The sequence below is a fragment of the Lathamus discolor genome, chromosome 13 (assembly GCF_037157495.1).
Source record: "Lathamus discolor isolate bLatDis1 chromosome 13, bLatDis1.hap1, whole genome shotgun sequence".
Classification (NCBI taxonomy): Eukaryota; Metazoa; Chordata; class Aves; order Psittaciformes; family Psittacidae; genus Lathamus; species Lathamus discolor.
Window position 1 is genome coordinate 10,695,632 of NC_088896.1, and position 65,287 is coordinate 10,760,918.

The 65,287-nt window shown below is 44.5% G+C and overlaps 1 protein-coding gene across 6 annotated transcripts; it reads left to right on the forward strand.

The window, feature by feature from the left end:
- Nucleotides 1–14,500: 14,500 nt before the first annotated feature.
- KCNJ16 (potassium inwardly rectifying channel subfamily J member 16) lies at nt 14,501–53,097 on the forward strand. 6 transcript variants are annotated; one of them, XM_065693685.1, is made up of 5 exons: nt 18,157–18,261; nt 18,641–18,710; nt 30,863–30,968; nt 33,185–33,297; nt 48,433–53,097. In XM_065693685.1, exon 5 carries the CDS (start codon nt 48,510–48,512, stop codon nt 49,797–49,799), a length of 1,290 nt encoding a protein of 429 aa, XP_065549757.1. In that variant the 5' UTR covers nt 18,157–18,261; nt 18,641–18,710; nt 30,863–30,968; nt 33,185–33,297; nt 48,433–48,509; the 3' UTR covers nt 49,800–53,097. The 6 variants fall into 6 exon arrangements, with proteins under 6 accessions (XP_065549755.1, XP_065549757.1, XP_065549756.1 ...); XM_065693684.1 differs by lacking the exon at nt 33,185–33,297; XM_065693683.1 differs by lacking the exons at nt 18,157–18,261; nt 30,863–30,968; nt 33,185–33,297 and adding an exon at nt 14,501–14,599.
- Nucleotides 53,098–65,287: the final 12,190 nt, after the last annotated feature.

Below are 65,287 nucleotides of genomic sequence, written 5' to 3' on the forward strand. Positions count from 1 at the left end.
GACAATTTTCTAATCACTGTTCTAATGTTTCCCAACCAGTCCATAAAGCGGCTTTCAGGACATGACGCAAACCAGCAGTTTAAAGCCACAGATCTTTCTAGTTAGATAATCTAAAAGATTAAGCACCTCACAGCCACTGGAGAGTGCTCCTTGGAACTACAGTATTATGGCCCTGGATAAATCTGGTTTCATAATCCTGCTTAGTCTACACTGATCTGGATAAATGGAGACCTAGCATTTGAGAATGAAGCTCAGAAAAAACATGGTTTAGGCAAAGGGAGGAAAATAGAAGCACGTATTTTCAACAGGGACAGGAAGGTGGCATAGGATGTTAAATCGTGTTAGGGACAAAACGTAATCCCCAGTTGCCCTTTACAATGACACTTCACACGAGTCACCTTACTACTATTATAGTCTCTGCAGAGAGAAGCAGCCCATTAGCCCAGGGAGGAAGGCTGTGTAGGATGAGGATGATGAGTAAGGGAAGCTTGGATGGCTGTGCAGGAAGTGCTGGCAGCTGCAGACGCCCTGGGTACCACCATCACTCTGGGATGCCACGGGCAGGTCTTAAGTGGAGACGCAGGTCTTGAACTTGCATGAATGCTGCTGAGCTCAAGGAGTGTGTAAGGCAGCCAAGGCAGGCACTTCTGATGGGAAAAATAAATGATACTTATCCACCCTCCTCACCTTTGGGAAAGAGCCATGAACAGAAGCTAACATGTACACAAAACATGGGTACGTTTATTTCTAGCAGATATCTGCTGTGGGAACTCAGCTACTGACCCGATCTACCACCTCCATGGCACTGATAACAGCCTCTAGCAACCACCAGCAGTGATTTTTCTCCTCTGGTAGCAGTATTTGTCCCCTTTGCCTTTCAACTTGTCTTTCACTGCAAGCCGTACAGAGGAACACAGAGGAACCACATCTTGCAGGCACAACCATGACATGATGTTGGGGAGGCGAAACTACCCAGTGGGTAGAGAGCTGAGCACAAAGGCAAAGAGACCTAGGTTCCCTTTGGCCCATGGGTCATGGATGAGGCTGAGGCAGTTTTCCACCTTTTCATCATGATTTCTGAGACATGAAGTGACTGACAATCTTTCTAATAAGCTTTCTGACAGAGGGCTGAAGAGTTGTCCGTATTCTGCACTAAGAAACCCTCTATTATCATAAATCAGAGTAATTTGGGTTGGAAGGGACGTTAAAGCTCATCCAGTTCCAACCCCCTGCCACGGGCAGGGACACCTTCCACTAGAGCAGTTTCTACTACTCTACGAATCCTTCACTTGAGTGAAGTTTTTAGCTTCAGCTGCAGCAACTCAAGTTTAAAGCGCATGAGATCATTCATTGCATCACCAGCTTATCTATGGGTTACTAAAGCATTGCTCAGATGGCTGAAGAACTGGAAACATTTGTCGCAACCCAGGATCTTAGGAAATGCATTTTTAGCACTTGTACAGGGAACACTTGCCTGTATAAATATGTATTTGTGAATAGTGTGATATAAATAGATCTTTAAATCCAATATTTCTTGTCTTTCAGAAGGAAAACAAATCTTGTATTTCTGTATTTCTGAAGATGTGCAGCTAAAACATAAGTTACTAACCTCATACACCAATTACTGGGCAAAATTCCCTTGTCTGCATTTTGCAGATCACTGGAGCAGCGGGTCACAATGGCTTCATATTCTGAAAAAGCTGCGAACAAACGAGTTGGGCACTGGATCTGAATTTGCAAACAGGCATTCTGCAGCTATCCCACAAAGAAAACCAACTTGGAACTGCAGACCTTTCTCATATATAGCCTTTGCCTACTTTGAATTGATGTGAAGCTTTTGGCAGTGAAGACAGACTGGAAATGTTGAACATACAAAAGTTCGTTCCTACTCACCAAAAGTGATAATATTAAAAGAAGTCTCCCACAAACTTCACTGCAGAAGAATTCAGAAGCAAGAAAAGGAAGCTTTTAGAAAACAAAGCAACTCATGAAACTCATTACTACCAGACATAAATTACTACTGCTATTGTTACTGACTGCCTATAAGCTGCTATGATGAATAAGGACTCTTTGTATGCCTTGACAAATTAAAGGGTAAGACATCATTGTCATCACAAATTTAGTGGATTAAAAAATAGTATGTGCATAATGAGTCTCTTTAAAGAGAATATGGCACAATTCTTTAAGCTAGTTACAAATCAGTGTATCATACATGGTTTGATTAATTTATGCTTGAAACAAAACCTCACTCACATCACTTAAATCCCTTTTATGTGACTTTTTAAAGATGCTGATAGGGTTTGCCTCGGGAAATGGGAATTTCTTTATAGGAGCAGAACTCCCTGTTGAGCCTGGTGCTACAGTAGGAACTACAGAAGGTGAAGGAAGGGCAAAGACTTGTAGACCTGTGTGTTGGTGCTTTTGGCTGATGCATTGGGATTACCTGGCTTTCTAGCTCACAAAAACTGGGACCATTATAAGGAAGGAAAGATTCAATTCTGAGCATGGTTATGATTAACCAGAAACTTCGCTGTCACAGGGAACCTGGAGCCAACTTGCGCACTGATAACACAGCGACAGTTGCAGGAAACTTTGGGATGTGGTTTTCCTTTTATTCCCCTGATTGAAAAGTCCGTATCAACTACAGAACAAAAAATGTCAAATCAGCACTGAAGATCCCTCTTCTTTCTGCTCTAACACTCTTCTCTTTCCATTGACTTAGAGGAAAACTATGTCACCATTGGTGCTAAAGGAGTGTGATCCAGCTGCAGCAAAGGTTACACAAGCTAGTACAATTACTAGAGTCTCCATATTTTCCCAATAACGAATCTTGCTCTAATTCAGAAGATATGCCCTGCCTGGGAAACAATGCGAGGTTGAATGAGGACAGAGCAAAGAATGACATGTCATAAAAGCCTGATGTTCCTGAGTGCCAGCAGAACCATTCCCCTCTGATGGGTGCTTTTGGGTAGCTAATTTGAGGCATTTGGAGCATTTGGTAGACAGCTGTTCTGCTCAGACTGCAATGGCAAGCATTTTCAAGCTAAAACCACAAGAATGAACCGATGATGCCATTTGGAAGCCATGTTCAGAGAACCTACCTCCTCTGACTACGTTGCTGGTTTTTAGGAACAGAATCTGCAGCTTTTTACCCTCTCTCTTCCCTGCTGCTTTCCCTTTTGTACTTCCCTGAGCCACCAAATCTTGCCAGAGCTGCCGATACCAGAGGCGATGCGGGCTGGCTCTGAAGGAAGATGGGAAGCAGAGCAGCTTCATCCATCTTGGGAGGTGCCAGTGGTGGGACAGATGAAGGAAAAAGAGGTCTCATTTTGCAAGCACCTCCTTCTGTGCTACAGGATCTGCACCTAAGAGCAGTCAAAAAGGATCTCTTATTTCTTCCCTAAGGCACATGCAGCACACAGCGTACTCTGTCGGCATGTTACACTGCCAGGCACTGGCTTCAGTGAGAATTGTCCAATGGAAGGGGATAAAAGTCAGCCAAGGGCTTCCCAAGGTTGATTGCTCTTGTTAACTGTTAACCCGCTCACTGATCTCCTGATAGCGGATGCAGATCTACCTGAACTGCCACCTACAAAGATACTCATCAAACTACAGAAGATCAAGCGATGGAAGGAGAGGCTGTTAGGTTCAAAGTGTAACCCATGAGATAGGAATGCACCTAGAAGGCTCCTTGGGAACAGTCCTTGAACTAATCAGATTTTACATTTTAACCAATGATCTTGGGTGTGATAAAGTCGGGGTTGAAACGTAGACGCTGGAGGAGGGAAGTACAGAGTGGGAAGAACCAAACGGTCCCAAGGGACTGAGTAAGGACAGAGAGATGGAAATTTAGGAACACTCAGTGCCAAAGCAGAAATGGCAACAGCAAGAATTTCTGCTACATATTGTGCAGATGACACACAGGCAAAAAAGGAAAAGAGGAATATGTGGTTATGAAAGGAGGAAAAAGATGAATCCAGCCCTAGAATGTATTAGAGGAGATATGAGCAGACAGGAAAGTATTACTGCTGCATTACTGTAGGTTACTCTTTGTAACTTAAAGACCTTTTTTGGTTGGGTTTTTATTTTGGGGGGGGGGGGGAGGGGGTTTGTATTTTGGTTTTTAGCTGCAATAATTTCTTTGATATTCTGCATATTTCTATTTGGTGGAATGGAGCATCAGACATAAAATTAGCATTAAAAAGGGGATGCACCGTTAGTTCTTTAACTAACTATGTAAGCATGCAAAACCAACTTCCAAAGAAGAAACCATGTTATTTCCTTTTCTTTGCTTTGGTATTTCTAGAATAACTTCTGATGAAGTTTTATACCATTAGTTTGCTGAAACTCCTTTTGCATCTTAACTTCCTTGGGTTTTGTCTCTAATACTTGTGCTGCTTTTCTATGGGCATTATTAATAAATAGGAACTTAACAAGTCATTCCAAAACTTGGTTTTTTAAGACAAAAATGGGGGAACAATTCACTAGAACGATCTGATTCTGCTCCACACTTACCAAGCTAGTCTGCTCACTGTTGCATAAACTGTACCTTCTGTACTCCTCGATCGCTGATACTGCTGCAGCTCTTTAGATCTCATTCTACACGTTTTTCACTCCCTTATTAAAAGAGTAAACGTTATATATCTTTCACCAGTCTTTGAATATTGTGCTTCATGTTCTAAGTCCCTGTGGATGGAAACACTCACAGACACACCAGCATGGCCACACACCCCGCATGCAACAGGACCACCATCCTTCTTCCTCCATCCCTCCCCAGCTATGCCCACATTCGGTGCCTGTTATTCCATTTAACTGTCTCTAAAAGCCCACATACCCAACTCCATTATGATTATTATTTTTCTTTATGCTGTCGATATTTCCATCCATTCCTGCACTTGAGACTAAATCCCAATTAAAGCGGGTTCAGTATGTGCATGCTGTGCATAGCACACTTGCCTGCCTCTTTTCCACTTCCTTTTCACATCATTCTTAATGGGCCTTAAAGGACATATCTGTATTCCCGCAGCGTTATTTATGGTTCTGACATCATCCCTCAAGGTGAACAGTACTTTGCTGTAGAGTATTTACTCTTTTATAGTAAATCTGCCTGCTGCTTTCTATAAAAACAGGAAAACAGCTGCAGCTTTTATAGGTGAGAATGAAGGTTTCTCCCTCTTCTTAACATGCATTTTGTTATGGGGAAGTTAAAAGTGATCTTGGGAGGAGAAACACAAAGCGTGAGTGTGGTCTTTCATGGCTGAGTTTTATCTGTATTCCTTCAGCTGACGTTAAACAAAATGCATAAAGCCACACCAGATGTTTTTATTATCATTCATTACTTACATGAAGGCAGCATGGGCAAGCACAGCGCAGAATAAAGAAGTGGCCTTGGCTCATGGGACCAGATTTTCCTTACAAACATCTTGTTAAATAGTTAGGTGTATGCACAATGTCTTTGGATTAATCAGTGTTGAGTGAAACAAGATCTATAAAGAAATACACTCAAATGAAGAAATAGGCAAGTGGCTGCTATTATCTGAAGCCCAGAAGACCTGCTCTCGTTTACATTAATACTGAATTGCCTCACAAGCTTTAAATCATATTCGACTCAGACAAAACATAGGGATCAATATTTCAAGTGCAAACCAGGTACCCAACAGGTTCTCACTTTGTAAGGACACATTCAGCTTCCTTTCAGGTATCTTGAATACATATGTTGATAGAAGGATGAGAGACCTCCTCTTCTGCTCTAACACTTTGGGGAATTTGGGAAATACTATTAATGGCACATTTAGGTCGATGCTTGCAGATAATGTGGCAGATTTGAGAGGTCTAACATGCACAAGAGACTGGAGCATTTTGTACCAAGTACCATTATGCTGAAGCAACACACAGCAACTTCACGTTCTCTACAGGCAGTTGCTGAGAGGTTAAAACAGAAATGGTACACCAGGAAAGAAATCCAAACTCGGGGAACTGGAGAGATGAAGTGCAAGAGCAATGAGCAAAAAACCTCATTAAAAGATATCAGCAAATCACAGGCATTGAGAGTACATTTACTATAGAGGCACAGGAGGGTCAGGAGGTTTAATAGCTTTCTGCTTGCCACTCCAGGAGCCCATTTGGTAGAGCGAGCTTGCAAGTACCACGTGAAGAGTAGCTCTGGAGTGGTTTCTAGCACCTGCATCTGATTAGAAACAAAATAAAGTGCATTTATTCCTTTTTCTCTCTTTTATAACTGTAATTTTGAAAGAAGTTGCTTGTATCAGTTGCATCGGATATGAAAAAAGTGATACCATGTCCTACATTGCATATCCTTCCCTCCAGCCCTTTATGCACTTAACACAGCAGAGCTTTCAGAACAGTGGAAAGAGGTTCCCAACTGCTGGTGGGTCAGATGGAAAACCCTGAGTGTTATCACCTATGGGACAGGTCTTTGTAACAGCATTTTAGGCAAGAGGTACTTACAAATTAAACCCCTTTGGGATGATTCCATGTGCACACCCATTCAGGTAAGTTTGTATACCAAATGTTTACACACTTAGAGCAATAAGGAGTAAATCCAGGGCTAAACCAAGAATCAACAACAGTTTGATGCAAAATATCTGCTTGTTTAAAGCCTAAGTGTTCCTATATGAAGCCATGAAACCGACTTATCTTTACCTATAGACTGTAACCTGTGCAGGTGCTTCTGCCTCCCTGAAATCAATGCCAACCTCACAGTTCTCGCCCCAAATCCATTTAAATAAAGACAACGTGTGGAAAACTTTCCTGAGGACAACGCAGCCTTTCTTGATCAGTGAATCCTCTGATGTGTGCAGACTGGATATTGCCACCACGGCTTCCTAAGAACTTTAGCATTTGCTCTTTTCTTTTTTCCACTGTCAACTGGCCAAATATTTCAGACATTTTCCTTTAACAAATGTGTCCTTGGTGGGGGAAAAGTCCATTAGTAACAGAGTAGTTGCATCTTGTCAGGACCAGACTTTAATGGCTGTTTGAATTTTAACTATTATTTGCTAACTATTCCTGTTCAAGCCAACTAAGACCATAATAAAAGCCATTAAATACCAAGTAACTGGTCCCAGTGTAGCTGCAGGGTATAACACTGAGTACGATGTGAATTTATCCATTGCAAGGCAAAGACTTGGACCTTCACAGACTTTTTGGAGATAGAAACTTTCCTCTTTCTCAAAAAGCACTCTTCTTTGTCCCGGGGAAGGCCAAGCACAGGCTGAAGGTAACATGACACACTGCAATCCATTTTCCTATTTATGGGATGAATGATGACACTGTAAGATACCTGGCACTGACTTGCTAAAATATATGGACAATGCAAGTGAGTGTTTGAATGAGCGGAAAAGTACACTGTGTAGTAGGACAGAAACACACAGCATTGTACCGCTGAAAGTCAGGGAACTGCCAGTGCTCCTGAAGGAAGAAGGCAGATGGGTTGCACTGAACACTGCATTCCTCCACCCTTTTCTTCTGATCACTACTGCTGGAGTACCAGACAGTGCATGGCACATAAAGCATCATTATAGTAATCGGTGCCCAGTGAAACAGTAGGGAATGGGCAGAGGAACAGACAGAAGAGACAGGGATGGAAGTGGTTACATGTGGCCAGAAGAAGCCTTGGCTCTGTAGCTTCAAAGAACACACCAGCAAAAAGCCTCCAGAGCATTTTCATGGGTCAGAGGAGATGGCTGCTGTTCACTGATCTCCTCAGTAAGGAGAGCACAGACTGTCCTCAGCCACAGCCTTGTCCTGCTGTAACCTGGGACGGGAGGCTGGGACGAAAGGGGAACCGCTTGACAAATCAAGGGGAAATACAGCATAGCCCCTCAAGAGCGCTACCCTCTACATTCTGAATGGTTTTCTGCAGAGACCTGGGGATCCTGGCAGCATTTTCACTTACACAACAAATCTGATTCTAAGCCATTTAAGGTGGTTAGAACTAATAAATCAAAATCTGTAAGTTAAAGTGAGAAAAACTAAAGGCACGAATCTTAATCTGAAGAATTTGTATCCCTAAATATAGATGTGAGGTAACAGATGCAAGCAAAATAGTCCATGCAAGAAAGGAGAATTGTTAGGACAAAGGTTAAAATAATTAACATTTCCTGTGCATTTACTTGTGGCCCAATCAAAGTCTACTGAAGAAAACAGAAAGCCTCAGTGGGCTTTGGAATAGGCTGTTAAGACATTTGCACATCCTAAATGATCACTGGATGTAACCAGTGCACCGAGACTGGAGTACAGAATGGAGAATTAAAAATAAGCAACACATTAGCTCAAATGGGAGCATAACAGAGGTCTCACAAAGCAATTTTCCATGCAAAGCCCTTAACTCACAAAAACAACAACAAAAAAGGAGCAGTCCAAAACAAAATCCAGCCCTCACAAATGATGTTCAAAACAATGCTTGGCGAGAAGGATGAGCTTCACACCATGCTCCAAATGTGAGCAAACCCCACAGCTGGAGCCACTAATCTGCAAATGTTCCCTGCATGAACTGGTCACGGTGGGGATCAGGAAGAAATGCATTACCCTGAAGAACAATAAGGTATTGGCAAGGTGTAGCCCAGAAACACTTCACCTTTCTCAACGAAGGAGTGTTGCTGGTGGCTGGACAGCACACTTGACGGACCACGAGGTATCATCTGCTGAGGCAGCATCAATGTGATAATGAAGATGTCCCAGGAAAACTGCTATTTAGCTGTAAAGGCTTTGTACGTCATCCTGTAGAAACAGCTTACTTGGGCTTCACTAATGAGTAACCCAAAGGTGAGATTCTTACTCACACTTTGCTCGCTGTCCTAAGTAAATCACAGCACACACTTTGCGTTTGAGGTGCTCAATTAAAAGCCAGCAGAGCATGGGGGAGCAAGGATTAGGCTGCTTGTACAGCATTGGCTGTCCCTGTTGCTAAAAAGCATAATGCTGTATAATTTCACAACCCTCCAACATAGGTTAAGACTTAAACTGCTTGCAGGGTGCTTGGATCATCTCTGTGTTTGAGGGAAATGTGCTAGTCGTCATTCAGGCCCAGGAAAGCATTTAGAAAGCAGCTAATCACAGCTGTCCAGCAGTGGTTTTCACAGAATGATACTACAGTGCCTGAGTTACAAGACTAATTTGTTTCTAAATATGTTCTTTTTTTATTAGAATCAGCTCAAGGGTTTGCATGGTTTCAGCGATGTTTCATGGGGATTAGTTTGAAATGAAAATGTGGTTTCCATTTGTCTGAGAAAGACACAACAGGGAGCAGAGCCATGGAGATTATTGAGAGCTTTGGGTGGTTCTGGGAGGCCAAAGGCCGAGTGACTTCAAATTTCAGTGGAGTGTAATAATCCCCTAGAAATGCAACAGCCTGGTGTGTCTTATTGTGCAATTATGGGATGGAAATTGTAGTACATTTATGGCCTGTGGATTATTCACTGTGTATCATTAACGCAGGTATGACATGATCATTGAGCAGTCAGGAGGAACCAGCTGAATCTGGAGCAACCTACAGAACAATCTCTGCTCCTACCTTCCCTGCGCCATTAGGATGTAGTACCTCCTACTCGGTGTAACAAGACTTCAACTACAGAATAGCAAATAATGGAGCTGGTAAAGCTTACTCCCTGATTCATGGATAACAAGTTAGCTGTTTTGCCCAGCTCAGGATATTTATACGGTTCATTAGTAGCACAAAGAATTGCTATTTCAGGGCTCAGAGAGGCTACACTGTGCATTGTTTTCCTATTCAGTGGTGTCTGTGACCTAAATCTTTGTACTTATAAATGACTTGCCAACATAGGAACATAGCGAGTGGTTTCACATTACTTATTTTATTTATTCACTTGGTTGATAAACCAACTGTTTTCCTTCACTGCAGAGCACTGCTGTCTGGAGGTACTCGGAGGATGATTTGCATCACTGTGTTTCTGCCTGCATCTATCCCAAGTACCAGCCCAAGGCATCACACCATGAGGGACTTGGCAAACATTTGTAATGTCACAGAGACATTACTGTGAGACAGCGTAACACCTCACTGCCCTGAGAGAAAGGGTTTGTATCTAATGGGGATGCAGCATCTCTGTGATCCTTAAGCATCCCTTGTACTTCTGGAGATACAGATTACCCATGTTGCAAAGGTACACAATAGTATTGTTTCTATTGTTTCTTTCCTTTATCCCAACTATTTGCTAGCTGCATATCTCGGGACAGGATTGAATGCTGTTAGTGACCTTGGTAAAACACCGTCTTCATTATTAAACCCAGGTCATAAATACCCTGGGGCACAATGAAATGCTTCACCTGCAATTCTTCAAATAGTTTCCACTGCTATTAATTCTTTTAGGTGTACAAGGTCTCGCACGTGTCTATTCACTAAATAGGTATCATCTGGAGGTAGCTGAATAGAACATTTTGGCATCAAACAGAACACCTAGAGGTATTATTTGTGCACTTATCAATGTACCAAATTCTTGATTTCCTGGGGTAGCTCAATCTGGAGAGAGGCAATCAGCTTCAACCAGGAAACTGAACTTTCCCAAAGTTCATTGGTGTTGGAGGTCAAGCTTTAGTTCAGCTCATTACAGAGACAGATGTTAAATTCAGATTAGGAGTTACATTTTGGGAAAGTTTAAGAGGTTTTGGGAACTGTGGTTTTGGCCTAACCCGCTCTTTAATCAAAAACGACATCCCTGGGCAACAGTCTTCAGCTCTCTCATACCTCTCAAATACGCATTTGAGACGTACAGAAACTATTTCAATCTCACTGAGGAAACTCAGGTCATGCTTACTCTGGTAATAGAGATGAATAATCTCTTCCAGTTCGCAAGAAAGCTGTTTTCCCCACCTATGTTTCATTTTTTGCCTCTGACTTTTACAACCTTGTGGGTGTGCTCTGTTTTGATATGAAAAACAGTTTGATTATGACAAGACAGACACGTTCGGTTCCAAAGAAAAATTTAAATGAGGACTTTTCCAGTGTGTCAGCCGTGACTTCTACTGAAGCGGCGGTTACTAAAAATGATACGTTATAAATATGCTCTTTTAGACAATATTTTGGTTTGGGTTGGTTTTAATTATTTTTATTAGAAACACAATGACTGAAGTGATGTTAAATTTAGAAAAGAGCTTCTTCAAGTCTCCGCAAGAAACTCTTGCACAGTGACATGGGGTTTGTATCATCATAGAATCAGAATCATGGAGTGGTTTAGGTTGGAAGGGACATTAAAGCTCATGCAGTTCTGACCCCTGCCACAGGCAGGGACATCTTCCACTAGAGCAGGCTGCTCCAAGCCCCTGTGTCCAACCTGGCCTTGAGCACTGCCAGGGATGGGGCAGCCACAGCTTCTCTGGGCACCCTGTGCCAGCTCCTCCTCCACCTGAAGGTCTGAAAAAGTCCTAATACCCCCTTTATATGAAACAATTGGGTACCAGGCTTGGTCTGTATTAGTTTTTTGTCTGGTATTCCTGACAAATGTGGCTCTGCTCTCGCAATTTCCTGACCTGGGAAAGGTGCTTGAACCCCTTGCACAGAGAGACAAGGATTCACTACAGAGAAAGGCACCAAGAGGGTCTGCTGCAGAAAGCCGGCTTGGGAAGAGGTGATCACGCTGCCGCAGTGCTGTGCTGTCCTGCAGCCACCTGCCAGGCAGAGGAAAGTTACTGGGCTGTGTGCTATACTTGTTTAAAAAGAAAATAAAACCTTTAGATAGCAGCCAGTTTACACGATCGTATTACAGTCACAGCGAGAAACCTGCTTATCGGGTTGTGTTATGTAAACAGCATTATGAATACTTATAAAATGAATGTAGCTACTAAATGTTACCTTTGCAGAGCAGGTAAATACAATTTGCATTTTTATATGTAGTAGAACAGCACAGTTGGCTGCAGTCATGTGAAACCTGGAACTGACCCCAGGCTTCAGGCCTGCTTTTTCAGTCTAACATTACTCTGTCCAGAGAAGGAATTTACTAATATATGGCATTTTCCATTCACTGTATCTGCCAAAGAATTGGAAAAACAAGTTAAAAGAATGCAGGTGTAAGTAAAAGGAAATATCTCAACAACTATTTGTGAAGAGATGAGAGCATTTAGTTCTTGGCAATATTATACAAATATAATATCAGACGGGACACATTCAGAAGTGATCAGCAATAATGGTTCTGAGCTGGAGACACTGATTCGTGGAAGTAAAATACTATTACTAGTTTGCATGCCTCATTTTACCAAACGTAACAGCAGCATTGGAAAGGGACAGCTTAGTGGGATATAGCAGACACAGCTTGAACTAATGGGATGAAGTCAAGGACACTGATGCCCCAGATAGCAGGGAATGCTTTCTGAAGCTGCTGCCTCTCAGGCTGCAGCAGTCTGTAAAGAGAAATGATCAAGGCCACATCTCTCCGAACATTTGAAACCAACTTAACCAAAGCACCAGGAGCTACAGCCCAGAGAAAGGCCTGTGTGGCAGGGGAGCCAGCATTAGCAAGGAGGTCTTTCCTGGGGTTGCTGCAGGGGCTCAGGGCTATTTCTGTCTTTTGCAACAACCGTCTGATGAACGACCATTATCTCCCACTCGTCAATGAATAAGAAGAAAAAGTTTCCTGCAGAGTAAAATCTTTCCTCTAAGGTGAAGAATCAATCGGAGGCAAATACCAATGTCACATTCCAGCGCTTCACTCCTTATTGTGCTTGGCTTGGCACTTCCTCCGTCCTCCACTGCAATTGGTCCCCACCAGGACAGAACCAGCCTGTTCTGTCTAGTAAAATTTTATTGTGTTGCTTTCCAAAATAACAATTCCTGTACTGGCACTTGCGAAGCCAGGAAGGCACACAGGCAAGGAAAAACATGCCTACAACTCATTAAGGCTACTAGAATAGTTGCATGAACAGATCTGACAGTGCAGCACAGTTTGGCCTTCCAGTTTTATTCCACTAATTGTTCTTTTAAAATGAAGAACCACCACCCCAACAGAGACTGTTTCCGTAAGAGAGCATAAAGATGAAACTGGAAATAAAAATCACTGTTATTATCCGTACAGTCGCCCCAATTTCTCTTTGCTTTTCCCCCTAATGACCTTCTCAAATCTTTTTTATTGTCAGTTGTGCTCCCTTAAATCCTGCCGGAAAGGAGGGTGAAGATTGAAGAAAAGCAGTCAAACCATCCCATCCTCTGGTGTTACAATGACAAGCTGATTGTATTGAGTTGTTGGTAATTCCTACGCTGGTTCAGTCCCTGCAGAAAACACTTTGTCACTGAAATGACAAACGGAAATGGTGCTGTTTGCCTTGCACCTCTTCACTCCTTGAACTGTGAAAGAAATAAAGAATTTCTATTCAGAATCTGGGCAGGAATTTGCTGTAGGATGATGGAGCTTCCTACAATAGCTTCTGTGCCTGGTTACGGAAGTCAAGTGGTTACTGAAGAGACTCGTCAGCCTCTTACTGGTGCCTGAATCATAGAATCAACCAGGTTGGAAAAGCTAATGTTAAGGCCTTTTCCAACTATTCTGTGTTTCTATGATCCTAAGTCCAACCTTCACAGCAGCACTGCCAGGGCCACCACTAAACCACGTCACTAAGGGCCTCGTTGGGAGACCTGAGCTGTCAGTGCAGAGAACAGCAACCCCTGCCCGGGCACCCGACAGCACGGGTCCGTCACCTTTGCGTCTCCCTCTAACAAGCAGGCCCTGCCATGGGAGCAGACAGAACTCGGAGTCTCAAAGCCTCCCTCTTTCACCCCTGCCTCAACCAGCCCGCACAGCGGCTGCGGGCGGCCCTGCGGCCCTCTCACTGGCACAGGCACCCAGACGGCTCCCAGCTGCTGCCTCAGGCCTTGCTCTGAAGCCGCATCGGGCTGCCCCGAGGTTCCGTGCCCGTGGCCTCGGCACAGCGGCTTCTCCTTCCCCTCTCTGACCCCGCGCCGCCGGCCCCGCCATTTATAGCCGCCTGTCACGTGAGCGCGGCGCCGCGGGGTGTTACCATGGTTACACGCGGGACTTGCGGAGCGGAGCGATGGCGGTGGGGTCCTCACGGGCCCGGGGAGGCCCAGCGGGGATTTCAGCGGTGAGGAGGGGATAAGGAGCCTGTGTGATGAGGGGGGAAGTGAGAGGGACACGTTGGGAGGCGTATGGTCAAGGCAGAGACCAAAAGGGTCTAAACCACTAAATAACCGACCCCATCCGGTGGGCCCAGAGGGGGATCGGTGGCTCCGGGCCTGTCCTGAGAGGCATCCACGTGGAAAACCATTCACTGGTAAAGCTGTGCCCACAGCAAAGCTCTTCAAGGGCTTAACTGAGCCTTCAGGGGGCTGGGTTACCCCTTCAGAAAGCACTCGCTGAGGACAATCACCTTGAGCCTTCTGGTGGTTTATTTATTGGACTTTATTGTGTCTGGTAGGGCTCCCATCGCCGCAGGCGCCAGTGCTGCCCCTTCAGGAACACCCAGATGTCCTGTTCAGATACCTAACAGTTGAGGGGAGACGAATACCGGCCCAGAACCACAAGTAAGCCCCTGTGAAACACTGTGACCTGCAGGACACTGTGCATCATCGGAAGGGTCTGCCATTTTAGCTGAGAAATGCTGCAAAGAGAAGGAAGTAAGTGATTATATTTTCCAGGCTTATTAATTCCCTTATGAATAGTAAAGAATTGCTGCATCTTCTTTCTGATCTCCCTTTCTCTCACAGCCTTGAAAGCTCAAGGAGAGGTCTGTGTTTGAGAATGGGAGAAAACGTTTCTGAGGTGGTTGCAAATTAACTCTTTCATATGAATGAAAAAAGGAGGGCAGGCATCTCCCATTTCATTTCCTCTGTTTGCGTCGAGATAAGTCCATCCTTCTCTTGTTACATCCTGCAACAATGGAAGTCCCAGTCTATAATTTCTTCTGTCATTCTGCTGGATAAGGAGGATGGAACCTGACGTGTCCTTGGCTCTTTGAGCAGGTTGATGAGGCAGAGTCACCCATGTAAAGTTAAGAGCAGCTCCAGCCTGTGTAAGTCCTTTTAGCAACCACCACCCAGAAGGACCTGAAAAAAGGGTGGGTCAGGGACAGCCCGTTGCACACACTTAAAGGTTAGTGCATAGTCAGTGCACACTGATGCTGGAGGCACAAGCTCCTGTTTAGGCTGTGCATCTCCACAGCATCTGGACTTGCAGGCGGTGACAAACAAGCACCATTGGGCTGGTGGCATTGACAGCCTTTGTGCTGTCTTCATTCTCTGCACACGTTGTTTGCCTGACTTACTCTGCTAATGCTGAAAAGAGTTCTGTTTTAAAAGGGGGAAGATGGGAATGAAAAGCATAGTGACATTGAGCCCTAACAGTGCCATTGAGTCCCTAACTCATTCCCCAGCTGTTTGCTCCAAGGCACTGGGGAGTTTCAAATAGCTGGAAGCAAGAGTGCAGAACAGTGGTATATACATTTTGTAAATGAGCTCTGAGCAATGTTCTTGTTTCAGGAACAGTGAAGTCAATAACGGCTTAGAATCTACCTCCATGTGCAGGTTGTTGTAATGGAATAGTAGTAAAAAAGTTCCTTGATTTTCACAAGTTCAAGTGGTAAAGAAGAGGGCACATATCTACTTTGCCTTCCTGTCACTTTTTGTAGCTGTTACTGTAACTTTTCTCAGAGAAGAGAAAGAAGGAGCAATGTTGGCCATCTCTGGGTAATGAAGAAAAACAAAAAGGGAGGAGAAGAGAGACGTGAAAGACTCTAACTTCGGTTCTCTTGGTATTTTTCAGGCTTAACAGTGCTGCAGTCAGTAGTAATAAACACATAAGTAAGTTGGTACCTGTTTCAGTGGCTTCCAGTTACAGACAGCTTTGCAAATCAAGGAATTGGTGAAGTCATTTGTTGTCTCTGCACCCCAGTTTCCTAGCCATGAAATGGGACTAAGTATTCTTACTACAGGTTGGGATTCGTGGAGTTGTAGGATTGTAAGGTATTTTGTTATCAAAAGCTCAGTCCCTCCCAGGGAACAGATATATTTTGAGCCTACCTAAAAGCAGATGGCAGGTAACATCTTCCATCAGATGCATGATGCTTTGTCATTGCTGTAGCTAACCCCATCACTGCCACCACTGAGTGTGTTTGACCAGGAGCAGCTGCAAGAGTCATGGAAATACTTGATCAGCCAGAGTAATTTCTACAGCAGCTATTGACTTCACCCCTATTGCCTTGTAAGGAACTTTTGACTGCTGACTTGAAGGTGCAGATGATGCCAGAGAGAATTGGAAGGAAGAAGATAGATAGTAAGTAGGAAAAGAAGAACCATCTGAGGAGATCAAGGCTAAAGAGAAATGCAGCTTGCTGCAATCATCAGGCAGAGCAAACGGTGATTGGTTCAAAGCAAGAAGAGCCGAGGCAAAAAAGACGGTACATATGCAGCTGCTTCAGTTCCAAGTGGTGTGCTCTGCACATGCTGCTGGAGCTCCAGCTTGTGTGACAGGACCATTCATCTGCAGGCAAAAGGGCTGTTATGTTATCTCCTCCAAGATGATCTTGTTTTCATTTTTGTCTTGCGTGTGTTGTCATCTCCTGCTTTGTAGTGCTACAGACTTGTCTTTGCTACAAGCATGAGGCTGCACTCTGCAGTGTGTGGTAATTAAGTCCTTTGAGGGTCATGCATATTTTAATTCTTACTTGTTTTATTGTCAAAAGCTTGCCCACATGAGATGCAGCCTTGCATTCCATGTGGGACTGAAATAAGGGTCAACACATTCCTTCAGACCCCAGAATATTAAACAGACATAAATTTGTTTTGAGCTTTGCACATTTGAGACGAGCATAAATCAAGATGTATAATGGTGAAAAAATGTCCTCCATATGTTGAGAAGTTGAACAGAGACACTAACTCTGAGTGACAAAAAGTGGTGGCTGCACCAGAAAATGATTAAATGATTTGTTTAGCATTTATGTAATGTATGAATGCACCTTGCCTGTGTTAAAGCACAGCAATGATTGGGTTTCCACCAGCAAGGGCTGTGAATTTTAGCTCTATTCCCTTTTGGGATTCTGAAGTTCTCAGGTTCCGCCTTACACAACAGCAAAGTCTAAATGCAGACCAGTTTTTCATCCATGAAATGGAAGTTAAATAAGGCTTGACCGAAGTAGACAAAACAAGAAGATACGTAGACTAACTGGAAACATCAAGATTTGAAAATTACCTGATAGGAAAAGGGAGGGAAGGGGGATCAAAGACATCCTAGGGAATGAAACATTCCTTCACAGCGCTTCCTGTTCTCTCTGTTATGCTAACCAAGGTAGGATTAGGTTTCAGCTGCCAAAAGAAATAACATTTGTAGATTTTTTTGGTCTGGGTAAGTGGGATAGAAAGATTTAAGACAGCTTTTTCCAAACTATTTGCTTTTTGTCAAGCAGTCAAGTCTAGTTATTGTTATTAATTTGTATTACAGAGCTACCAAACTGAGGCTGGATTTCCATTGTATTAGGTGCTGTGCAAATATCCAGTCAGAGACTGGTCTTACCTCAAAGGGCCCATAGTCTAAATAGACCAGACAGACAAAGGGCATTTTGCCCTAAGTTTATAGCTGCTTAGCAGCTGAGCTGGGAATTATCTCTCCTGAGTCATAGCCTGGTACCTCAGCCACTGGAGTTCACTTCTGGAGAACAGAGCTGTCATTAAAAGAAATGAGGCTGCCACCTTGTCTCCAAACACAAGATAATGATTGATGCAGCAACCCCAAGATTGATGTGAGTTTGCATAACTGACTCCTGTTGATGGCTGGGTGTGTGAGCTGGAGAAGCCTCACGCCTCCTCTCACCAACTCATTCCTCTGTGTAGTCCCTATGGTTTGCTTTCGGTTTGGTTTTCTGTCACGGGTTCATTTCATAGATGAGGTTCAGAAATGTGTTGGGTCTCTGTGCAGGGATGACCTTCCGCGGTACAACAGCATATTCAGATGGCCCAACTTCATCTTTAAGTGCTTGATTAATCTTCAAGTGCCTAAATGAGCAGCCTGAGCGTACTGTTGAGAAAAGTGACAGGCAGTAGCTAGTACACTTTCTGGAAGGTCCTGAGCTTCTGAGCAGGGACAGAGGCTGCACTCCACCCTCACCTTTTTCCAGGTATCTGCCCAGCAGGAACTGACACGTAATGCTGCCTGCTCTGTGGCTCAATAGAAAAGGAGGCTGCACTTCTGTGTAGGCTTGAAGTCTTTACCTTAACCTCATGCTAATGCAGAAACAAAAGACCTTCTGTAGGGGGAAAAAAAACCCTCTGAGTAAATAAAATAGAATGTAAGTATAAACTTGAACCTGTTTATTCTAAAACTGTGGGTAATTCCGATTCTAATCCTATGTGTAAATATTTGAAGTGCCATTGTGAAGGGCTTTTCTTACATGGGAGATTTCCTGCTGCTTGTTTTTTAAATCCCAGCCTACATGTGCACAGGTGAGTTCAGCTTTCTGCTGCGGGTGTCTGAGCTGCAGACAGGGAAGTGCCTGTGCGAGCAGCGCATTGGCTGTCACCCGTTTCTCAAGATGCCAGCAGTGAGCAAAGCAGACCCTCTGAGTTTGCTCACAAGAACAAACTGGAGTAAATGTTTAACTTGAGTCTTTGGAGTCTACAGCTTGTACCTTTCTTTATTATTAACCCAACTCCTGTTTTTCTTTACAGTTGCACAGTTGCTGGCACACAAGAAACAAAGGACCCTTGAAATAACTTCCTCATGGAGGCATGAGCAAAGGTAAAGTACCTTTTGTATTGTTTTCATACCTATACATGGGAAAGCAGTTGCACATTTCTGTGCTCTGCATTTCTGTTAGGGCAGAACAACCTGCAAAGCAAGCATTGTTTAATTGTGTCTTCTTAAAACTAAATCACTAGATACATCCAGCTGATTTCATTCTAGTTTGACACAAACTGAAAAAGTATCTCTGTACTTAGTGTAAGAGTGTGCACGGTGAATTTCTTCATTCACATACCGATAAACACACACAAACACACACAAACGCACACACATACACTGGTTTCCACTGCTTTTCCCCTAACACCAATAGCCTTAACTTTGTAACTATTGTTTTCCTCCTGATTGTTTTCTGTCCTGCTCAAGTCTGAAAAGGTCTGCCTCTTCTTCTCCCTGTGGAGAGGCGTGACTGCACTATGAAGATCTGAATTTACATCAGTCCTTTCACGAAGCTCACACAAACCAGCTGTGCCATTTGTTTTGCATTCAGCCTTCACCCTTGGTTGTTTTCTCTGCTCTTGGGTAAGCTGCGAGTTCTAGAAGCAAGCTTCGTGGTGGGGCAGGCACCCATCAACACAGTACAAATTAACAAGGACACTTGTCTGACGACTGTTTCAGTTACTATGCCAATACAGTGTGAATACTTGTTTTAACATAATGTTAAATATCTGTGTGTGCTTTGTGATGGTTCAAAATTGACTTGCAGGGAGAAGGATTCACTTACTCAAGTCTTTTTTGTATTTGCTGTGACATAAATTTACATGGAAAACAATATAATTAAACTTTAGCTAAAGCAATGTATCAAAGGCAATTCGGGTGAAGATCTAGAGTGGAAGATAAAACAAGTACTTACAGACTTTCAAAAAGTAGCTGTTCATTGTGGTGCATATTATATAAATATTATATATTATATATATATTACATAGGTTTAGAAACAATAATATTTTAATAGAAATGAGATTTACAAGCAAAGTAAAAGAAGAACCAAATTTTCCCTGTTTCCAGCTGCTCAGAATACCATTTTACTCCGTGAGTAGATCCTATAAGTCTGATGTGATGTCTATCTAAGCAGACAATGACTCAGCTCCAGTATGTTCTTTGGGCAGACCTCAGTGCCATCTCCTCTATGTACTTCTGTGGCTGTGCTGCCCTCTGAGGATGAGCGTGTCCAATATTGAGTGCCATTGGCAAGAAGATTTCTACAGGCACTGCAGCTACATTGTTTGTGTTTTGATTTATATTACAGCAGCATTTGCGATATGGTATGTGCTGCCTTCAGAGTAGAACAGTTCCTTTACGTTGTCCTAGAGCTCTATTGGCAATCAGAGTATTTGTCCTGCACATACTTAGGAATCTGTGAGCAAAGGCTTGCAGGTGCATTATGAAATATGAAAGTGGCATGATCACTAAGCGCTGTGAAAACACACCATCTTCATAGTTCCTGAAAAGGAACTATAAATAGCTGTTTTGGAGCAGTTCACACATCTCTGATTCTTGTAAGCCGATTAGATTAGGAAAAACGACTCTGCGATTCTGTGTTTTGATCCTATCCAGCTGTTTATTTAGCTCTAAAGATCATTGGCACCCCGAGCGAGGGATGATGATGATGTGGCTACTGGGTATTTCCAACCCATCTATCACTAACAGCTAGATTTGCCATTTCACTCCCACTGGAGAATACTGAAATGAATGGGAGTATTGGTGGTATGTATTGGAAGGATGTCAGAACACAGGCCCAAGTGACTATGGGAATCTGAATCATAAGATGGAAGAGGTAAATGAGGAGTGGCATGAATTTCAGGAGACTGACACCTTGGCTATGAAGTAAGTGGGAAGTTGGTTGTGAGCCTGTTTCTATAATGGCCAAATTCAGATTTTAGCAATTTGCTCAAAGATGAAGAGATAACCGAGCAAAGAAAACACAAACCTGTTCTCTAGGAGAATGGGAGAATTGGCAAGTTGATAAAGAACACTGTGTCTGCTCATAGGTGACCTAGGTCAGCAGAGGATGAATTTGCCTTCTCTTTTGTCAGTTTAATGTTTGTTAAAGGTCCCTGGATTTCTGTTTCCTGAGCATTTTTTTCCCAATCTGGCAATTCTACAAAGCATATGTTGGACTTTAAACGTATTTGCCTGGCTTGTTCTGGGTGCTACGAAATGCAAATACAGATGCTGGCATCAAAAGGGGATGGAGTGCTTTGAAGATGAAGGGCTTGACAAAGAGCCAAGGAGCCAATGGACCAGTGGGAACTGGAATTCTCGTAGGACACTATGGCTGTTGGTGAAAGCAAACACATCAGAAAGGAAACAGGGGAGCTCTTTATCGCTTTCTCTTGGCTAATTGCTTAGTCCCATAGAGCTGCTCAGCTGAAGTGGTTAATGAAAAAGTGGATAAGGAACTTACCTGAAGCTTTTCCAGATGAGAAGGTGGGAAATGAGAAGTGGCTAAATTCCATATTGCCTCTGTTAAAAGCAGGCAAGCTTCTTGTGCCTGAGTTCACTTTTGATTCTGCTGCTGTGACAGAGCCAGCAGCAAGAATCTCAGCCCAAGAGGACTTGAGCCTTGTAGGGGTTTAGGTCATTGGTTGGTTGGGTGTTAGTTTGGGGGTTTTGCTTGGTTGTTTTGTTAGGGTTTTTTTTAATGCAACACTAGAAGCCACTTCCAAAACATTCTAGTGATACTGAAGGGTAGGATAAGATAGGAGAGGATAGGAGATGGTAGGATAGGTTAGGATAAGATGATAGGATAAGATGATAGGCTAGGGTAGGTGGGGTACCACCTTATAGTGCTTCAGAGCCATACAAACAGAAAGCAGAAAACCACCATTTTCCAGCATCACTGCCCCATCCAGGCTCAGTGGCATTGTTCTAACAAAAAATTGATTAGACTTTCTGGGGGTAAAAAAGTACAAACCACTGACTGCTTTTTGTGCCTCACTCCAGCTCTGAATGTGCTTCTCTTCTCCTGTGTAACTCCACAGCAAAAAGCCTCACTGGCTGCAGCAGTGTGCAGTGTCAAGTGTTAAAATGCAGCGGTAAGCATAGAAATAACAGTAACACTATCCCATGATATAATCAGGGTTTCTTTTTCAGAATCTAATGATGTTAAAATAAATGGAATTATGTTGCTTTTCATTTTTTTTAAGCCAGTAAATTCCAAAAGAGGATTTGCCCCATTTCTACAATGTGCTTAAGGACTTAGAGCGCACGATCGACTGCGGGTTTATTAGGGGCATGAGGGGTTGGCATACGGCATTCTCTGCTTAAAGCTGCTTAGAGCCTTTTCATTCTGGTCAAGGAGGATGGCTTTTTCATCTTAATCATTATTTCTAAGGCCATATGGGGCCTAGCATTTCCCAGAGCTTTTTCTTATTGCATAGATACAGCGATGAACACTCTTTAAAGAGCAAGGAAGACTGGTGTTCCAGATAGGACCTAGAAAACGTGAACTGGAGAAAATACCACACAAACATCTTCAGTGGGAGGTTTTTCCTTCTTTTTATTGACATGGTCAGTGAGAATCCTTCCAGTGAGTTCAGTAGATGTTAGATCAAATCACAGTGTCTCTCTAACTCTCCCCCTCTGCTGGCAATTCAGTTCCTGCTGTGCTGCTGTAGCTGCACAGCAGCTCTGAGCTCTGCAAGAGTCTTTTAAGAAGTCGTATAGCAGCATTCCTCATTTGAGTCAAAGGTTGGAGAACAGGAGAAAACTCTGGGGTGGTGGAAGGCAGGACAAGTATTAGATGCTAGGGAAGGACAGGTAGATTCTGCAGTCTGGACAATGCTTTGTGCAGGAAGATCAGGTGGTTATATCTGAAATATTTATCCTTTATGTGTGCATGACATGAGAGTGGTTTGTGTGACAGCAATATTTTCCTACTCAGGTTTCTCAGCCCTTCTTCATTCTTAATCTGCTCTGCACGATTCTTTGCTTTGTTCTGCACAAAGGCATGCAAGTTGCCAAATGTCAATGTTGGACTCTATAGGAGGAAGAGAAATCCAGTCCTTCAGGTAAACTTTTCCTTCAGTGTTAGAAGTTCCCTCTCTCAGTAGCAGCAGCAGCATTTCTTTTCAGTGTTTCTTCTGGCCTGCTGTGAGTATATTTTAAATAGGTATCACAGAAAACTGGGGTCCTGGGGGGGGGATCCTGCTTTTGAACAGAAACCGAAAATTCTCTTGTCTTTAGTGGAAAAACTCTGGCCTGAAAATAAGTGGAACAAGTATTTGTGGTGTCATGGGAGGCTGTTAGATCCCCCTCAGTTCCAAAGACAGCTGCTTCCTCCTGAACCAACCTGAAGTGATGAACCAGTGCGCTGGGAGCTGGGTTTATTTAGGTGTTGGGCAGATCATTTTGTAATAGTGGAGTATGAAACAGTCTCAGACAAAAATGGAATGGCTAATGTTGATGGAGATGTATGTCTGAGACAAACAGAGCTCTAACCTTCATTAACCCAAAGGAGAGTTCTAGATAAATTGCCAGTGGGATCCACAGCATGCATGGGTGCTCAGTTTTCTTCTGGTGTAATTCTATGTGCAGAAATATTCTTTTGAGGAGAGTGCACAATGAATATTTTACTGAAAAATAGGTCTTAGATAATATTTTCTGTTAACTCAGAGAAAAAAAGACCCTTTTCTCTATATTCTTTTAGTGCTGATGAATGGTTCTCATGAGACATTCAGGAAAGGGTTTGCCGGTTTGGGGTTCAGGTACGTTTTCAATACTCAGGCACTTTTCCTTTGCCTTTTGTTCTTGGCTCAGATTCAGAAAACCCTCTCGGGTTAATTTGTTTTCCAGTACGAAACCGTATGGAACCTAAAGTGAGAGACAGGGATTTGCCTCTTCTCTTTCCGCTGCAGGATGAGGCAGTCGTGCCCGGTCGGAGCAGGCAGGGCACGGCAGACCCCGGCCTGCGAGTTGCTCTCCGGTGGGAGGGTTGAGTCTCAGCGGGATCAGCCGAGGGCTGCGGCAGGGCCCTCTCGTTACCCTCAGGGCGGGTGAGCGGAGCCCCGGATCTCGCCCTGGATTCGCTCTGTGCCGCCGCGCCGCGCCCGGGCGCAGGGACCCGCCCGCCGCCGGCCGTGGTGCTGAACGGATAGCGCCGCCCCGCCAGGCCCCGCCCCGGCCCCGCCCCGGCCCCGCCCCGGCGGGCGCGCCCCCTGCCCCGCGGGGCCGCTCCCGATGTGTCGGAGTCGTTTGTCCCGGAGGGAAGCGGTGTCCCAGGGCTACTGCAGCACTGCCTGGAAGCAAAGGTGCTCGGAACAGTGTGCCCGCCCCAGAGCTTGCTGCTGTGGGATCGCTGAATCATTCAGGTCGGAAAAGGCTCTGCCAAGCCCACCGCGGAACCACATCTCTGCATCCCGCATCTACACGTCTCTTAGACACCTCCAGGGATGGTGATTCCACCACTCCCGCAGGCAGCTTGTGCCACTGCTTGACAACCCTTTCAGTGAAGACATTTTTCCTAATATCCAACCTAAACGTGCCCTGGTGTAACTTCAGGCCGTTTCCTCTCATCCTGTCACTCGCTATTTGGGAAGACACTGACCCCCACCTCACTCCATCCTCCTTTCGGGTAGCTGTAGAGAGCAATAAAGTGCTCTGACAGCTGTAGAGGCTTCTTTTCTCCAGGCTAAACAACTCCAGTTCCCTCTGCTGCTTCTCACAGGATTTGTGCTCCAGACCCTTCATTAGCTTGATTGCTCTTCTCTGGATATGCTCTAGCACCTCAATGTCTATGGACAATGTCTGCTATGCTCCATGGAACTTAATTTCTCCTCCCCAGTAACAACTACTGAGATTTTAAGTATTACAGTAGTACTTAACACCCCCAGTAATGGTCAGTTGTGCTGTTTCACCAACACGGAGCAAAGAATTGGTCTCCAGCCTGAATTGCCAAAGCTTAATTAGGTATGACACACATTACTCCTTGTGCTAAAGTGCTGCAGGGGGATGTTGTGTGTTGTTAAACAGCTGCTGGATTCTGCCCGAGAGGGAAATCTATTTATGAGTTGTATTTTGGGTTGTAAAGTTTGCAACTGTGCTTTAGGAAACAGCAAAGCTATAGAACCGTGCTGAATTATTAAGACTGTTCAGTCACACAGAACAATAACCATAAAACAAGGGGTCAGACACAGGCTGGCCCCATGTGGGTGGTGCACAGGGACAGCAAGCACAGGTCATCTTGAGTGCAAGGGCTACTGCTGAGCAGCAATACCTAAGCAGGCAGAGACCATTAACAGTTACCCTCTGGCCTGTGGAACTGGCTGGATCCAGGCAGCTCAAAAATACTATAACCCCACTGGAGAGACTGTACTTATGCAATGGGAAGTTCTGGGTGAGATTTCCTGGCTCACTAAGTGGAAGTGCAAATGTTAGTGAAAATTGAGATTTCTTCTTCAAGTACTTTGGGAAAACAATGACCTCCTGACTCTCAGTAGCATCTTAAGAGCAAGGGGTTAGCTCAGCAGTTGGCAAGGCCTGGGCTATTTCTATTTATCAAGTATCCCATTTGAATTCCCCTGCCAAGAGCTGAATATTTAGGATTTCCATGGCAACATATTTCTGAACCCACATTACAGTCAGACTGACGCGTGTCACCTGATCCAGGGATGCAGGAGGTAGTGGCTGAATTTATTCAAGCAATCACATTCTCTTTTCCAAGGCTAATGCACATGAATACTGAGTTAGCAAACTGAATTGACAGGGATTCCATCTTAATGAACATGTATAATGTTCCAGCCCAGGAGAGTAGCATTTAATTGATGAGTGGGATTATATTTACATAGCAATTATAACAAAGTCAAGGTTGGCCTTACATGAAAGACTGTTTGTTGTAATATCTTGGTGTTTGGTTGTCCAGGAAAGCTGTTCCTTTATGGGCAAGAAAAACACATCAGACCAGATGTGCGCAGCTTTTACATGGGCTTCTTCTCATACTCTGCAAATACTCACTTCATGAAGCCAGCTCAGTAGTCACGTTGTGGTTGCCTTAGCTACACACATGAATTTACTCCATTATAACTTAGATGCTGCTTGTTTAAGTGCACAAGTATTAATAGTTATTCACTGCTATCCTCAAATGGCTGTTTGATGGCTAATGTAAAATGAATAAGAGCTCATTCTAAATCCCATATAAGTCAATGGGCACCTTTCTCCTCATTTCATTCAGAGCTGGAATTAGCTATCCCTGCTGCATTGCCCCCAGATATTAATTTTTTGTCCTCAAAACACCTTTGCAAGGTAAGGTAATGCTACTGACTCACAGTACTATGACCTTCACAGATGGAAAGCTGGGGCCAGAAAGGTCCCAGGATCATCCAATGTATACACAGGGGTCCTGACCCTCATCATCTCTTCAGCCTGGATTTCTTTCCATGGAAAGGTTAATGCCTGAGTTGTGCTCTAATACGGAGTTGGGTTGGGGGGTGGGGAAGCAGCTGGACCTTGAAGGTAGGAGGCAATTCCACTTCTTGTAGTTCTGTGTAGTCACAGACCAAAAGCTGTATTCACATGTCTTCTTATGGGGCCTAGCATGGGGTTAAGTTCTGCTGCTGGCTCTGGAAACAAGACAGTGGTGATGAACTCAAACTATCTATTACCTATGGCATAGCAAGGGGAAATATTCATGACAGCTGTGCTGAGTGATCAAAATACCAATAGGCACTGGGAGGAGGAAGAGCTGTACTCAGAAGTCCAGCGCAGGTGCCATACTCATCTTTCTTCATTGACTCATATGAGGAGCTGGATCCTGACATCCTTGAATTGCCAAATGGTCAGAAGTGATCGTCCTTCTCCGACAACAGGCAGAGTGGTTTAGGTCCATCTTTGTTACTACACTGGGAGGATATCCCCAGGTGGCTTGCCTAAGGACATAACCGTGCTAGAGACAGGGAAACAAACTGAGGTCTCTTGAGTCTTCTAGCACAAAAAGTTTTCTTTTCTTACTCTAAGCTTTCACTGCTCTCACTCTTATTGCCATGGAAATTGTCTCCTTAGCTCCTATTGGAATTGTCTGTTGACATCATTAGTTAAGCACATAATAGATAGCTGAACTGCTCTGATATTTATCTTCAGGTCAACAGCTATTAAGACTCCAGAAACGAATTGGAAAAAAAGCATAGACCTTTTATTAGTAGAACTTAATTTAACTGTATTTAAACTTCATTAAGGAGTAAAAAAAAATTACCTTTCTTAATGCACTCTTTCTTTATAAAGTATGAAATAAGGATATTAGATTAGTTTGATCCTGGTTCTTATTATGCACACACAGTAGATGAGAATGAAAAAATTCCCTCGTTCACTTAGATACTCTTGGATGTCAAATCAAAGACCAGGTGCTCCACAAGCCCATTTCCTTTCTTCAGTGTTTTATGTTTCCTAGCCCTGTAATTCCCCCCAGGAAACCAGGAGAAATCTTAATTTCTTACCTTCCCCCCCCCCCCCCCCCCCCCATTAAAGTAACAGCTCTGGTCATTTAAACAATCAAGCACATGTTCTTACACTGTCTGCACCTCATGCTATCCATAAATGGTGATGTGGTAAGAAAAACCATGGAGGAAAGGAAAGGAAATGACATTAACCTTTTCCATCTGATAAATAAGGGCTCTATTCAGCTGCAATAATCCACATCCTTCCCTAGAGATCCAGTTAATGTAATACCTAAGGGCTCAGTTAATTTAAAATTATTTCCACACTGGCCAGCTGATTTCTTGGTGAATTATTCAATCCCCAGCTTGGAATATTCTCCCTGTGCAGCCCTTGTAAAAGGGCTGGAGCCCTTCTGTAGCTCCCAATGACCTCTCAGATGTGCCAGAGGGTCTGTGACACTCACATGTGTGCCCTCTGATAACAGGAACTTCTGTGCTGGTTTTCAGGGGACCACGAGTCTGTAGGCGCTGGAGATAGCACACTCTATCCCATTTGCTGCTCTCCTCTGCAGGAGGCTTCTCACCTCCCTATCAAACTTTAAGCACCTGCAGTTTATAGGTAGTAAAAAGAGAGTTTGGGCCTTGAATGGCTGGAAATTTAGAGCAAGGAGCTCAGCTAGTTCAAAAAAGGCAGCCTGGATTATGTTGTTGCTGGGTTTGAGGTGATGGATGTGAATCAGTGACCACTACAGGGTTGCTTGAATGACCCACAGTCCCAAAGGCTAAAAGCTGAGAATTAAATCTGTGGGGTTTTTACTCCCTTTGCAATACAGAGGTGGCTGCAGGGCGATTGGTATCTGTTCAGTTTATACCTGCCCAAGAAGCTTGCAAAGACAAAGGGTTGTCTGTGTGCATCCATCCAGGCAGATGTTCTAAAAGCAGGAATGGGGAGCAAGGCTTAAAGAATCCAATTGCAAATCAATGGGAAACACAAGTCTACAACCAGTAGCAATATATGAAAATCCCAGATTTATATTAGTCACATTGATCTTTAGTTGATGGAAAGCCATGGGAATCTTCTCATTGGCATCAAGACATTTTAGATTGAGTGTTACATTAGGAAATATGTTCTTTCCTTCTTTTTTGCAAAGGGAGTGTAAGTAGTTGAGGGTAATAAACCCAAGTTGTCTGCAATTTTGCAACCTTTCTGATGCTGTAATAAGCTGTACTCTGAGGGTTCATTATTAGACTGTCTTGAAACTCGCTAGTGAAACAGGAAAAACAAGAAACCTGACCTCACTGTAGTGCTTAATTGAAGTGCATTTATTGACTGATTTTAAGCTCTTATAGCAACTCTGTTTGCTAAGAACTATGGGCTTGTGTGGACCTTACCTGCTGGGATAGACACAGCCACACAAAGACATGTCATACTCCAGGCCGGCGTCACGGGGTTGGCCTGGGGCTGAGCAGGAGGCCATAGCTGGAGGTTGGTACCTTCCCCCTTGCTGCAATGCTGCTGCTCAGCTTCCCTCCCCCTCCAAGAGCCCATGGGATCACCAGCCCCATTGGGGTCAATATGCCAGAGGTGAAGTAAGAGTGTTGTGCTGGGCATGTTTCTGTTCCTGTCTCTTTGGGGCTGGGGCTGGAAACAGGGGTCAGGAGAGATAATAAACCTCTTCAGACCTATCCTGCCTCTGTAAGGATTCTGCAAGTTGCAATTCTTCAGAAGGATCTGGATCTTCAGCCTCACAGTGCTTGGGGGGGGGGGGGGCACACTGAGAAGTCTGTTATACATCAGTGCCAAAGCAAGCTACAGCGGGATATCTCTGCTAGTAAATCTACCTTTGATACTGGAATGCCGGGACTGGCACGTACTTAATGCTAATACAGTCTTATCCCCATCCCATCTGTATTAGAAATCAGGGCAGAAACATAAAGACCATTACCATGCTGTAACCTTAAGAACAGTTTCTCACTTCATAGAGGCACTCAGCAGGCACTGGTGCATTCAGCCATGATTCATTAGCACTGAACCTCGGTGCTGGGCTTGGCCAGTTTTGTCTGGATTCAGTTAACTTGTTCCACTGGCAGGAAAGATTTCTGAGCATTTGTGTTATCTCTCTGGAAATCTTAAGTAGGAGCTGAACACGATTGAGAACAGTTGCCTGATAAAAGAGACAGAAAGAAAATACATTCTGTGGGAGACTGGGGAGGAAAGAAAGTCGGCCCTGGAATAGACAGACATGGCCCTCCCCTGGTGTGAGAGAAGAAGCTGAGATTGCAAGAAGTGAACTGGACATGATTGTATATGATATGAAACTGACTTTATGTTATACCCATTGAATTCACCTCTAATCTAGTTCACCGTAATGTTAAATTAAACTGGCTGGTTTATTCCAAAAGTTTGGGAACACTTACAGCCTTGTGGAGCTGGTGCTGATCAGCATCCTGAGCACTGCAATGCAGCCGTAGGGACACAGGTAAAGGAGTCTTTGTGACTTTATTGTTACAAACCAGCTGCGAATCTGTCCCAGAGGAGATATGGATTCTGCTTAAGGAGTCTGTGATGCAAATTTATGCAGATGACTGTCATTAGTCTGTATATATGTTTGAAACAGCGGGGTAAGGGAGAGAGTTACAGGCCATAGAAACTGCAGATTTGTGCCCACATACCATCTTAGGAAAAAGTATTAGAGCACAAAAGAGACTTGCTTCTCAATTCTTTTGGTAGATTGCAGGCAAGTGGGAGTATAGAAGCTATTCTGTCACCAGCCACCAACCTCTCAACTCCTCTTTCTTGGCATCTATTGGCAAGTATTTCTGCCCCTCAGTCCCCAGAAGCAAAGTGTCATGGCCAGATGCGCATGGGCACAAGCAGCAGTGGTGTGCACGAGTAGGAGCAGGCAGAGTTCATGGGACACAGCCCTCATCTGAAGTTCTTATTGCTAGGCTCAGGGTAAGATGTCTGCACCTTGTGTGTGATACTCCCTAATGGACTGAGTTAAAAACCTTGCAGTAGCAGGAGTTTCCAGGAATGTGTTTTGTCTCTGTGAGGCAGAAAAACCTGGGAAGGCTGGTGGAGGCACACAATTGATGGGATTGCTCTGTACTGCATACACCTCCTTTTACACTAACCTCATTTTTGTGGCCAGCGTGGCCAGGTAAAGATCCCTCCCAGCTCTCTGGGATTATTATCACATTTCAGTGGCAGAGACAGTAGGCGAGCTGGTCTCTATGCAACCAAGTCAGAGGATGGAGTAGAACAGGAGTTTAAAACACACTGCTCTCTGCTGTGAATGCAGGCAAGTTAGCAGCAGCAGAGGGTTCTGGGGAGAAAATGAGGACTTCGAACACCTGCTGGTGACTTTTATTATACATAGAGGTGGTGGGATGCAAGGGTAAAACCCAAGGCCCAAAGCTATTTATGCTGTGTGCAAAAAGCCCTTTCTACTTTTACAAAAGCCTCTTGTCAAGGCTGCCTTAAAGGCACTTTAACTACCTGTTAGATCAGTTATCAGAGACATGGGAAAGGCTGGGGGTCCAGTTAGTTCCTGGTGTGAATCCTCCCCTTGCTTCATACTTACTGCAAAGTAGACCTTGAGCCCTTTTGAGCCAGCGCCGGTAAAACTGCTTGGCTCCCAAACGCAGCGTATTTCTCATCAGTTCTAATGCGCTGAAAGGATGGGATTTTCTGTGAACTTTTCTCAAACAGTCTTACATTTTTTTCTCTCTTTGAGAGGGGGAGGAGTTGTGCCTAAAAAAACAAACCCAACCTGTCGTTCTCAGCTCTGCCAACCTGTCAGTCCAGCCATGCAGGAGAGAGGCAGAGAGACAGAGAAAAGGAAAGGAGGGAGTGAAGCAGAGATTCTTTCAGATCTCAGCAGACATTAAGGTAAAGCCCATTTCTCATTTCCTTATCTGTGCTTGCCTCTCTGAGTGTGTACATGTAAACAGAGGTTCTGCTACCTAAGAGAGTTTTACACTAACTGAACAACCTGTATGGGAATAAACTCTATCTTGTTCAACTTGAAGCGTGTTTTGCATGTAAACTGGCAGCTTGTTACTTGTTTGGAAACACAGATTTTCTCTCTGAAATTCAGAAGGAGACTTGGTGCTCATTTGAATATTAAAAAGAGGCAGAGCTGCTATGAATACATGTTTGGGGAGGATATTAAGCTGTGTAATTTCAGGGCTGAAGCCAGCCTCTAATTACTGAAGATCAGGATAAGAACTTGTTAGAGGAGGGGAATTCTTGCAGAGCTGCCTATTGCAAAGCTCTGACACCTTCTCCTGGAGCATTTGGTATTAGCCACTGGTGGAGGCAGGATAAGAGACGGACAGACTGCAGATCTGATCCAGTTTGGCAGTTCCTCCTTTCCTCCCTTCCCGTCTGTCCATTTTTGGTGGGGTTTATCCAACTCGTCATTACCAGAGGAGGAACAAAGCTAAGGTGCAGCAAAACTGCCCGCATGAATTCTTGAGTCAGGAGGGCAGATCAGCAGAGGCACTTTCAGCTCATGCCAGAGGAAATTGAAGGTTACAGACTGTGAGAAACATTGGCTGAAATGAGTGTGAGTCAGAAGAACCACTCTGCCCCAGAGCTTGCCTTATGAGTCTGTTCTGGGCAACCACTTTGTTGGAACAATTGTGGTAGAGTGGGCCTAGTAACAAAGGCCTGAAATACAAGAATGGACTTAATTTTGTTAGAGCTGAGTGTCTGTGCATGGGGACCTGTGCGAATGTGTACTTGTGCACATTTTTGTGTAAGGAGTCTGTGGGTAGATTCTGACCCCTAGTATGCCACGAAATCCACCAGCAAAGGTAAGAAAGGAAGAATTAAGTTCATACACCTTAGAGTTGCCCCTCTTTCTGTATTTCTAAATCCTGAACAAGCATTTTAAACTGTACTTACAACTCTGTAATATCTTTGTAGGTAAGTTGAAGCTCTGGGAAGGTCATATAGAAGGCAGAGTGGTGGATAACATTTCCTTTCCCTGCTGTATATTGAGGGTTTTCACTTCTGCCAGGGTGTGCCTGCTGAAGACAACCTTCTAGTAATACTAACCCAACAGACAGAACAGGTTGGAAGACGCCAATACAATTGTCATGTTGTGGGTTGCAATGCCCTTGCCAGGGGTTTGGTTACACAGTAATGCATCTTCCTTGTTGGTCAACTTAGAATCACAGACTGGTTTGGGTTGGAAGGGATCTTAAACATTATCTGGTTTCAACCCCCTGCCAAAGGCAAGGACAGACTTCCTCAAATACTTCTGCGTGTGCCATAGTTTCAGATTGAAGCTCTCCTCCCCTGGCAGTAGCCACAACAGTGCTGTGAAGAAGACAGAGGTGATCCAGATGAGAGAGGGGTGGTCTGTGAAGTGGTCTGTCCGTATGACCCTTCCTATAAAAGCATTTGTAGTGTCCTTGCATTACATCACTTACCTTTCTCCCGGTAGTGTGGTCTCCTGGGAACTTGGAGCGGGGTTTCTTATTACCCCTGACTCATTCCCCGTGGGGATGGTGATACAGAGTGAGACTACAGCTTTTAGTATACAAAAGAAGTTCTTTTATAGACAGTGCATTTTGTAGTAATATTATAAGCTTTCCTGTTGAGCCAGAATGGTGAGGGAAGAGCTTTCACAAGTGACCCTAGGAGATGGAGAAGAGGAAGTTAATACTTCAGTTTAAGTGGGAATAAACATTCTTACTGCTAGTTACAGTAAGAGAAATTAGTCACTGAATGAAGGAAAAGAGGAAAACTCTTTAGCTTTCATGATCTGCAAAGACTTCGCCAACTGGCCTAACAGCTCTCCGTCTTCTCTTCTCTTCTCTTCTCTTCTCTTCTCTTCTCTTCTCTTCTCTTCTCTTCTCTTCTCTTCTCTTCTCTTCTCTTCTCTTCTCTTCTCTTCTCTTCTCTTCTCTTCTTTTTCTCTCTCCTCTCCTCTCCTCTCCTCTCCTCTCCTCTCCTCTCCTCTCCTCTCCTCTCCTCTCCTCTCCTCTCCTCTCCTCTCCTCTCCTCTCCTCTCCTCTCCTCTCCTCTCCTCTCCTCTCCTCTCCTCTCCTCTCCTCTCCTCTTCTTCTGTTTCATTTTGTTTATATGATTTAAAGCAATGCAAAGAAGGCTTAGGACATCTACGTGACACATTCTACAATGCTGATGGGCAGTTTTGAGATGAGGACAAGCATTCTGATGCAGTTGCTTCATTACTGCTTTTGAAAAGGTATGAACGTACAGATGTAACATGATTGGTACCTCTAAGTCAGTGAAGCTCCCTGGAGATCAGACAATTGATGTATGTACTGCCAAACACAAGATTATAGTACGTGTTGATAAATGGTTTAGCACTGCTTAGCAAATGTCAGTGGATCGATCAGAGTTAACCAGCTGCAAACTCACTAAATTCAGGCAAAGTTCAGGCAATCCATATTTTAGATGGGCTTCATTAGTGTAGCTGTAACAGCCCAACACTGCAACAGAAGGGAAGAAATAGCAGAAATACAAGTCCAGTTCTTACCAAGGTTTCTGTATCTGTATTCTGGAGGCAAAAAGGACAGGGACTGATGTTCAGGAAACTGTTTCTAAAGAAACAAACTCTGGCAAAGGAAGTGTTACCAGACAGAAAAGTTGAAAAGTGAGAAACCCTTCTGCTGGAAGAGGTTCTGAGTAGATCTGGCAAAGGTTGGTTGGAGAACACTTCATAATAAGCAGGTTTCTGGCTTTCAACAGGATGCTGCTAATTCACCTTGCTCAGTGTACTCAAAGTGACTAGGATTCTCTAGATTAGCTGCTGCCTTGCCCTGCTTTCTTATATTAGTTCCCTTCTTGCCCAATAATCTCACCATCAGCTTTTGGTTTTACTGGAAACCAGAATTGGTTTCCAGTCACCCATTGTGCAATGACAATGCCATACGCTGAATACAAGCAAGTCAAACAAGCACCACCTCAGAGTTCTGGTTTCTTTCTAAATTAGGAGAAGAACTTGATTTGATTCTTCATCTATTATTGTATTAGCAGACTAGCTGTCCCTCCTGGCTGGCAGGAAGCAGTGCTGTGTTCCAAGAAGCCGCTGTGCTTCTTTTCACAAGGAACTAAGCATTTCTGGTAGTTTTCAGTCACGATAGTAGCACTGGTTGCTCTTCTTAAAGCAGTTTAATTTGTGTTTTGAGAGTGTGGATAGGAGAGACTATGCTTCAACTACTCAAATATTATTTGTGGTGACAAGCTGGGTTGGAGAATTGGAAGAGTGGAGAGTGTTTCAGCCCTTAATTTCCTGTGGAAAGTTTCAGCTGAGGAAGCATTGAATTTTTGGTTTCTCTTTGCTGTCAACATGGTAGAGGTCAATAATAGCCTGAACAGATCTAAGAATTGACCAACAGTCTGGGAAACAAATTGAATAGAGGCAATTTCAGTGCACAGCCATTTTTCAGGCAAGTTTTCCTGCACTCCAAAGGAAAAGCAAGACAGGGCTTCACCTGGCAATGTGAAACGAAGACTCATCTGAATAAAAGACTAAAACTAGCTGGAAGTTTTCCATGTCTGAGAATGAAGGGCGCATCCGTTCCTGAGGCAACTTTGAAGACAAAGGCTCTCCAGGTCTTTTGAAAATGTTCTCTCTCTCAAACTGGTTTTAAATTGGCACCTGATTTTGTGTACATCAGCATTAGGGCATCTCCTTCGTGTTTCTTGGCAGTGACCTGCCCTGAGCTGACTACTGACCAGATCCCTGATGTGGCCTTCATGGCCCATTGTGCTCTCCAAGAAATGCTGGTCCATAGCAGCTATGGGAGAACATGCACATTCCTAACTGGCATTCTGCCACTCAAAGATAGCTCAAATTCAGACAAATCTGAACAAATGTGATGATATTCACTTAATACATATAAAAGTAGTTGCCATAAAACGCAGCCTACTTTCCACCAGAAATCTCAATGGGAAAATCCAACTATTTCTATTTCCACTCATAAGCCTTAACCAGCTGTTTGACTGTTAATGAAAATCCTTGTAGTTTTCCACAACTGAGTGAGAACTCTTTCCAGGAGTGGCCTGTGGTGAGATTTCTAGTGCACTCTTGCTTTGGATGGACTAAGAATATTAATCTTCTCATGGCATTTTGTTACCACAGGTTGCTATTCCCCAAAGAAAGGAAGCAATTGGTGCCTCCTGCAAGAAAAAAGTAACCCTCAATCAACTTCTGTGCGTTTCAGGTCACAGAAAGATTTGATTTAGACTTTGTCAATGGGAATAAGTAATTAGTGCTTTACTTTATCTACATGAGTCTGTTCGAATCAAGTCAACTGATTGGTGCAGCAGAGTTTTGGATCGAGGTGCAGTTGCCCTGGTAACAATCGCGAGTGAAATCAGAACCTTTTGAACAGCCAGTGGAATGTGGTTCTACTTGGATGACAATAGGTCAAAGCATTTTAATGGGTAAAAATGTAATCCAGTACAATAGGATTTATTGCCACTATGTCGTCAGATTGACACTATTCCTGCAAATTCTTTAGCTTGTGACAGACTTCAACTGAAATCTGTTTAGTGGAAAAACTTGTAAAATGCCATTAATCATTTTGTTTTCCAAATCAACCAAAGAGTCTGTGTGTCTCAGGGGGTTAGAAAGAGTATCTTCCAAGTGAGTGAAATTCAACCTCTCTGCACAAAGCCCTAATGAATGGCTGTTCTGGACACAATAAATGGTTCTAAGAACTAAAGGCTCATTTCTGCAGGGTGCTGAGTACTCTGCTCCAAGTCTATTGGAGAACTTCTGCACTTGCTTAATTTTACACTAACAAAATAGTTTCCAGTGATAGCTAGGATGGTTATTCATGCTCTTAAACCTGATTGTATTTGCTGACAGACAAGACCTTGCAGGATTAAGTCCTAAACCAACAGTGAAAGAAAAGATTCCCTGTTCAGTATGGCAAGGGCATGGGGCAATATTTCATCCTTTCTGCTGACATTTTTCCAGCTTCTGCAATAGCAATCCTTTTATTCTGAAGGATACCAGAGTGCTGTCCCAGCTCCTGAAATGCAGCCACAGCGAGGAGCAGCAATGCAGAACATCAGGACAGGAGAATATGTTGCCTGCAGCTTTAAGGGAATGTCAGATTAAGGTGCCAAGGTCTGCCCCTCTATCCAGGATCTAAAAGCATAGAAGGCTTGGCCTCCCTTGGGATGTCAGTAGGGGACCTCTGTCATACAAAGACCTCTAGAACCACCTGCTTTGATGATGAAATGGCCCTTAGCATTCATTGTAGGCCCACTGAACCTTCCACTAATTTACCTTTCTAATAGATGGATGTCATTCATTTCCCTTTAATATGAAAAGCAGGTTCTCCTCAATCCTGTGCTTCGTACCATGCATATCCTTTCATTGTTGTGAGGCTTTTACAACAGTAAAGCTTCAAGCTAGTAAGTATTCCTCTCTTTGAAATTATTATGTAGCTATGAAGAACAGTTGAGCCAGACAATGACACAAACCTGTTTCTTGTCTTCCTCAATGGGAAATGGGCTTTGAGTTTTGTGAGGACGTTCATAAACAGCCAAGGGTGTGTAAGGCAAAGAATGACCTCAAAGCTGAGTTTGACACAGGAGAACAAAGAGATCTCAAATCCTGATTTGAAAAACACCCCGACACCAAATCAATGGCATAATATCATAATTATCAACACGCGTCATGATGTTGTTGGAACCCACTGGCTGCTTCTGCCTTGAAACACAAGTAAACACAAGCTCCTCTCCTAATTGCTGTGCAGCTGTCAAGCTCCGTAAATGATGTTTGTGCTGGCAGGAGCTGGGAGATAACTTCATCTATCTAGCATTCATATGGACTGGAGTTGCATCCTTGCTTCTTTCCATGGGATGCTTTGTCACATTATTGTTTTCAGATTGCTTTCCCTTTGTTACAGTACTTCTGGCTTCCTTCCAGAACCTTCTAGGTTACTTTTTAGTCTCCTTAATCTGTACTTTCTCTCCTGAGCCTAATCAGCCTTGCAGTTGCTCCCACACTAAGACACCCAAGCGGTGTGGCTTGCTTTTTCTGTGGGAAACACCACTTTGTGTTTTTCACAGACTTCATTCCCTGAAGATCTTTTCATTATGAGGTGAATACAGCTTAGCACTGTGCAGAATGTTCCTGAGGAAGAATGCCACCAGCCCAAGCTCATGTGATTCGGAGCTTGTCAGGCCGTGGCAGTGATTTGAGGTTTAATTAATCGCCTACGGATTTGTGTGACTTTTGAATCCCTCTGGCTTCGTGGCAGGAGAAAGTGATGCTTTTGCTCAGTTTTGCACAGTGAAAAACAAGAGTCAAAACAAGCCAGGGAAAATACAGGATAAACATTTTCCACTTAGGCTGTGTGTAGCACTTTTGAACCTAATTTTATTGACTAATCCTTTATCTAACTCCCTATTATTCAGTCTGGATCAGGGGACACTGAAAGTAAATATCAAACCAGAGAGTGAAATTCTAAGTAGGCATATTTCTGTCTCTGGTGACAGCACCCTGTGGTGTTAATATATAACAAACAAGAGAGCCATTTGTTCCACAGGTCCGTAGCACCTATGAGAGAAAACAGAAAGTTGCTTCTCGGACCAATCTTGGGGAATTGTTTTGGCAATAAAGGCAACTCTGCTGTAGTTTAGATATCTTTTTTCATGAGTGTTGACATTTGTAATATAACAGATTTTTATTTGATGTATTTTTGTTAACATCGCCGTGATAAGATCTGCTCCCTTGTTCACAGTGTTTGCCTTTGAGAAGTAAAACAGGAAAAACACGGCTGACTGAGCAGGTTCATGACAAACATCTTGAAATGAGCTGAACCCTCCCATAAGTAGCTCCTTCAGTCAGTCGTGCTGCTGAGTGAAAAGCTTCCATGCAAAGGGCAGCCACAGGAGCAAAGATCACGGGCAGGGAGGGAGGCAGAGGCAGCCCCTATGCACTGGAAGACAAAAATCCTACGTAAAACCCCCTAAATTCACTCTCTTTATTAAAGGCAACATACATATATGTATTTTTTAAATAAGCACTGTCATTTTTTAAACTAGTTTGATATTTTGCACAAAAAATAGTGTATTGACTTGCCCTGAGACAGCTGACGAGGTTTCTGATTTCATTAATTCGTTATGATGGGACTGAGAAACCAGTTTGTAGCATTCTTCCAGTGGTTCATTGTAAAGCCTTCAGCAAGTATTGAAACTCTCTGGCTCCAGTCTCAGGAAGATTTGAAGCAGGCTTAGATTCATTCTTGTTGTATGCTTATACTATAAACAGTCTTAAGAATTAAGCACTGAATCTATCTCCTACATATGGTTTTGGATAGAGTGGAGAGGAAAAACTTCGTGTATGGAGTCATAAATGATGAGTAAAGTTTACCCCATTGGATATTGGATGTGGACTACCATCAAAGAACAGGCACAGGCATAACAGAAACTCAACTCTGATTCAGGAGGAATGTTCCCATCTTTAGAGGAATGAGTATCTTATCTAATGGTGATTTAAACCTGGGGGAGGAGGAACGACGTTTAAGAAGACATTCTGCCTATATTCATGTGTCTTAAAATATCAGTTGCTGTGTCCAAAACCTCACTCAGGTGATCAGGAATAAGCTGTGGTACAGCTTCAAGAGACCAGAAATGGAGTTGTGCAACCCATACACTGAGGTAACCATAACATTCTTCAATATATGGCCCAAGCACACACATGATTTTCCACTTCCACATTATTTTAGTTATCTGACTTCCAAAACACCACATACTGTAAGTTAGACCATTGAACTTGGGAGGAGAGTGACAGCTGAAAACCAGAGTGGCCAACACCATGCTGAGTGTGGGTTCTGCATAAACAACTCCTGAGTTTCAGGGTAACGTGTGTTTCCAGATCACATGCAGCCATGCTGAGACAGGGGCTCCTGAGGATGTATACACAGAGCCCCAGCCATCTCCTCTGCAAGGTGTTGAAAGTCATCTCTGAAAGAAGCATCCCCTTCCCAGATTTCCTATGGACCTCAGTGCAGTTAAGTAACAATATGGAAAGTCAACATTCTGCCAAAGTCTGTGAACCAAAGCAAATGAAGGTTTAAAAAAGCTCTAGTTCCTTAGAAAGTATTGCTGTAATTCCAGCAAGCCCAGCCAACTCTGAACAGCAGCGGTGGATACTGCCTGCGGTGATACTGAGAAACCCAGCAGCTAGATCTGATCCAAAACAAGAAATCAAAGACATCCCCTTTGCTGAGTTCAGGAGGGTTTGGATCAGGCCTCTGATCTCTGAAACCATTTAATATATTTCACAGGCTTCTTAAAAGTGGTAACATACATAGCTCCACAAATGTGGAAGCGTGTTCTGGTTTGGATGGAGAACCTGAAACTCAGGATGCCATGTAGGACTACGGGCCTTGCCTGAGCAGATCCAGCCATAGGAGCTATGTGGTGTCCTCTATCGGACTAGAGAGTAAATCATATTTACACATATTAGGGGTAGGCTTCTGCTGTGTCTATATTCACAAATGAGTTCTAGAAAGCTGCTCAGAAAAGGAAATAGTGATTCTTGACCCTGATAATGATTGATAAATGAACTTGTTGAAGCCAGCATTTGATTGCCTGGATTGCACATGGCAATGTCAGTCACTGAATTTTCTGGTGCTTCTCCTATCAAGAAAATAGCACTGGTATGTTGTTTGACTTGATCCTTAGCTAATACTTATCTCAACCTCTTTGATTTGGGAATCAAAAGCTGAGACAGCAAGTTTTTCTGTGGCATTTCCTAAAACATTAGGTCATAGTGGTTGTGATTCACTTTATTTACATGTTTGGATTTTTTTCGCTGTTTCCCATTTCCTCAAAGAACTTGTGCAAAATGCTATTTTCACTGCATTAGTTTGGAAAATGCAAAGGCTTTGGTGATTTAATTGCCATTTGGGATATTTTATTAGGTGGGATGAGGCAGCTTCTGAGTATTAGAGTGGAATTCCTGCTGAGGTCAGGAGCTGAAAGCTGAGATCAGTAGAAACTTGCAAGTGCTGCTGTCTGCCCTGCATAGCCCTTAGAAGTGAGTAACTGGTGTCAGACTACATCTTAGGGAACCTTCTACTAGGACTGGAGAAAAAAATCTAATGAAAAAATCAGAGATCCTCAGGCTTCCTACTCACATCTATCTCCTCTCATCTGTTGAACAGAGCTTACTCATGCTATTAACTTGGGATTCTGTTTTATTCTGTTCCTCACATGAAATACAATAGCAAGGCATCTGATCCAAACTCCACTGACACCAGCACAAGGCTTTCCATTGTGAAAGCAGCCTGTTGAATTGGCAGGATTAAAACTCGCACAGGCAATACAAGGCGTTCTCAGCTCTTCACATAACCCTTTGCTTAAAACCGCATAACCTTTTCTTCTCTTAGTTGTTTTGCTACTCACAAAGAGCTGCAGGACCAGGGAACACTGAAGTACATAGGACTGCAGGAGGTAACTGTAGTGCCACGAGCCCTGGACCTGTATCTCTCTTATTCTATAGATGTACCTGAATAAAGAGCACAACTGGGGAGAAAGTGGCTCTGTGTGCTCATGTCTCAGTGCCCTTCCCTGGATTCTTGGTTTACAATGTTCTCCAGAAAACAGGAAAAAAAGGAGTACGCTCTCTGCCTCAGGAAGCGGTGTAGCACAAGGTGACGTCAAGGAAACGGGCCCTGAGGCTGGAAGAACCCTTTTAGTATATCAGCTCCTGCCTGCCTGCCCCCAAAATCCTATGTTATTAATAACCTGTTGTGTTTTGAGAAGAGATATAACAGCACTGAGTCGTGGCAAATTACAGAGCTGAGGGTGTTGGCTCTGTTACATGAAAGTGGTCAACATTATCTAATCTGATTCCATCATTGTTCATGACCTGCCACATACCTATTGTTGAATACATTATGATATTACATCATGTCTATTAAGAGCTGCAACAAACTGTTCTACAGCTCCTTGCCAACAAGATCTGGTGGAAAAGTTCCTCGAAGAATTTCTCTGTGCCTCTGTAGGCTGAATGTAATCCATAAGGTTCAGTGTGTGGAGAAATCATACTGCACACATCTGCGGAGCCATTGGCATTAACCTTCACTGTGCATCAGCGCAGACATCAGCGTGTGAGGAGAGGAGGGAGCAGGAAATGAGAATTAGTGCTAACTCTTGCATTCAACTGCTTCACACCTAACTTGCATTAAAGTCCAGGGGGTTCTGTCTGCTGAAGTAAGGAATGGGTTTGCTACTGATTTCCAAAGGAAGAAGACTGGCTATGAATTAGATCTTTTCTGCTGTTCCATGTCTGCATGTCAGGTAGATTTTCAGCTCCAGGATGTGTACTGGCTATACCACTGAGGCTATGGGGGCTTGAGCAGGAGCAGAGACTCTTTCAGCTCAATACCAGAATGCAAATGGCTCAGAGCTGTTGGGAAGAGAATCAGAAGGGGGATTTTGAGGCTGGAAGAGGTGACAGTGGATCCAGCTACCCCACTGCAGGTGTGGGCTGTGCTGAGTCACCTTTGAGCCCCAGGGATCCCGGTTCTGCTCTAAGGCAGGCTGAGGTGGGCATCATGCTGCCGACTACATGCTGTGTCCGGTCACCTCGGTACAGGAGCTGCTGAGAGCTGAGGGTTAAAAAGAGGAAAAGAGTCCTGAGAGTCGACAGTTTTAGGTTTCACCCCTGCCAAATTGTCTGAGACAAAGAATGGCAGTGAGGCCCGAAATCAGGAGTTTCAAGTTGCCAGCACTTTCCATTTCTTATGGTATTTCAGTGTTTCCACTGCTTGTTCCTGGCTAAAGCCAGGCAGTGCATACAGTGTGAATAAATTACAATAGACATTTTCAGCTTTCTACAGATTTGGGGAGTTGCTCGGAGTGGTAAAGCAGGGGGCTGGTTCACTCTTAACCTGTCCTGTGGCTCTGAAACAGGCAACAGCCTTCGTCGGGGAGCACCTTCCAGAGTATGTCTTCTCAAACTTAAAGGGTCAAACTTCTTTCCTTTCTTTACTTGTTTTAAGGAGATCTGGTTTCACTTAGATGAATTAAATGTCAATATATCTGTTCCTGTGAGTTGTTCCAGTGTAGACTACAGCACTATTGCATGACTTGAAAATCAGTGCAGAGGTCTGCTGCTCTGTGCTATTTATGTCTATCTTTTAAAATGTGTAATGATCAAACGCTTCTATATTGATACTTTAGGTCTTGTCTCTGTACAGAGGAATTGAATAAGAAGTCTATGAAATATCCTTTTCCTCCAGCTTTGAGCTTAGTCTATTCAAAGTTGTTTTTTAACTCTGTATTTGCAATCTGCTGCTGTGTTAAGACCTAGATACACAAAAGGACGGAGAAGAAGGGTGCTACTTGTTAAGTGATGCTTGCAGAACTGTGTGTCATGGGAGCCCCTCTCCTCTACCCTTGCCTTCTAGAGATCTGGCTCTGGGTTCAGTTTGCATTCCCCTTTCCCTTGTAGAGATGCCCTTTAGTCATTTAGGGGGATCTGAGCTGAGATGGGGAACATTAAATACAAAAACCCCCCACTTGTAACATAAAGCTGTGCTTATCAGGCTCTCAGACATGACCTGTTAGAGATGAAGAATATCAGACCCCTGAAGCTGTGAACTTCATTGTGCTCTTTGTTTTGCCAGAGGAGAAAAGTGAAAATGTTCACACCATAAAGATAAGTCTATCTTGTGAGGAAAATCAGACTCACAAGCCAAGCAGGCAGTAGATTTACAAGTAGAAGCCTTGACGCATACCCTATCAAACACCTCCTTGGGCAGTCGTGTGGTGCCATGGTATGAGATACACCAGTGATGAATCATGATGTGTGCCAGCCCTGCTCTGGGGATTAGGGGTTGCATACTGGAAGCAGAAAGACTGGCTGGAAGTATTAGAAGTTAGGTCCCTTTGCAAAGAGTGAAAGGAGGAAGGAAAGAAAGAAGGAAGGAAGAGTCTCACTGCTGTCTTACAATAGATTTATTTAGGTTTTGTGGGTGGTGGTGTGTTGGTTTTTTTTAAAGGAACAAGTATTTGAGTGAATTCCAAAGCAGTTCAAAAGGTTTCAACTTGTCACATTTCTGGTCTCCGAGCTGAAAGTCTTCCAGGGTTACACAACAATGACTAAAACTGGAAACCTTTCAGACCATTTCAAAGCGAAGCAGGAAACTGAGGTGATTGCTAAACTGATGCTAGGAAGAGAGATCCACTGCCATGTGTGTGGGGTTACAATGAGAGTACCCAGCTTCACTTGGAGGTTTCAAGTTGTTTTCTTTTTGATTTCATCTCAGAACAGAATTATTCTGGAACCGAGATCTTCACATTGTTTTGCTTAATGTTTTACAAAAAGGCTGTTGACTGAAGTTGTCACTGAACAAAAATTCACCCCTGCTTGTTTACATAATGGGAAAATATAGTAATAAAATGGGCGTAGCAACAACTTGGTAGGTATTAAGTTAAGGTGCAATATGGGGATTATCCTCATAAAACACTGAGCCTTAAACTCAAACTATCAAGATTAACTTGACAGTTGCATTTAGGAAGTCTTTAAAAGCTAAACTTGATGCTTTCAAGTTGCTGTTGTTCTGAGCAAGTTGATGAAAATCAAGAGTTCCAGGTCTGGAACTCTTCTGGAACAGGTTGTTCATCTGGAACAACCAGATAAAAATGACAAACATAATAAAAAGCTTTTCTTTTGCTAGTGTTGGCTTTGTGGTAGCTCTTCACTGGGTATAAGTAGGTGTTAGGTTTGTTCCTCTTTCTGCCACTGCACTGCTTTATGACCTTTGAAATACAGGAATTTACTTACTTTTCTTCCATATCTAATTGGGGTGAAGTTTTCAAAGGTTTGGGGGGTCACTGTGCAGACCCCATGAACACAGGTCTCTAGAGCGTCTCCCTGAGCATGTGTCAGTACCCAGCACACTGAAATCCTAGCCTTGGCTTCGATAATTAGAATATGTGCTGATTTTGTGAACTCTGATACATATGTGCTTTAGAAAAACATCTGAACCCTCTCTGCCATTTAATCAAATGAAATCTTTGAGATTTCTCTATTTCTGTCTTCCTTCTATCCTGCCTAGCTTCACTGCTCCACTTCTATCTCTAACCAGTTCTTGTTTGGGAAGGGAAATACATTTATATATTTATAAGAATGATTAGCAAAAGCACTGCAAACTTCAGCACGCTTCCTCCTCTGAACAACAGAACAGTGTGCAAGAGGAGGTGCATGATGTGTACAAACATGCCCAGAAAGAAAGTGGAGAAAAGCCCATGGAAAGTAAAAGCGAGACACAAAAGGGCAAGGGTTTGTGTGTTAGTGTTAGAGGAAGGTGAAAACGCTTCCTGGCAACATCTGAGAATCATTTGCAGCAACCGATCCATGAGCTTTAGTGAGTAGAGAATGTTTTTAAATCCTCCCCCACCCCCTTTGTTAATCTTTACCAGGTAGTAAGACCTTTAATGTAATTCGCATGGTGTTCGGAGGGATGGGTGAAATGTTTCCATTTGAAAGAGGTTTGCAGTGGCTGTCAGATTTAAGTTCACAAGTCTGGTTGTAAGTCTGTGGTCTTCTCCCCTTTAAAATTTGGTAATAATAATAGTGTAATAATAACAATAATAGTCCTCAGGCTGTTCTGGAAAAGTCAGCGTGTCTCAGTAGCGAGAGTGATGAACTTCGTGGCCTCAGTACCTCTTGCTTGGGATAGGAAAATCCTATTCCTGTTTGAAAGTGTCCCCATGAATGAAGGACAGCTTGTAACACAGATTTACATAATTCAGAAACGCTGGAGGATGGGGGTTTTAGACTTTAATGTTCTAAGCAACATCAGACAATGTAAAAGAGTTATTAATTATGATGTATGAGTATTATTGTACTTGAGAGACTTTCAGAGAGAGCCTGGAAAGGTTCAGAGCTGGCTTACTTACCTTTAAGCACACCCAAAATACCAGGCAGCCTTTTTAGGTGGTTTTGAGTGGCTGAGGAGACTATTTCCTAAGACTTTAAAGTACATTTGGGATTTTAGGTCATCTGGGGCACGTCTCCACTGTGCAATGCCAAATGACTCTGAGCAATCCAATTTTCAACATGATGGGGAACGATTAATTCATATCCTGAGAGCAGTATATGGCTGTTAGAGCAGTATATGGCTGTTAGTGTTGCTCTTCATTCATTCTTTTTTACTCCATCCAGCTGCAGGGCTAGGTTATTTGCTCCTGGTTTAGGAAGTTCTGCATCACATCCCTTCCTTATTACGGACATTCTGATTGTTCTGCAAGATCCAATCTAACATCTTACTACATGGTTTCATTTATACCAGTCCAAAACTCAGCATGAGCATCTATATATTACTCCAACCTGTATTTAGGAGTGACCCTAAGTAGAGTCAGAGTTCCTAATGCAAGATGCCTCACAATGAAAGTCATCTCCTGTGTGTGACAGACTGCTGTAAAGTCAGAGTGGACTTTGCCACACGACTGCGTGTGTGGCAGCCCATGATTCTTCCCAGCACCAACAAAACCTGAAGATGGTGCCAGAAAAACACCATTTTTGAAACACGATGATTTGCTGATGGCAACAGCAGAGAGTGGAAGCAGCTCAGTAGTCCTTGATTCATGAACTGTTTAGTCCCTTTTAGAGTCCCAGGACATTTGTGAGTATTTTCAAGGAACTCTAGTTTGAATCAGTCAATAAGAAAACCAGTCTAAGCCCAAGTATGGTTTTTATTTAAGCTTATATTGACTCCTGATTACAATTTGCTTCGTTTTCACACCTCACATTATGAGGTTCTTAAAAAAAATAACTCAATAGTTTCCAGTTTTTGTTTGTTGTGAAATATGACTTATAAAATGTTAGGTCAGGAGTCTTCAGTAGACTAAGGCTACACTGTTTGTTTAAAGCTATGAGTGAAGCAAGTCATATGAATGTTTCCAAAGAGTCTCTTCCAAGAAGTATTTTTGGAAACATTAATGTTGTGTTTTTTAATGAAGGCCACATTCTGAGGCTACGCCACCATATGTCACATTCATTTCTGCCCTGGAAAAAAAGAGAAAAGAAGACCAAAAAAAAGAAAAGAAAAAAGAAATGGAAACTATGTTTGGCTTTTAAGTGTTTTTGGAATGGTGTCTATGCATGCTTGTCATTGTTCCTTGGATGAGAGAAGAGTTCTCGGTCTGTTAATCTAGTCCATCCAATATATATTACACTCTATGGGCCTGACTCTCCTCTGCCTTGAAGTGTGTGCAGTCATTTCGACTCAGGCAAAGTGAATGAAGAGCTGAGGAAAAAGACTACCACTAGGAAAGTTATTTTTCTTTCTAAATTCATTTTCCATGAATCTGTTGGCTTCGTTGTAAACCTACATCTGAACTTTTGTCAGCTGAACGCAGCTAAAAAACGGGAAAAGTACTTGTCATTTTTCCATTGCAAACTTACACTTCTTGGAAGAATAATGACAGTTTTAGCTCAGGAAAAAGAAAAAAAGAAGGAATTTAGCTTATTTTCTCCAGAGGTGTCAGTTAGAAGCATGGCATTTGCAAAGATATTGGGTTGTCCTGGCTCTGTCCCCTATCACTTCTGACTTGTCAGTGTTCCGTGTGTTAGCGGTTGGGATATGGTGGAATGAGCTGAAGACCTGCAGGAAAAGGCATTTGCCTTTTTCAGTGCTGTATCCTAGAAGTAATTCATAAGCATCCTGTAACTGATTATTTCAGCTGAGTCTTTCCTTTTTTATTGGATTCCTGTTGATGAGGTCTCAGTTTCTAACATAAGTTCTTGTTATTAGTCACTAAACCTATAGCCTAGCACTTTCGTACTGCTGAAGTTCATCTGGTTGCAATCTGCAAAGACATCCCTTCTTTCTCTGCTCTGACAGAGGAATCTCCTCATTCACATCACTTCCTAAATTTGTGTCCTCCACGGATTTTATTAACATGCCGCATGTTTGTTTCAAACCCATGAATAAAAATGTAAATGCTTTTAGGCAGCTGGATAGTTTTTGTTTGCTTTAAGGAACGATTTGAGAGGATTTGCAGGACCTAAGAGGTGTTTCTTTCTCATTTCAAATGTAAACACTTTGCTACAAATGGAACAAATATGTCTTTGTAGCACTGGCCCAGGAAAGCTCAATTCCATGACCAGCTTTTTCTGGGCAATATTGAAACACAACTAATGATGAATGATGGAGTGTTTGATACATTTTCTGGTTGAAAAACATTAGCACTGGATGTGCTAGCCATGCTACTGAAGTCTTATGTCTAAATGAGGGTGTTCTACAAGGCATTTCTTCTAATGGAGAAAAACAAGCAAACATGCAACAAAGAAATCATTAGCAACCTCAACTATTTCAATGAGAACCTTAACATGAGCGGGCAGTATGCACTGGTATCCCAGAAAGCCAACTGTATCCTGGGCTGCATCAAAAGGAACGTGACCCGCAGGTCAAAGGAGGTGATCCTGCCCTTCTCCTCTCGTGAGACCTCACCTGGAGCATTGTGTGCAGTTCTGGTGCCCTCAACATAAAAAGGACATGGAACTGTTGAAACAAGTCCAGAGGAGGCCACGAGGATGATCAGGAGCTGGAGCACCTCCCGTATGAAGACAGGCTGAGGAAGTTGGGGCTGTTCAGCCTGGAGAAGAGAAGGCTGCGTGGGGACCTCAGAGCAGCCTTCTAGTATCTGAAGGGGGCCTATAGGGGTGCTGGGGAGGGACTCTTCATTAGGAACTGTAGTGACAGGACAAGGGGTAACGGGTTAAAACTTAAACAGGGGAAGTTTAGATTGGATATAAGGAGGAAATTCTTTACTGTAAGGGTGGTGAGATACTGGAATGGGTTGCCCAGGGAGGTTGTGAATGCTCCATCCCTGGCTGTGTTCAAGGCCAGGTTGGACAGAGCCTTGTGTGGGATGGTTTAGTGTGAGGTGTCCCTGCCCATGGCAGGGGGGGTGGAACTGGATGATCTTAACGTCCTTTCCAACCCAGACTATTCTATCATACTATGATTTCGCTAACTTTAAGAGGGTTCATGCCATTCCTGTGGCTGTTCATGGGAGCCTGTCCAAATGTGAATGTTCACCAGAATGTCAAAAGAGATGCTCGCAGTGAGTTCACCACAAAGGGTTTTGATTTCTGTTTTCATCTCCATACTAGATGTTAGGTTTGATAGGGACATTTCTAGCTAGTTGAGTTTCTAGCTGCCTCATATTTCCAGCCTTACGTTTTTGAGCTGAGTTGCGTAATGAATGTCAGAGCCTCCAGAAAATTGCTTGTGATGGGCCACAGAGTGAATGTTTATTCAGATTTGGTGTTACACAGTTCTGGCATAGGGAATTCAAACAAAAATGAACTTTTTCTTCTATTTCATAGATTTCCAATGACCAAAGAAAACGAATAGCCCCTGGGACGGACAAGTCTGTTCTGCAAACTGATGCCACGAGGCAGAGATGAGAAAGATGACTGAGCAGCGTGGTTGCTATAGGCCTGTAAACACACAGGGAACTAAGACCAGTTACCAAGGCACTTGTCAAGAAAGCCCGGAAAAGGGGATGAAAAGATTGCAGAAGCGGTTTCTCCACAAGGATGGCAGCTGCAATGTGTACTTCAAACACATCTTTGGGGAATGGGAGAGCTACGTAGTGGACATATTTACCACACTGGTGGACATCAAGTGGCGCCATATGTTTGTGATATTCTCATTGTCGTATGTTCTTTCATGGTTGTTCTTTGGACTGGTCTTCTGGCTGATAGCAATCCAACACGGAGATTTATTCAATGATGAAGAAATAACCCCCTGTGTTGCAAATGTCCATAGCTTCACAGGAGCATTCCTGTTCTCCCTTGAAACCCAAACGACCATCGGGTACGGTTACCGCTGTGTTACAGAAGAGTGCTCTGTCGCAATCCTCATGGTTATCCTGCAGTCAGTATTAAGCTGCATTATTGACACCTTCATAATCGGAGCAGCCTTGGCTAAAATGGCCACAGCTCGAAAAAGAGCTCAAACCATTCGTTTCAGCTACTATGCTGTCGTTGGTCTCAGAGATGATAAGTTTTGCCTCATGTGGCGCATTGGTGATTTCCGGCCAAACCACATGGTCGAGGGCTCTGTACGAGCTCAGCTCCTGCGCTACAAGGAAGACAAGGAGGGCAGAATGACAATGGAATACAAGGACTTGAAGTTGCTAAATGACCAGATCATACTTGTTACACCAGTGACTGTCGTACATGAAATTGATAGTGAGAGCCCCTTGTACGGTCTAGATCGGAAAGCTCTGGCCAAAGACAACTTTGAAATCTTGGTCACATTTGTCTACACAGGTGATTCAACAGGAACTTCACATCAGTCAAGAAGCTCGTATGTCCCCAGAGAGATTCTTTGGGGCCATAGGTTTAATGATGTCTTACACATAAAGAAAAAATACTACAAGGTGGATTGCTTACAGTTTGAAGAAACCACAGAGGTTTATGCTCCTCACTGCAGTGCCATGCAGCTGGATCGGAAAGAGCAAGAGTGGACCCGAATTGAGAAGACGCGGGAAAAAGAAGCAGAGACATCAGCACTGGAGATCAAGCCATTCAGTACCGACCGAACATCTTTTAGTGCAGTTGCCCTTATCACCAGCTGTGAAGATCCAGAAGACCCAGTGACAACTGTCAGTCAGCCTTCTGGAGAAGTTTCATATCAGAAAGCAACTGTGACCTTAAATAGGCTATCAATAGAGTCCCAAATCTAGCTGTTCACTGCAAGTAAAAGCACTTCCAACAAATTCTCCCATCATAGCTTTTAGAATGTAAACAGTGAACTCATCTGCACAAGTATTTCTATTACAAACCTCGCTGACAGCATGCCCACATTGTAATACACTGCTGAGCTGCTAAAAGGAGCTCCGTGCTGGTTAGCGTGGGTATCAGCAACAGATTAGCATTGGCACAAGAGAACAGCTTACATTTGGGTTGACTAGACAGCTACTGCACTTGAGCAAACTTACTGTAAACTTTATTACCCTGCAGGGACCAATGTTGGATGTACCCAGAGGCAGATAATGATCTAAGCAGGGAACAAACACAATGTAGTGTGCCCTCTAGGTCAGGTTTTCAAAGCTGCCTCATTTATTTGGAAAGCCAGTTCCCAGTCTCTCTAGGAGGCTCTGGAACTCCCCACCATCACAACATTGCACCTCTCCAGCAGTTCGAACAAAGCCCTTATCCCAGGGTTACACTAGTGAATCTATGGGGCTGTTCTTTGTAGGAGGAAGCGAACTGAACCCAGTATTACTGGGTAGCTTTGGAAACCTGCTTACACCCTGCCTATTCCTGTGGGAGCCACAGCGGGATCCTGCAGAGCTTTTCCCATTTCCTATGGTGAGCCATTCCTAGAAGTGCCTCTCCCTGGGCGGCCTGAGGTAGGTGGTCTGTGAGCTGCCTTGGGGCTGCATGCACAGTTTGCTACCTGCCAAACTCACTTGCAGTGTTCAGAAAGCAAAACAAGTTGACACTGAAATCAGCAAAATCAGGTTGAGCCTCAGAGGGAAGGTGCTGGGTTTAGAGTGAGCTGTGCAATATTTTAAATCAAGTCTTTCATTTCAGAATGCCAGCCTTTGCTTTTCTCTTTCAGTATATTAACGCTTCTTAAAAAGGACAGCGATCAATCTGGAGACCAAAGAGTGTGATTTTGTCAGAACGAAATACTTTCATTCCCCTGAAATAACTGTGTTAAAATGATCCTTCGCAGACAAATTCAACATATTCAGCTGTCATCTCAATAAGGCAGAAAGGAGAATGTTAACGTTTGGACGTTGCCTGTGACATGGAAGTTCCACGCTCCGTGCATCTCTGTGCTTACTCAATAAGCAGTATCTCATCGTGCTTTTTTTTCCCCTTGATGATTATGGTTCATTTGCATTGTATGTGATTATCATGCTAATGTAAGTGTAATTACCTCTGAATTTGTGGTTACCTAAACTGGGATTTATCTCACCTGACCTCAGCCGTCAAGAAATCAAGTGTTTGCCTACTCATCGAGGCCTCTGTGCTTACAGGAACTCTTCTTCTGTCTTCACAAGGGACTTTACCCTGTTTTACTTTGGCTTTTTAGGGAGCTGAAGGCAACAGGATGTGTTCATCCTTCTCCGTTTATTGTTGAAGGAGATGAGATGAATGTTGTGGCAATGCTGCCTAACTTTAGGCTGCTAAAATTAGGTCTGACGTGTCACTCACATCATTCTGACTAATTAAAAGGTTTTATGAGCTCATCACGGTTAATGAAGAAAAATAGCATGCTGAATCTTTCTCAGCCTGAAATTTACTCCATATAGTAGCAATGCTTCATTATTTTCATGTATCTTGCATTTCTCTTTTGCTAGCACTTGATAGAAATGATGCCTTTAGGTAAAACGAAGCACATTAACAAGCCTGGGGGGAGGTGGTTATTCTAGAACTCATTAGTTAGCCAATTTTATATGCTGAATCATCAGCACCATCCATCTATAACAGTAGAAATCTGGGATTTGAGCCTTGGCAAGCATTGGGGAAATAGTCTAAAAAATGGCAAGGAATATAGGAAAATATAGAAGGGTCTCAGTACTCACCTGGTGTTGGAAAAGACACCACCCAGATTGTATAAAATAGAATATAACCTTGAAGCCACTTGAAGGAATCCATCCACACTCCTCTATCCATGAAAGATCTTGGCTGGGATACTTTATTTGATGTTGGGCACCGCGCTTTGGGAAAGACGTGGAGCAATTTGAAGACGATCCAGAGATCTAGAAGACACGTGAGTGAGGAAGTGGGGAAATAACTTCAGATGTTTCAGTCCAAAAAGGGGTTAGGAAACAAACAGTTCTCAAACACAGAACCTGCAATTTAAAAGAGAGGGACAGTCTGTTATTGTATGTGGTGGGTAGGACAGGGCTTAAACTGAAGCAGAAATTGAAGTGAACTGGGAGCCTGTTGGAGAGGATGCCTTGTAGGAGTGATACAGGATCAGCTCTTGCCTTGAATTTTCCAACCCTGTTTTTCTGTGATCCCGATTATCAGAAAAAGCAAATGTATAGCATGAAATCTGCTTAACTGCTCACTTTACAAGTATTTACACATGTGTGAGTATGTGCTCAGTTATAGAATCATAGAATCCTGGAATGGTTTGTGTTGGAAAGGACCTTAAAGCTCATCCAGCTCCACACCCTGCCACGGGCAGGGACCCCTTCCACTGGAGCAGGGTGCTCCAAGCCCCTGTGTCCAACCTGGCCTCGAGCACTGCCAGGGATGGGGCAGCCACAGCTTCTCTGGGCACCCTGTGCCAGCGCCTCAGCACCCTCACAGGGAAGAGCTTCTGCCTAAGAGCTCATCTCAGTCTCCCCTCGGGCAGGTTCAAGCCATTCCCCTTGGCCTGTCCCTACAGGCCCTGGTCCCAAGCCCCTCTCCAGATTCCTTGTAGATAAAGCTACTCAGAGAGATGAAACACTACTGAGCTGTGTAGCCAAACCCCAAATAATATCACCCAAAGGTGCCTGTTTCAGGTGCTGTTTGTAAAAGCAGTTTCCCTCGAGCTGTGGGTCTCGCTACTTTTCCCTCTCCATTATGTACTGTGTGAGCCTCTTGCGGTGAGAGAAATTCCTTCCTCAGAATGACTTTCCTGTGAGTGGAAGTACCAGGAATCTGATTGAGGGTTTCGTCACATGCTTCTTGGTATAGATAGATAGATATAAACACGTGAGCATGTAGAGTAATGTATGTGCTGGCGTGTAAGCCAACCGCTAACTGATGAGGGTCAGGAAGAAACTTCTCTCCTGGGCATGTTAATTCGTAACAGGCTACTATACAGTTTCTCCTACTTTTATCTCCAGCATCTGATACCAGCCAGTGCTGGAGACAGGATACTGGTTGAACCACTGGTCTCAACTTGTCTGGCTTTTTCTCTGTTTGATATTTTAATTTCATTTATCACAGCCTGTAGAAGGATGTAGAGTGAAGCATGCATTGCATTTCTATGAATAAAGACTCAGAAATAAAGAACATGCCTCTACCACACACCTTGTGAGAGCACGTTTTACTTTCCTTCCCTTTAGTTTTAAGCTTCCATGCTTTATGCACTGAGAGGTCATGGAAAGATTGATAAGGTGCAGAGCAGCCTTTTGACTTTAAGAGATGCCAAATCACAAGCAAACCCACCAGGCTGTAAATACATTCAGTGGAAGCTTCTTAGCATGAACTGTGGAGGGATAAGGCAAACAAAGCCCTGCTCACAGACACACATACACACATACATACATACATACATACACACATCTCTGCATCCAGAACTTGTGTCCTTAACCTGCATCCTCCTCACCTGGTGGAGGATCTTTGATACACGGACCAGACAGGAGTGGATGTAGGCATAGGAGGGATACACAAAACGTGCAGACTCCTTCCATAACTATCATTTCAGCGGGGTCTGACTGCTTATAGCAGAGGTAGTTCTTACATCCTCCTTGCCTAGGAGGGAAAAATGGAATGGTTTGGGTTGGAAGGGACCTTAAAGACCATTTGGTTCCAACCCCCTCAGCTGGAAGTTGCTCTCCCTGTTCCCGTCTTTTCCACAAAATTGTAACAACAGAGAAAACCCAAACCACTTCGCATTGGGCTCCTGCTTCCTGATTATAGCCACATCTTGGTTATTTTCTCTTGGAAAGTAGCACTATTGTTCTGGGTCAGGATTAGTTTATGTCAAAGGGAATATAAGAAGAGATTATTATACGATTTATTTTTCCAGCTTTGCCTACCACCATTCATTAGGGCAGTTGGCATTTCCTTCCCCTTTATCATGTATCATTTAGCACATATTTTGTGTGAAGCTGAGTTTTAGATGTGGGATATAACATATATCAGAGAATCAGGGAATGGTTTGGGTTGAAGAGACCTCAAAGCTCATCCAGCTCCAACCCCTGCCATGGGCAGGGACCCCTTCCACTGGAGCAGCTTGCTCCAAGCCCCTGTGTCCAACCTGGCCTTGAGCACTGCCAGGGATGGGGCAGCCACAGCTTCTCTGGGCACCCTGTGCCAGCGCCTCAGCACCCTCATAGTAAAGAATTTCTTCCCATATCTAATCTAAATCCCTTTGTTAATCTCCTGTTCCTTGCATGCTGTGCAGGAGGCCTGTCTTCAGCTGCCTGCCTACCCTGCAGCATTATGGTGACGCAGTTCCGTTCCCATCAGGAAATAACAGGTACCTTCCAGGGTATCCGAAGTGTTTGTGTGGGAAGAGAGAATTGCTTGTAAGCTTTATTTAGCTCTTAAATCTTCGCTGGTTTTGAGCTGGGAACCTGCAAACACAAAGAGTGGGTGTCTGTGGTGGGCCTCAGAGGCCCGTTTAGGGAAGCATCTGACAACAAATTTGCTTCCAAGCAGACAAGAGGAAGCGTGACAGAAGTGAAACAAGGATAAAGCAAGGAGCAGCTATAGTTTATGTCTGGGCTGAGAAGCATGAGTTGGTGGATCGATGGTTTCCTGGGGCTTAATTTCATAACACAGGAGCTCCTGGAGTTTAAAGCTTTTCTTGGGGTCACTCCCTGTGGTTGAGGAGGTGATGGGGAATCAGATAATCAGGCAAAACCGACGGGATGGACAATTCCCTTTCAAGCTCACCTTGCTCAAGATGGACTTTCTGCAGCTGTGCTGTTGCCACCTGCCCGTCGATGTTGCCCCATAGCACAGTCACCTGGGACTGTCAGAAGCGCCCATAAGGTCCCTACCCAGGGGTGTCCCGGAGCTCCCGGTGTCTCTGTGTCCTCCTCCCCGCTCCCTCCCTCGCCGCTGGTACCCCGCCGGCTCCTGCCGCCGGGAGCGGCCGCCGCCGCAGCTCCGCCGGGCGCGCACTTGGGCGCCACCTGGCGGCATCCCTTGGAGCCGCAGACCCTCTAGGCTTGGGGGGGGTTGCCCGAGGGCACCGCGGAACGGGAAGGGCCGTGGCCCGCAGGAGCTCCGTGTGCGCAGCCCCGGCTCCGTTCCTCTGTCCCCTCTGTCCCCCCTGTCCCCCCTGTCCCCTCTGTCCCCTCTGTTCCTCTGTTCCTCGCACACCTTCAAGGCTCAGTTTTGCCGCATTCAAATCCTAACGGTTTGGGAGGCTGCCCCCGCGATGGATTCCCAGCCTGGCCTACATGGCAAGTCAAACAGCGGTGTTATAACCACAGCATGAACCCAGAACCCATTACCAGCACATTCCCGGTGTTGCCTGACCATCCTCACAAACATGGCACCAGAAGTTAGTGCTTCCTATAGCTGCCTCCTCAGGCTCAGCAGAGTAAATCAGACTCAGAAAGATTCGGATTTGACATGTGCTGCCTCCACCTGATTTATTCTATATCATTCCTCTTTATATATAGAAGCAAAAGCTGAGAGGTTGCTTGATTTGCCAGCTTAGGTATATATAGCCAGTCAAAACTGGCCACGCTCCACTAGGAACTTTTCAAATAGGGCAATGATCTATTTGTGGCCAAAGATAGTTACTTCAAGAGGTATCAGTGACAAGAAGCAAAAAGCTGCTTGTTTGTTTGGACCGGGGAACATGTGTGCGTGTGCAAAGGCAACCCTAATGTTTATTATGTAAAACTACACACAGAAGGGCTCCAAAATAGAAATGCCTTAATAATTATCTCATATTCAGTGCCATGTCCACTTCTGAATGCACATTTTCCATTGAGCAGCTTCGTGCGTTCTCTCACGCACGGGAGCAGCTCCAATGAAACATCTGCTGAACCATCTATATCATCATCCCTCCTCACATCCTATCTCCAGGCTCCCCTTCCCAGCGGCGTGTGTAGGAAGCTCCACAACTGTCAGGCAGCTGCTCTGCAGCGACTACTGGGCATTGTATTTGTTCCTCGTGTTTCCCCATCTTTGATCGCAGGGTGTCTCTCAGACTTGCCTGACAGGGGAGGGACTATTTTTGGGCTGGTGTTCATTCGGCACGATGCCTGCTTGGTCCAGGTGCCAAAAAGAGCTGATGGCCTCGATGTGGCTGTAGCAGTAGAGAGGAGACTGCCCCAGAGCCTCCCCAGCATCACTGCTCGGTGCTGCGGCTCGGTGAAATGTCTCTGTTGGGTGTCTCTGGCATTAATTTTGACTGATAAATGCTTCACTGTGGTGGCCATGCACTAAAAGGGGCATTAAAGACAGGAATTAGGCAGCAGTGGGTAGGTCTCTTTTCGGATGTCCAAGAGGAAATCGAGCAAGACCCTGGTGAGTACCCAAGGGGAAACCTTCCTCACCCACCCAGGTCGAGGGCCTTACTCATGCAGAGTAAATATGACCCCACCAATTTCAATGGGAGGGTTTCCAGAGTGACCTGAAGTAGGATGTGAGTCGGGGAACAGAATTTGATGAGTACTTTACTGCAGTTGTTGGGGTTACTCCCTGTAGAAGCTGATAAGAACCTCTTCTCTTCAGTAATTGCTTTTTCCATAGGCAAAACCTCCACCTTTCTTCAGTTCATTTGGAAGGGTACAGCAGGATGCTGCGCCTGAGCTGGCAACCACCCTGTTAGAGGACCTGTAATGGGTCTCTGGGTGTTCTTTCTCTTTCCTTCCCCTTTATCCTTCTTTTTTGGAATGAATAAAGAAAGGTAAAACCATAAAACCCAGTTCTCACCAACCCCACACACTTCACACACCACCAGCCATTTCCCAGCACCCTCCAGCAAACCTATGGCTGATAAGGCAAACCAAAGCCCGCAGACCTCCTTTGGTACATTCTGTACCACAGAAGCGCAAGGATAACTTGGCAAACCTTACCCTGGCGTTAGCAATCCCCAGGGAGTAGGGTGCAAACCTCTAGCAGGGAAATCACAGCGGAGTGGAAGCCTCCTCTGTGTGTGTGTCTGCACGTGTGGAGGTGGGACTGAAATAGCTCCCATCACTTTCCTTACATTAGCCTTAATAGAAGGGGATGGATGGTGCCTGCCAATTCCATCTCACGTTTCATCCCTCTGAAATATGTGCACTTTCACCAGCTGTATATTCAGCGCAGGGTAATTACTATAGTGCTAATTTTACCTGAGATGATGAAAGCGCTGGAACAGCCAAACCATATAAAGGGAGGAGATCCATCCAGCTGATGCAGTGTTCTGGGTCCTTTTTTGAGCAAAGGAAGTCATGCCTTTGACTTGTAGATTTGCTCCTGAGGGAGGCTTCTCCTTACCAGAGTTCGCCGAAACACAACTGGAGGCCGGGGGAGAATGAGGTCAAGGATATTTGTGTGCTGGAAAATCAAAGCACTGAGCACTGAAGTGTTGCCTTCTAGTAAATTACCTTATAGAGATGAAATTACTCAAACAAACAGATCTGCTTCTTCTCTTTTCTCTCCTGTGAGAGAAGCCACTTCCAGACACCAAAAGCACAAAGATGCTTGGAAGTCTTCTGTTTCTTTCTGGATCTTCCAAAAGGATTCAAAGTCAATTGGCATTTCTAATGAAGATTCAGAACAGACACTTACTCTTATCCAAACCAGTTCAGCTTGAAAACATTACAGTGAAGTATGGTCAGAGGAAAAGCAATTTGCCAGAGCTCCAAGAGTGTGAATAATGCAAAGCAAACAGCTCTCTGCAGCGCTCACTTGTGCTTTCAAGTGTGCTCACCTTAACTGTGCCCCCATCCTGGCTTCACCCAGAGGTGCTGGGGACCAGTGTCACAGATTGGGGTTAAGGGAAGAGGAGCTGTTGGTGATTTCTAACTTGTGTAAACCTGGAGGATTGGTTTTGTTCTAACAAAAGACCCAGAAGCGATCGGCATTGCTGGCACTGTCCCGGAGTCACCCATCAGGAAGGATGAACGAAGCCAGCCCGTTGTGCTCTGCTCTGGTCTGTTCTGCAAAGGGGCTTTTAGGTCACCTTTGCTGTCAGAGAGCACAAGCACCTTCCAGTCCTGGAGCAAGCAACACGCCGGGCCTCTGTTCATTCTCTTTATCTCTTTGTCTCTCACTTGCTCTCACTCTTTGCCACGTGTGATCTCTGGCCTTTGTCAAACCCAAATAGTCAGAACATGGGTGCTGCGTGTTCCCTCACCGCCAGCCTCAGTAGGCATTTGGCACCCAAGTTAAGTGTGTACTGAAAGTGAAATATGTCCCAAAGCCCTGCTCTGGTTGCTGGTCTGAGGCCTCTGAGGAGGAACATGGACTTCTTATAACCAGTCTTCTTCATGAGCTATGGGCCAGCGGCAAATCACACCAACCACAAAGTGCAGAGAGCAGTGACTGTGGCCAGCCCAGCCTGTAGGCAGGGGAGGGACTGCCCTCTCCCAGGCAACCTGCTCCCTGCAGCACCCGTGTGTCCCTTCCACCCCAAACCATCCCGTGATCCTATGACTTTATGACTTTCCATGCTGTTTTTTCAATACTTGATGGGAAATGGCCCAATGGTTTCCCCTCCGGTCTCTGTCACAAGGTGGCTTAATAGGGCTTGGGCATTTGCTCAAATATTATCAGAGGATCAAAGCCAACTTTTGAAGTATTAGGGAGATTACAAAGAAACTTGCGGCTTCCGAGGCGCAACATTCCTTAATGCAAAACAGGGAAAAGCCTCCTTCTGCAGCCATCCTTTCCTTCTATCTGTGCATCTTGATTGGGCCAAAACAGAGCACAAGACCGTTTGGCCCGTACTTTCATGCAGGATGCCCAGGGTTGGGTGAGGAATCCATCTTCCCCTGTGCATCTGCATGAACGAAAGGCAGGATTTAGCCTGGAGGCACCAAGCGGCATCAGAGAAGCAAATAAGCAGCCCAAGATCATGATAGCAGAAGAAAGGAAGCTGTGGCATTTACTTGCTGAAGATTATTTCCTCTCTGACGACAGCTTTTTCAAGCGACAGAGGTGTTTTAGTGGGTGGGCCTTGGAGGGCTGGTCCAAATAATCAGTCCTAAACAATCTCAGGAAGTTTAACCAACAGTTTGAGCTCGGTTTGCTTTTACTCATCTGGTCGGTTTTAGTTCTGAGGGTAACGCAGAAAGGTGCCAGCTAACGGCATTAGCCTGCCTCCTTCCCAGCCCACAGGAGTTACGAGCAGGGCTGGATGCCCTTTGTGCCAGCCATCTCCTCCTCCCATTGCCCGGGCACAGTGTCTCTTGGCCCGGCTCTCGCTCAAGCTTGGCTTCCTGGGAAGGGAAGTGCAGGCACGGGGGAGAAGCGATGCAGTGATGGTTGTGAAAGGTCTCCAGGCTCTTCCAGTCATGGTGGGGCTGCCCAGCACCAGCTCCATCAGCTCAGAGACCCTCCTTGGTGCACTGGTGTAGGCATCACTGTGGTCAGTCACTGTTGGCAGTGCAACACAAACACACGTACGATCACTCAGCGTCGTACCAGGTCCACCCAGATAGGAGGTTGCATTTGATGTAAATAGGCACAGAACTGGCTCCTCGGGAAACTGAAGGCTGTTTTCTACCGCGGTGTTTTTCCTTCACAGTGGCCAATGACTTAACTCTGTTTTTAGCAAAGTTTATTTGCTTTCCAGGAGAGAAAATAAACTCTGATATTGTCACTTGTGCTGTGGCCGTGGATTCCAGGCAAATTCTTAGGTTCTGGTGCAAACTGATGGAAAACACTGAGGACATTTGCCTCTAAGCAAATATACTAAAATAAGGAGTGTGAGAAAGTAAGGGCAGCAGTAGCTTATATGGTGTTAACACAAATCAGATGCTTTTGAGTTTATTAATGCAGTTTCCACTGGATTGGATGCACTTGTAGGTAATAAGGTACAGTGATAATAAATGATCATCAGCAGAAACGCAATATGCACATTGCAAAGCAGGAAAACCACGTAAGGTTTTAACAGAGGTTCTCTGAGTCTCTTCTGGGTATTGTGTCGTGCTGCTGGAAGCAGGTTTCATCATGTAGCCACACAGTTCACATCATCTTTCCCTCAGGAGCTACCCAATGTCAGCGGAGAAAGTGAAGCTGCCCAGCTTGAATCACTTTGGTGTAACACACACGGGTCAGGGGGAGAGCTGCAGAAAAGGCTTGTGCTTTGCATTGATTTTGCTTAGAAAAGATGAGAGGTTTCTAGCTCTTTCTATTGCAGCTGACTTTTTATTCCTTCTCGCCATTCCCTTTCCCATTGGAAATTGCCCACATTTCCGCCTACAGTGCCACACACACCAAAGCACCCTCACACCTTGGCTGACAACCATTTAGAAGGATCGAATCATCAACCCCCCCCCAAGGAAGGAGGCTGGAGTTTCGTTCCTGCCCGCATAGGAGGACCCAACCACTGCAGATGGGAGTCTGAAAGGTGGCTGAGCACCACAGGGGCTTTTGAGCAAGTCAGTGATTTGACTTGTGACATAACCCTACCATAACCTGCCCCTTGAGAGCCTTCCTGCTGACACACAGTATTTACCCAACCAGAAGTTTGCAAGCCAGACAAATACAAAGATACTCTTACCCTGCTCTGTTCAGCTGAGCGTGAGCCTATTCTGGTTTTGGAAGGCTGGTAACACTGCCAACTGAAGCTGTGAGGAAGAGAATGAAAGTGCAGTCACACCGTTTTGTATGTGTAAGTTGCTGGCTCTTAACCCTTTTCCTTCCAGGAATTGTCAAGTTCCCCATGTCAGCTCCATAGGCATGTTCTCACCACTCTGGCAAGTTTTATTAACCATTAACTCCCTTTCCCTTGAGATATCCAAAGCATGGGAACTAGGGAAGATCATTAGATAACTTTGAGATTAATAGGAAAACGTTAGCCTTATTAATATGCAATTGCTTGGTCGCTTTATCACTTACACTAATGTCCTCATTCATCTGAATGTAAGCTCCCCACTGATGCCTTTGAGGACAAGTTGCCACAGTTGATTGATGGCCTGTGACCCCACAGAGGTAAGGATGTGCTGAGAGCTGAGATCACTCCTTACCAACAGATATCGATTATATTTTATTGGGTCTGAAAGTTTAGCTGGAAATTAACAATCCTTTAAATGGGGCACCTTAATGTATTGAGAATGGAGCCACGTGGAATACAGGGCTGGGAATAAGTTTTCTTTGGCAGAGCTTCTTGGGTTGCTGTTGAATTGCAGGTTATACACCAGCGCTCTTCACTATGGCTTATTGTTTGTAATTCATTATTTCAAGGTTTCTTCACCTTGCTTCCCACGTCCACCATCTGCAGCAGCGAAGACTGATAGTCTATACTTTTCTTCACCCAAAATACAGTCACTGGCGGCTGATTTGACTTTAGAATGAGGCTAAATAAGCCTGAAATCTGAAACAAAGATTTTGGACACAAAGTACCTGGGAAAGAAAGAGAGAAAAAAAAACCCCAACCATGATTTGTGTGCGAGTTCCGCTCTTCTCAGATACAGAAACCAATTTCCTATGTCGTATTTCACCCCTTCTATCAACAAACACCTTATTATCCACTGTAACTGTGTCACTGGCTGCACATCTGTGTATCCTATTTGCTTGCAACGTACAAAATAGATTTATTTGCTGTCTCACGTCTTATCAAGCCTGCAACCACCTCTCTGTGGGATTTTCATTGGATTTAGCCATTCCTCTATTACCAATGTGGCTTCGGTTCTCCTTGGAGATCCCAGCATCAGGCCTATAAAGACCCAGTTAATGTCTAGACCCCGGGGATTTAGTGTGAATGGGGAAACCACCTTTTCCTGATGAATTTTTTCCAGTTGACTTAATGGCTAGAGGAGGAAGGCTGACTTATGCCAGTTTACATGCATGGAAATGGTGAGGCCAAAGTAAAAAGCCCAATGTGTTATTTATGGTGTTTCTTCTCATCTTGTGGAAACCGACTGCTTTGATTCCACCAGACCGTGTTTTCTTTGCAAGTACAATACAATTAAGCTATTTTCAGCTGGCAATAAAATCCTTGAGAACCAAAGCAGATTTGGCCACTTTAAGAGATGAAGACTAATGCAATCTGATAATTAGGTCATTTCACCGCCAAGACTGGAAAAGCAATTCAATAACGGCTCCCTTGCTGTAAGACAGGGGCTAAAGCCTCTGGTCCCAGCTGGCAAGGGCTGTGCCTGCAATACAGCTCTCAAATGGGCTTCCATAGGTATCTGCAGATCTCGGCAAGGCTGAGGGACAGGGTGGCCATGGTGAGGATTGGGAAATGGAAAATAGAACCATAGAATAGTCTGGGTTGGAAAGGACCTCAAGATCATCCAGTTCCAACCCCCCTGCCATGGGCAGGGACACCTCACACTAAACCATCCCACCCAAGGCTCTGTCCAACCTGGCCTTGAACACTGCCAGGGATGGAGCACTCACAGCTTCCTTGGGCAACCCATTCCAGTGCCTCACCGCCCTCACAGTAAAGAACTTCTTCCTTAGATCCAATCTAAACTTCCCCTGTTTAAGTTTTAACCCATTGCCCCTTGTCCTGTCACTACAGCCCCTGATGAACAGTCCCTCCCCAGCATCCCTATAGGCCCCCTGAGGGAGATAAACCCCCTTCTTTCACTGGTATGGCCTGGCTGAAATTTGTCTTAGGAAAGCATCGTGCTTTGAGGCCAGCTCCTTTTCTTACCTCCTACGCTGGTGTGAAAGATGGAGGCTTTGCCTTCCCAAAGCCTTGCTTATCCCTCAGTGCCGTTTCTACTGCAGGCAGTGGATCTCGTCTTGAAAACTCCTCAGCCTGCGACCATTTCATGTGGCACTTCTAGTATTTCAGCCAGGAGGCTCTGTAGCAAGGCAGTAAGAGACTTCTGGAGCTCGACCACATCAAATTGGAAAACCAGTCATTGGGAGAAGGAAAACAAACCCTCACTGGCTCTCGAGGGTTAAGTTTTCGGCTGTCTCTCCCCCTCTTTGTCCTGGATTGTTGCAACAGGAAAGGGTTTTTTAGAAACTTCTCTTGTAATTTCAACTTCCCTGTTTGGGGGGTTTGGAAGAACTCCTCTTGCTGAAGTCCCTGCAGACGAGAGGCGGCTTTGTTGCACTTCTCATGATCTGGGTAATAGATTAGAATCGATATTTCATTCTAAGAAGAGCTTTCCGGGCAGAGCTGCACCGACTTTAAGCAAGCTGTAGAACAGTCGTGATGTTTGTGCTCTACCCTTCCTCGCTGTGAACTGCTACACGGCTTGACCCCCGGGTCTGTGCTGCTGTGAGTAAGCCTTACTCATATCGGCAGGTCTGGGATCTTCGGGTCTAGTAGGTCTGTGGTCCTTAGCAGTTGGTTTGCATGAGTAAAGGCTGAGTAAGAGTACAAGGTCAGGCTGTAAACTGTAACGTCTTGTGGATGTTGTGTTGAACCCACTCCCCAGCAAGCTGTGTGTATTGTCAGTGCACCAGCTCTTAGCAATAGCGGCTCACAGCTTTATTTCACTTACACATAGATGAGCTCCTCCAAGGTGGGTCAAACTGCTGCTATTTTAGCAGTTCATAGGAAGCACAGATACACTCAGATGAGCGAGGGGTTTTTTCTCTGACCCAGGTACATGAGCTGTGTAGCATTTGTGCCTACGGCTTTCAAATCCTCTGGATTTAATGATCTTCATCTTATTGAATGAATAAAGTAATTGCATTCATTCCTTCTTACAGACTTTTCCCCAGCTTTGTCATTCATAAGGAACTTACCTGTGCTACAGGGCCCTTCTTGCACTTTAAACCAAACAGAATCAACCCAGAGTAATTCATAAACAATGAAATTGCCCAACGTTGAGCCAGATTGCTCAATGCAAACAGGCACTTGTCTTTTCTTCCTCTCTCCCCATCCTGCACTCATAACACTGGGGACTTCTAAAACCAGCTGCATTTGGCCATTGTATTTGTTGCTGCAACCCCACAGTGCTTCCTCATTCGGAGTACAGGGAACTCAGCAAATTCTGCCAGTGACAGTTGTGGCAGTTGGTGGGGATTGTTCAGCAGCAATATGAGGAGAGCATTAAAGCCTGTTCTTTGGGAGAAAGCTCCGGGCAAAACGTTGTCACGGAGTATTTAAAGACAGAAAAGGTCGGAGTTGTAAGCTCATGAAGCAAAGGAGGAGGAGGATAGTTTTAGTAACTACAAGTGATTTGAGGCACTGGCATTGCTGTGGAGAGTAGGGAATCATATTTAGAGCTTGTTCTGGACATTATAAGGAGGCTCCCCTTAGCTCAGCTCCACTTAAGAGCGTGCCCAATCCACTTGGACCAGTGCATCCCCCAGCAGCTCAGGGCAAAAGACCTGATTACTGATGAACACTCATCTCCCAGCAGCATCCCTGCTTTCTGGGTGTCGCAGAGGCTCCCTGGGTGCAACTTCAGGTGCTCACACCCATTGCCAAAGCCTTGTGTGGTCTGCAGCCCTTACGCTCAGCATCACCTTGGCTCTGGGTCCCCCAGCCCCACACGGGGCTCCTGATGCCTTTCAGCTGTTAGCACTTGGGAACGCGGCTCTCGGAGGGCAGTGGGAGAGCGCTGCGGCAGCGGACACCTGCCTCGGAAACCAACACCCCTGCACTGTCCATCAGAGCCCAGGCTTGGCAAACTCCAGAGCGTGCTTACAAGGCCGGTTTTGTTCCTGCGAGGCTCCCAGCCAGGCATTTCGTCCGTGTTTTCTTTGTCTTAGGCCACGTCCAGCGCAGGGCGGACGAGCTGTTAAAAACCACTGCGATTTCTGCAGATTTCAGCAATGGCCCGGAGCCTGCTGATGGAGCTGCTACAGGTGAAACAAAGGACTGGATCCGACCTACTGCAGCCAGGCAAACGCTTCTCTTGCTGACAGCCTCACTCCAAAAGGTCTTAGCGCAGGGATCAAAGCTCTTGTTTTGGAAGGGACGTTGGGTTTCGGTTCAAGAGAAGGATGTGGTGTTTAGGAGCTGTGCTGCAGAGCGCTTGGCTTGCTTTAGTGCGTGTTAGGGTCAGGCGTTTGTGCTGAGATGCCGCATCTTAGCGCTTAACTGAGATGAAGGAACAAAAGGAACAAAACTGTTCTCTCTCTGGTATTTTCCCTTACTACACGGGACATTAGCCTCGGACACAGCTGGTGTGAGCAGACACACCGCAACCGCACGGGACCTCCACAACTTCCCATTGGAGTCCTGCACAAGCCTTTACTGGGGGAAGACGGGGGGGGGAATACCCATGGCAGGTGCCGGGTGCCCGCGGGCGCTGCTCTGCCGTCTTTGGGGCTGCGACATCCCCCGGGGACCCCCACCGGAGCCCTACAACCGGGGCTTCCCCCGCTTCGGGGAGCCGCAGCCCCCGGAATCCTCTTTTACGGGGTCCGTTCACTGCGGGGACCCGCCGCTCCC

Coding starts and splice junctions, on each gene's coding strand:
- KCNJ16 (XM_065693683.1), top strand. CDS start 48,510: ATGAGAAAGATGACTGAGCAGCGTGGTTGCTATAGGCCTGTAAACACA.